Source organism: Arachis hypogaea, chromosome 2 (genome assembly GCF_003086295.3).
Source record: "Arachis hypogaea cultivar Tifrunner chromosome 2, arahy.Tifrunner.gnm2.J5K5, whole genome shotgun sequence".
In the NCBI taxonomy this organism is placed as follows: Eukaryota; Viridiplantae; Streptophyta; class Magnoliopsida; order Fabales; family Fabaceae; genus Arachis; species Arachis hypogaea.
The window spans coordinates 94282395-94354483 of NC_092037.1; the positions used below are offsets into that span (position 1 = coordinate 94282395).

At 32.5% G+C, this 72089-nt stretch overlaps 5 protein-coding genes and 1 long non-coding RNA gene across 8 annotated transcripts; 5 read left to right on the plus strand and 1 right to left on the minus strand.

The window, feature by feature from the left end:
• The first annotated feature begins 1496 nt into the window (after window positions 1–1496).
• LOC140177939 (uncharacterized) lies at window positions 1497–4013 on the plus strand. 2 transcript variants are annotated; one of them, XR_011869639.1, is made up of 3 exons: window positions 1549–1820; window positions 2263–2757; window positions 3573–4013. It is a non-coding gene; the product is annotated as an uncharacterized lncRNA (long non-coding RNA). The 2 variants fall into 2 exon arrangements; XR_011869637.1 differs by lacking the exon at window positions 3573–4013 and having other exon boundaries at window positions 1497–1820; window positions 2263–2932.
• A 4408-nt stretch (window positions 4014–8421) lies between these two features.
• LOC112751951 (uncharacterized) lies at window positions 8422–11298 on the plus strand. 2 transcript variants are annotated; one of them, XM_025801301.3, is made up of 3 exons: window positions 8474–8664; window positions 8932–8990; window positions 10028–11298. In XM_025801301.3, the coding sequence occupies exon 3, from the start codon at window positions 10067–10069 to the stop codon at window positions 11099–11101; it is 1035 nt and encodes a 344-aa protein (XP_025657086.1). In that variant the 5' UTR covers window positions 8474–8664; window positions 8932–8990; window positions 10028–10066; the 3' UTR covers window positions 11102–11298. The 2 variants fall into 2 exon arrangements, with proteins under 2 accessions (XP_025657077.1, XP_025657086.1); XM_025801292.3 differs by lacking the exon at window positions 8932–8990 and having other exon boundaries at window positions 8422–8664.
• Window positions 11299–21548: 10250 nt separating this feature from the next.
• Window positions 21549–25309, plus strand: LOC112751977 (vesicle-associated protein 1-2). The gene is made up of 8 exons (XM_025801332.3): window positions 21549–21812; window positions 21965–22035; window positions 22176–22257; window positions 22856–22971; window positions 23105–23269; window positions 23359–23406; window positions 23895–23972; window positions 24959–25309. Exons 1-8 carry the CDS (start codon window positions 21761–21763, stop codon window positions 25067–25069), a joined length of 723 nt encoding a protein of 240 aa, XP_025657117.1. The 5' UTR covers window positions 21549–21760; the 3' UTR covers window positions 25070–25309.
• A 131-nt stretch (window positions 25310–25440) lies between these two features.
• Window positions 25441–27895, minus strand: LOC112751964 (uncharacterized). The gene is made up of 6 exons (XM_025801312.3): window positions 27371–27895; window positions 27083–27190; window positions 26804–26941; window positions 26620–26680; window positions 26093–26217; window positions 25441–25710 (listed from the first exon to the last, which is right to left on the minus strand). The coding sequence occupies exons 1-6, from the start codon at window positions 27752–27754 to the stop codon at window positions 25651–25653; spliced, it is 876 nt and encodes a 291-aa protein (XP_025657097.1). The 5' UTR covers window positions 27755–27895; the 3' UTR covers window positions 25441–25650.
• Window positions 27896–32630: 4735 nt separating this feature from the next.
• Window positions 32631–33781, plus strand: LOC112728541 (uncharacterized). The gene is made up of 2 exons (XM_072210487.1): window positions 32631–33296; window positions 33356–33781. The coding sequence occupies exons 1-2, from the start codon at window positions 32631–32633 to the stop codon at window positions 33779–33781; spliced, it is 1092 nt and encodes a 363-aa protein (XP_072066588.1).
• A 3891-nt stretch (window positions 33782–37672) lies between these two features.
• LOC112728557 (uncharacterized) lies at window positions 37673–38945 on the plus strand. The gene is made up of 2 exons (XM_025778749.1): window positions 37673–37812; window positions 38459–38945. The coding sequence occupies exons 1-2, from the start codon at window positions 37673–37675 to the stop codon at window positions 38943–38945; spliced, it is 627 nt and encodes a 208-aa protein (XP_025634534.1).
• The last annotated feature ends 33144 nt before the right edge of the window (window positions 38946–72089 follow it).

Consider the following 72089-nt stretch of genomic DNA (forward strand, 5'->3'; position numbering starts at 1 on the left):
ATATGATGTCTTCTTATCTTATATTATTTCAGTAATACTCATATGCCTCCTTATAAGTTATAACACTTCCTTGTTAATAGAAGTGATGGGGAAGGTAAGTGTGCAAAATATGTAGTTTCAGAGGGAAAAAGGGGACAACATTCATTTTAGATTTAGTACAAGTTTCACTCACTCTAATAGGAACATTATTAGGAGTCAATGAAATACCACCTTGCTTTAATACTCTAATGATAGTAGCTATGGCTGTATGTCCTAATCGTTTGTGACATAATTCATAGATATCATATTTATTGAAATTAGCAATTAAGATAGAATGTCTTGAATTCATGAGATCAAACTTCTCATTTTTATTACAAGAATTGAGACTAGAAACAGAATTTCATGTTTGATAAAGCATCTTTATTACAAGTATTGAAAGATCGAGTGCAATCAGCAATATTGAAAAGAAAATTCTTAGACATAGATAATTGATCAAACACATAGATTCCTCCCTTAGTGTTGGCCTTGAGGAGATCCTTATATAGAACTGAATCTGAATTCAGATATGCATGTAACCATTCTTTATTTAGGATAATTGTATAATATTGAACTGCATTTATTTTATCTATTTATTTTACCCTAAAAAAATTGAATTGTTGTAAACGTGTAATTTAGATCTTTAATTAATTTAAGAGTAATTAACTAAATCAATCTCTAAAATTTTAAAAGTGGATATTTTAGTCTTTAAGAAAAATTAATACACAGATCAATTCCCAAAATTTTACTAGATCAGTTCCCAATTTATTTTTTGACAGAGTAATTACCCAAATCAGTCCCAAAAATTTTAAAAGCAAATATTTTAGTCTCAAAAAAAATTAATACACAGATTGATTTCCAACATTTTTTTTGTCAGACATAATAGTCCTTCGTCCATTTTACTTTTATCTTTTTCATTAGACATAATTTTAACCTTAAATTTTTTGTAGAATAATCTCTAATAATTTTATTGATTATTATTATTATTATTATTATTATTATTATTATTATTATTATTATTATAAATACATACATAAGAATCTAATGAATAAATTTATCGTTACTTTTGTTTAAAAAATACAAAAAAATTATGATACAGTATTATTGTGTAAATAATAATAATAATAATAATAATAATAATAATAATAATTTTATTTTATTTTGTTTGGATAAAGAACTGTTATGTCTAACGAAAAAATATTGGAGATTGATTTGTATATTAATTTTTTTGGGATTAAAATATTTACTTTTAAAATTTTTGAAAACTGATTTGGATAATTATTCTGCTAAAAAATAAATTAAAGACTAATTTGTTTATAAAAATAAAATCTTAAGAATTAATTTACATATTAATTATTTTTAAAAATTAAAATGTTCGTTTTTAAAAATTTTTAGGATTGATTTGGGTAATGAATGTTAATTTAATAATGCATGTAAGTAAATTACCAAACAGAAGAAAAGACAAAGTGGACCCATCTTGTTGGACTTTGGAGATGAATGTATAACGAAGGCACATTGTTTGTTGTCTCGGAAGGTTTTAACATTGAATGATATGATATTCAGAAGATGATAAAGAGATCATAGGTAGATCAGTGTGTCATTTTAATTTGTTGTTCCTTGCTGTTTTATATCAATATGAACGAGATCAGCTTAGTGGAAGATATTCATAATAAGGAAGTGAATATCTCAATAAGCAGAATAAAACCCACCAGAAGAATTAAAATGGCTGCAACCCTAAACCAAAGGAAATTATCAAAGTTTGTGATGAGATGCTCATGCCGTCTAAAATATAATAGGCACTCAAGGTTAGTGTTCCACCCACTTTCTCTAAGATACATATATTTTTAATTTGTTTTAACCATCTTAAAGAGTATATCATTTCATTGATTTGATTCTTGCTATTTATTTATTGCTTTTCCTCTTTCTTTATTATTCTTTGCTAACCCAAGCTCATCTTTTTCCTTTGGTTCTGCAAAAAGGCAAGAGCCAAAGAATTAAATAAGGGCTAGGATTAAAGAAAGACTATTGTTTATTTATTATTATTATTATAACAACCATGTGCTTCGTTATTTTCAAAACCATTATCAACACACATATTAATAATATGATTAGTGGTTTGAGCAATTAACCTAGACTAGCTAACATTTAAATTATTATAAGTTTATAACATCGCTTCAAAACGTGTGGTACCAACTAGACGTGATTGTTATTATTAAAATTTATTATAGTCCATATTATTACATATAGCATTGATTCCCCGGCATCAAGTGATGATGACGAAGAGTTCTTCAACTCTACAATCCCATGTCATGCCATATTCATATTTTTGGATTCACTCCTTCTTGGGATGCTCCAACTTGAGTATCAAAACAAGAACAAATCACCATGGGTGACGAACTCGATTCAGATTCAAACCTTCTTGATGGCTGGATGCATCTACTGCGCCGTGCTTGGAATCAAGATCTTCAACAAACAAGCTAGAGGTGGTTACAAGGGGAAGATTTTGAGCTTTGTCCTCCTAATTTTTGGATCAATTTCATGTGCTTCTCTCTTGTCCATCATGTTGCACCCAATACTTTTATGGACTGTGCTCATCATCTGGGGATCTATACTTATAATACTAATGGATTATCACACTCTCAAAAGTTTGATGTATTGGATATTTGAGTTGTTCTTGAAGTTAAATCGGTACGTTATACCTGATCAAGTAGCTGATGTTATCTAAAACCTTTTGTTAAATCGGTACGTTTATCTACTTTGATGTGCTGAGGATGTTATTTAATTTGTAATATTAATTATAAAGGTTTATTTCTTCACAATTTATTTGTATCTTTGAAAAAAAATTGGAATCTGAAGTAACTAGTTATTATAATCCATTTACTTCAATGATAAATTGATAAATTTTTATTTTGGGCTACTTTATTCCTTTATGGTATTCATGTTCAAACCCTAGAATCAATTAGGTTAATACCTTAGGGTATGTTCATGAATCAAGGCTCCAAGGTGAACAACATGAAAATACAAAAAACTATAAAACGATAAGGATGATATACAAGGTCTAAGGAAGATTAATAAAACTAAAGTCTTATTTTAAGATTTTTTTTTTTTGAAATTTGATCACTTTATTATTATAAGATATAAAATATGACACATACCAAAAAAAATTATTTCCTACCTAATTAATTTAATTTTTCAAAATGATAAATGAAAACAAAACATGTCCACTACAAAAGAAAACTCTACAAATATGTTTTATTTGTGAAAAAGGTTAAAACTTTATAAACCCTTCTTCTCTTATACATCAAAAAAATTTAAAAAAAAAATAATAAAAAAAAAGCCCAAGAGAACACGCCAGTTGCATCAGCGTGAAAAAGATAAAGCGTGATTGCAGACCACATACATTATTGCTTAGCAAGCGAATTTGCATAACAGTTACTCTAAATATTTATATGTTTTTATCTAGAAGTTTAAATTTTGGAATGATTAGATTTTATGAAAAGAACTATACGTTAATTCAAAACCCTATATGGTGTTCACAACACCACTGGCCACTGCAGAATCACATCCGCCATGGCGACCGCCATCAACTCAGCCCACAGAATGTCTCTGTGTCCACCAAGAACGACGCAAAGATGGTAGCTATCTGTTGGATTTTTTTGGGCTCTCTTTTTATGTGGAGAAAAAGTTCAAATAGTTAAAGTGAATTAGGATCGAGAGTGAGAGGTCTCATTTGCAAGAAGAACATCAAATATTAGAGAAAAGAGAAGAGTGAAAGTTATTTTTGCATATATACAAAGTTATTTCTGTAAATTGGTCGTTGCAGATTCGTTAACCCCTAGATCGAATTTTTAGACAGTATGTTTCAGACACTAGTTTTCGTTTTCATCATCTAGATCTTTAATTTAACATCTGTAGTTGGAGATATTGGCTACACACATCAATTTTATTTTTATGGTATTTTTATCTTTTTATTCTTATTTTGTAAATTTTGAAGCTTAAGTTATTTGACTTATTGTATACACATTTTATATAGTAATTTATGATTTTCTTAATTTTATTTATTTGACTTCTTGCATACACATTTTATATAGTAATTTATGATTTTCTTAATTTTATTTATCATTATTATAAGAGAACTATTTAATTCCGTCTATATTATACTTGTGTACATAGTCAGTCTCACTACAACAATATAGATTATTTTTTAGGGTTATAATGTGTAAAAAAAATTAAAATTTGTCAAAAAAATAAATTTTGACACTATTTTAACTATGAAAATATGTTAATAAAAGTTTTGTCAAAAATAATATTTTTAACATATAAGCGATTGTGAAAAAAATTTAAATCTTATTTTGATAAATATTGGCTGTCAAAAATAATTTGTTAGAAAATTTTGAGAACATATTTTCTGTGATACTTATTAATTGTCAAAAATACTATTTATTTTGACACTTATTGACTATAAAATATTCTCAACAAAAAATTTTAACAAAGAATGAGATGTGATCTTGAAACTAAAGAATAAATTGAGATTTTGAAGATAAAGAATGAGTAGTATAATCCTAAACTGAGAGCAGTGTGATGTCAAAATTAACAGAGCTTAAAGAAGAAAAAAATAGTAGAGTAAATTGAAAACAAATGAGTGTCAAAATTGAGGAGTAATTTTCTACGGTCAAATTTTTCGTCAAGAAAATATAAAAAATTTGACATTTGTGATATTTGTCAAAAATATATATTAATTTTGACATTTAATTATGGTGTTAAAAAATAAAGTGTCAAAATAACTCTATTTTCTTGTAGTGTCTCAAGTTCGGATAAAAGAGAAAAGTTGACAATCAATATAAAAATATAGCCAAACCCATGATATGATTATAAGAGAATTATTTTTTAATTTTGGTAATTCATAATTTTTACTTCTTACATTTAAAATTTTTTTTATATTAAATATTTTAGTGTATTATCTTGTCTCTATTTTTTATTTATGTGAACTTTTCATTGTTTTTGAGTATTATATACTGTGCTGCTATTAATACTAAATATTGTTGTTTCTAATTCTTACAAGTAAAAAATTATGTATTTTATTCCTATGCCTAGCTACTAGCGCAACCTCGCTCCCTACTCAATACTCATTGCAAAGTAAAGCAAGCCCTTTAGAAACCCTTTAAAAAATATATAAATAATTTTATTTTATATCCAAATTTGATCGTATGTAAAATTAAATCTATTCCCTTTCTTTCTTTAAGACACTCTATTCTTCTTATATTTCAGAAATTTCCTTTTTACTTTTCTATGGGAATGCCCCTCTATTAGATGTTTTGCTGCTATGACCTTAGAGTCTTTTTATAATTGAATCTTTCAATGCAATAAAATACATTCCTTTGAGGAGATAGAAAAAAAAAAAAGAATAATCTACATTATTGGAATGAAAAATTGATTCCAAATCATGCGCAACAATAATATAATTATCGATACATGGGGCTTTAAAGATTTACGATCAATAGGTTACTTTTGGCAAATAAATATTCCTCTTTTCTGTGTTTGTTATTTCATACTTTGTTTGAAGTTCAATTCCAATTCCTTATGTTTTCTACATAAGTTATCAATTAAATAGAGTCACATTTTAAACCAAAAACTGGACACCAAACGAAAGAAGGGGTTGTTTAAACTACAGAAAGAAAAAAAAGACATCCAATAACTAATTGGGAATTATTAGGGTGTGTATGTAAAATTGAGAAAGGAAAAATATTGATTAACATTTAAATATAAAGTTGAATAAATACTATATTCATCTTTAAGGTTTGGAGTTAAAATTAAAATTATATATTTTTTTAAATAGTCTTCTAATATTATATTTAATATTAAAATTATTTTTTAATTTTAAATATAATATTAAAGACCATTTTAAATAAAAAAATTAATAATAATTTTAATTTTAACACTAAATTTTAAAGATTAAAATACCTAAAATAAACGTGTTACAGTGTTACTTAATTGTCACACTAAACAAATGATGTTGGTAAGGAAATTGATTTAAAAAAAAACTAACTTACTCCCATTGTCTATATTTTTTATTTTTGGGATTAGATTAACTTATTATCGATCTTTTGGTGAATTAAATCAATTCATTTTCTACCTTTGGAGACCAAATTTCACCGTTACTCCAAAAAATAGAATGATGTACTAGTTTGTTTATTATTATTGCTAGATGTACGCAATGAATATAATATAAGCTATGACACTGACATAAATATAAGATATGACATGACACGAAATATGTTAACATATAAATTTTAAAATTTTATAAAATAGCTTCTAGACTTTTATCTGTCTAGTTCTGTCCTCAATAGATGACTTCTACTTTAGAAGTTTTTGGAGATTAATCGATCTATCTTAGTTACGACAAGAAATAGATCGGGACGAGCTGCATCCTATTAAGATTTAGATGTTTTAGTTAGGGTGGAAAGCTACTTATCTTCTTCTATCCTTATCTTCCATATTAAATCTGAGATCGATTTCTGAAGTGACTTTAAAACATAAACATAATCAAATATGGCTACTGAAACTGCTAAATCAACAGATTCTGTTACTGAATCAGCTACTTTCGAATTCCTGTGATAAACTGAAACTGAGTCTGATTCTACTTCTTTCCTTTTCACTTACTCGTAACAGGCTTTTTTTACGTTACGGTGATACGTATATATATAAAATATAAAATATTTTTTAGATAAATCATAATGATATTTTGATATTTTATTGATATTAGAATATAAATTAATTTTTTAATTATTTTTAATGTTTTATTTTAATTATATCAAGTATTTAAAATATTTTTTATATTAATAAGTAATGATATATATTACATCTAAATTTATTTCAAAAATATATGTTAAGAATAAGATTGGACATGCTGATACATGATGGTATTTAGATGTATCCAAACGTGTGGAAAATTTTTTTTTATTTTTTATTAAGACACAGTTGGACACAATAATAGACACGCATGTTGGACGAGTGTCAGTGAATGTCGTGTCTAAAATATATCCGATACACAAACACGACAATTCAGTAAAGTGTCCGTGTTTCATAGAATATAAGTGTAACTTTTTGTAAAAAAATAATTTAGCAAATGATTCTTTAAGAAGTTTATTTTAGTTAAACTATTCTTATATTCCATTTATTTAAAATTATTTCTACTGAGATTACATAATAGTATCCTAATTATGTTAGCATTTAGATAAAAATACTTAAAACGTTTTGTTTTAAAAATATTTTTTTTAACAATTTAAATTTAACATATATAATCGATCAAATCATATTATTTTTGTCATAATTAGATCGGACAAATTAATTTAACATATATAATCTCAATTTAGTCTTTAAAATTTTAATTGCCTCTAGTTAGTTCTCAAATTTTACCGTCCTTGGCACATAATGTTAATAGAGTGCTGACATAGATAGTCAGATATCACATTAGAATCTGAAAAATAATACAGTTTTGATTTTGACGCTCAAATAGCCTAAAAATAATGCTATATCGGTTGTTTTGGGAGAAAATTTTTCAATAAACACCACTTACGAAGTTGTTTTTGGACTATTTGAGTATCAAAATAAAAAAAAGATGTTTTATAAAATCCAGTGTAGCATTTGGTTGTTCATGTCGGCATCCTATTAATGTTACCTCGAAAACTAAATAATGTTTACAAAGTTTTGAAACTAAATAGAAACAATTGAAATTTTAGGGACTAAATTGAAACTCGCGTACAAGTTTAAGAATCAAATTGTGTATTATTTTGTACATAGTTGTTAAAACTGAACTGATCAAACTATTAGTTCACTAATTCAACTGATAAATCACGAATTGAACCGTTTAAATTATAATTAATAAATATAAATTTAAAAAATATAACTAATTGCATATGTTATATATTTTAAAAAAAAGAAAAATTTAATGAAAATAGCTCGGGTTAGTAGCCAGTTAGACGAACCGATTCATTGATTTTTTTATCAAACTTGTTAGTCCAGCCAAATTTTAGCACATATAAACTTGCATTTAAAATTTAATTATTTTATTAAGGATAAAATATATTTTTTTTTTTGAAAATTGTTAAAAATTTTAAAAATATTCTAAGTTTTATTTTATTTTAATTTTGTCTTAAAAATTTTTATTTTACATCAAATATATTTCTAATGGCTAAATTTTTTAAAAATATTTATGATCAATTTAACAATAATTTTATAAGAATAACTTTCAGTAAAAATAAATAGATATAATTATCATGTATTTTTATTGAATTAATCTTAAATTTTTTAAAAATTTAACTGTCAAGATATATTTAATATAAATAAAAAATTTTAAAAATAAAATTAAAATAAAATAAAACTTAAAAAAATATGTTTAAAATTTTTGACAATATTCAAAAGAAAAAAAAAAAAAGGAGAGAGAGAGAGAGTTTTTTCCACCCAACAGGCAACACACTCACGTTTGATGATTGATGATATATCGTTTTTCCGGTTCGTGCTTCGACCTCACGTGTCAGAGTCTGAAGCTTTCTATGATCATCGGATTCGAATGATTTTGGACACAATTCGCTTCCTCAAATCCTTCGATTGGCTCTGCTCACTGCTCAAACCCGAGTTCCCCTCATAAAGGTCACTTTCCATTTTCACCCTTTATTCTCTGTTTCCCCCTTCTATTTTCCCATTATTATGCTTCTTCAGAGGTTGATACTTGATGCCAAACCTCTTATGTTGACCCTTTTATTGAATCTTTATATTTGAATGCTTTTTTTGCTTACCCTTTCTATGTTCCACTGCAAAAATCAATGGAAGTTTGGAACAAGTTGCTGGATTTGTTTGTGCCTCTTTTGTGTGTGTGTGTAAATGAATTGTTATTGATACTCTACCATTTTATGGTAGTGGGGAACTTGGAGTTTTGATTTGAAGTTGATGGATAAAGCTCTGATATTCCAACATTGGTATGAAAATTTGGTTATGATTAGAATCCTTGTTTGATTTTTTTACTATACTGTGGAAATTGTTTGCATTGTTTAGTCAAAATTACCATTAGGATTTGATAATCTTATCATCCTGATTCCAGATTCCTGATGTTAGATGTAGATTTGAGAAATCTTAAGGAAATAAGTTTGTAATTTTACAGTCAGTAGTTACCTTTGTTTTTCTGATAGGCATTCAATCCAATACAAACAATTGCATTTTTTTTTACATATAGAAGAAAACCATAAAAGAAAAAAGAAAATAAGCTTTTTGAGGAAGTGTTCTCTTATTCATTATCTAGTATTCTTGTTCTTTTTAAACATTTTGAGGTAAAACATAAATATGAGAAACACCGAGGTAAAACATAAATATGAGATATGGAAAGATACTTCGCTATGAAATCCGACCAAGTTTCTAATGCGTTTTCCCAACGGTCCTATATGATTGTTAGGAATGAATGGCAAAATGTAAAACACAATAGAAGGAAAGATTGAAGCATACTGAAATTCAGTAAATTGAAAATTCTCCATTCTCATTTGGAAGACCTGTCCTTTGTATAATTGTATGCTATATTTAGCATTAGTGAATAGGACATGATCTGGCACCATGTATTAGTTGGAGTTTTACATTCAAACAAGTGTAACTTCAATAATATGGTTTGAATTTTGATTGTGTAATTTGAAGATTTCGAGCCATAAGAATGAGAAATGTTGACTACTATATGTTAGGGACCATAATCATATAACTATCTCTTTCCTTGATGAAATTTTCCTTGGAGCTTTGAGTGCATAATCATAAGAACTGATATGGATTAAGGAATATTCAATGAATTAATGCATTAACTTGCAACATTGCCCCAGAAAATTGAGGTCTTATGATACATTTTTTCCATGTCTCTTTCAACAACAGTAATTTGCTTTTTGTTGTTGTGTTAGAAACTTGTATTATGATCTTAGAATATTATATATGCTTTTGTATGACACTGAGTTTATTAGTCTGTGATATCTTAATTTTATAGGCAAAAGGTCATAATCATTTGGATTTTCTGAAGTCAAGAATGAATATAGGAATGGCATCATTAACTCAAACTCATTATCAAATACACACATCAACTAGCAGGAAGGAACATCATAGAAGCCTGATATTATTAAACTCTGGAAAAGCATTTCAACTCCAGGGACTTAGTTTTCCTCGTACTCGAATAAAAGAATCAAGCATATGCTGCACAAAGTTGACTCCGTGGGAGCCGTCACCTTTCACTTATGCTCCTACAGATAATCAGAGTGATAAGTTCTTGCCAAGTTCGGCCAATATATTTGAAACTCTTGATCCTAGTAAAACAGCTGAATCGATTACAGAAAATGCTGAAGCATCTGCAGAGACTGAGAATCACTCAGGCATGCAATTTCAGCTTTTCAAGTGGCCTATGTGGCTTCTAGGTCCTTCTATTCTCCTTGCAACTGGCATGGTGCCGACGTTATGGTTACCAATATCCTCAATCTTTCTTGGTCCCAATATAGCAAGCCTACTTTCCTTGGTTGGACTTGATTGCATCTTTAACCTCGGCGCAACCCTTTTTCTCCTCATGGCTGACTCTGTTTCGCGTCCGAAGAATCCAATGCAAGAATGCAACAGCAAGGCACCCTTCAGCTACCGGTTCTGGAACATAGTTGCTACTCTAACCGGATTCATCATCCCAATGTTGCTGATGTTTGGATCTGATAAGGGCATTCTGCAGCCTCAACTTCCTCTCATCTCATCGTTAGTTCTATTTGGACCTTATCTTCTTCTATTGTCAGTACAGGTTCTGACTGAGATACTGACTTGGCATTGGCAATCACCTGTCTGGCTCGTTACCCCAGTCATATACGAGTCCTACCGTGTTCTGCAGCTAATGAGGGGGTTGAAGCTCGGAGCCGAACTTGGTGTGCCGGCATGGATGATGCATACTATTAGGGGGCTGGTTTGCTGGTGGGTGCTAATTCTTGGTTTGCAGCTTATGAGGGTTGCTTGGTTTGCAGGTTTTAATGCTCGAGGCCGAAAGCAGCAATCGCCTTCGTCCAATACTTCAGCTGCTAATGGTGTTTACTGATTGCTGCAACATCAAATAACAAGAAAGAGACATTCTTATGGATTCAATAGATATGGTTTGAATTTTGTTATGGTCTTATGGATGTTTTCAATCCTATGTGTAGTGATAGACTGATAGTGATACACATATAAATATATAATAGCTAGTTAAACACATTAAATGCTTCTTAGATTCAATACAAGAGTATCCTTTTACAATTCTTTTTGCTGTTCTTGTGTTATCTCTTAAAGTTGTGAACAAACCGATGGATATGTTTGCACAAAAAGCTTATGCTAATGGAATGTGAATCATAAAGAAAAACTGTGTATTCTTTTTCCTTTTTTTTTTAATTTATTTGCAGGTAACAGGATAAGTTATATATTGTTAATTACTTGTTATTTTGGCTCTTCTAGGTTCCAGCTTTTGTATCTAGATTGAGCCTAGACATGAATTCCTTTTATCCTAAAAAATATGCTTTAGTTTTGTTGGTATCCTTGTCTTTTTATTTCTATAGCAAAATCCTCATTCCTTGTGAAGTTGACTTGCTTTTGAATGTGTATTTTGATGAATTACACAATTATAGTAATGAACAAAGATTGAATTTTTTGAATTCCCTGTAAATGGAATGTTCATGATTTTTTAATGAATGAAATATGAAGGTGTTCATTTAAAATCGTTAAGAATTACCAAACATTTATAAATTATAACAATTATTATATTTTCAAATGATGTAAACTTGCAAATATACCTCTCTTATGTTTAATACTGAACATTTAGAATGTAAATTGTTGCTCATATTTTGTTATTATTGAATTAAGTTACTCTCTTTTTTGGTGTCCAATTAAATTAAACTAATCAAATACAACTTAAAAAATCAATTTGAAAAAAAAAATCTGTTTTTGTGTTTTTGGTCATCGGAAAAGAATTGTCTACATTTCTAAAACTTAGCATAATATTCTATCATGGAACATGTGGCCCAATTTAACACTACAAGCCCAATTATAATTGTGGATCATAAGGGTTTTGTTTTTTCTTATAATCACAAAAACTTTTTAGCTTTTATGCTAGAAGAATTTCATAGTGTGTGTTTAGTTGAAAGTTCCTTTTCAAAATTCCTAAAAAATATTCTCAGAAATATCAAATATTACATTCAATTAAATCCTCTTCCCCCCAATTTCAAACTCATGTGAAAGGTGGGTTTGCCCATTATTTTCCTATGGGCTTATGGGAATGTTTTCAGTAAAATAAAATTACTACTTTACCTTATTTATATAAACATAATTTACATAGTAACTTCAGTTACTCCTCTTCACTTTTAAGTTTTAATATTTTGTTAGCTTAGTTTTATGCTTGATGATGTGAGATTCTTATCATGTGATGCTTGTTTTTGTAACTCTTTTGAGTTTTCATCTAGCAATAAGAAAAAGAATTATTTTCTCTGTCCAAACAATTTTAACATTTAAATTCATTTAAGTAATTTAGATCATACATTTTTATTTAAAATTTGTCCAAAAAAAATATAAAAGAACTCGAAATAATCCTTTAAGACTCCTAAATTACGAATTAAGATCCTAGTTCTCATTTTGCATACACTCTCATCAAACTCTCATTCTTTTTCTAAACATTTTTCACAAATTAAATGTGAGTTAGTAATGGAATTAGTCTCTAAAGTTATACTTGCACTTTAATTTGATTTTCAAAGTCTCAATTTGTTTAATTTGGTTCTCCAATTTAATATTCGTAACTCAGATTAGTCTTTGATCTTATTTTTGTCACAAAACTATTAATGTGTTGATATTGATTAATGAGTATTCTACTAAATTTTTTAATGGTTATCTAAAGTGACAATTGAAAATTTTTTTTACTTCAATTTATTCCATTAAGACCCTAATCCTAATTTTACTTAAGAATTTTAAAGATATTTAGAGAGTAAATTAAGATAAAAAAAATTTTAATTACCATCGTTAGAGCGTTTAACATGGTAGTGATCTGTCTATCTCGACAGACTATTAACTGTCTATGACAGGAATAGAATTAGGGACTACATGAGAATCAAATTAAATAAACTAAAACTTTAAAATCAAATTAAAACGTAAATATAACTTTAAAAGCGAATTTAAATATTATCTCACAATCATCTCTCCTCTTATTATTTTTTAAGATAATTGAAATATTTTTACGGATACCACCACTAACAATTCATCAAAAACCTACAAACTCATTCAGTCATTGGTCTCATAGTATCACACCCATGACCCATCTTTACATTCCACCTTGGAACACAAACTATACATGAATTTAGTTATGAATCTAGAAGCCAAGGCACATTATTAATGAAATTTAACACACAAAGAAAATTGGTTTTTAAAAATATTAATATTAATAATGAAGGAGAAAAACGACGACCACAATATATAGCACATATATGATATGATATGTATATGGAATTAAAAGCAATTATTGATAATGTTGGATTGCGGACCCAAACAACAATGGGGGATGAAAGGGGACGCAACATGGACTTATCATTATGTACTTTAAAAAGTGAAGATCCATTATAATTCACTATCTTCATATATTATTGACCAATTACATAAACAAAGTTAGATTCAAAATTGAATGTTATTTTTCTAATGATTAAGGTATTCTTCTTGTTTATGTTATTGTAATTTAAAAAAAAAACTTCTTAAATCTTAATGGAAATTTTGTTTTAACACCCTTCTTAAAGTGCAATTTGCTTTGTACTATTCAATTATTCTTTGCTTGATCTTAAAACTGCATGAAAACAAATTAAAGCTAGGTTGAACATTGTAATTCAATTGCTTCCTTCCAACAGATGAAAACTTTGACATCTTCTGAATAAGGTTTAGAACATCAACTACATAAGGTTATTGTTGATGAAATTAACATTATTCCTGACATAGATTTTAAGATTTCTTTAGAACATCATAAACACTTCACTTTATCTTAAGCATATTATACAAATTCTTTTTGAAAAAAATAAAATAAAAAATTACTTTTCGCAAAACTCATAGAGACACATATAATGAATTGTTTTTTTTTTTTTTTTTTGTAACCTAAGAAATAATTTTTATGTCAGATAAAATTACTTTTCGCAACCTGTAAAAAAGTGTGACTCATATTTGTATAATGCACTTTTATTTGTGTCCTATTTTAATAGAATTTTTTAATTTTAAATCTATATTCACATTTTTAAGCTGTAATATTTACTTAAATTAAAAAAAAAAATTCTAATAATTTATCCAAATTAGAAGTTGGGTGTAAAGTGTTCCATCAACTAGCTAGATATGGAACATCTAAACAATTGCTTGCAATTAAAGTTCCACATAGTTCTGGAAAAGAACTGAAACCACCATTGACCATTATAATATAATTTTTTTGGTGTCTTTCCAATTTCAATGTTAGCTTATATCTTAAAGACAAATGTGTCCTATACTCTTATTGTAATGACATGTCATATCATATGCACACAACTTCATTAATTTAATTCACTAACCACATATTATTATTAGTATATAGGGCATTTTTTTTAAATTATTCATCAACAGATTAATTAGATATAAAATAATTAATCACATTAAATACTATGTGCGAAGAAACACCTAACATGAAAATTAACAACTGTACTAGCAAAGAGTAAGGACTAGTCTATTGTTCAATGATATGAGTTGTTGCCCTTTTCTTATTTTGTGGGGGCATGAATTATTATTCGTACAACTATATATCCCTCATTTCAGACACTGGAAAAATTTTAACAATCACATCAACTCCTTTGAAATATGTACTTCCGCAAATCTTAATAACTCTTTTTTTTTGAAAAAAAAAAAAGAAAATTGAAGATTCCATCAAACTTCATCCACATAATTAAGTAATCATCCGCCACATTCAATTATTCAGCTACTTAGTGATTAATGTCTTCATATATATATATACTAATCGGAAATAATAATATTGTTACAGAACATACAATTATAGTGGAGTTCTTGATGAGACTTGTTGTTCTTACATATATAAAGTAAATTAGCGATGAGAGAACAAATAATATATATTAGGGAAATGTTTTTGACTCCCTAAACTATCTATATTTAGTGCCAATTGTTCATTCTATTTATCTAATCTTAACTCAACATACACATTATTCTTATTTTTTAAATTTTAAAATGGGTTATTTACTATTAGGGTTTTAGATAAACAATAATAATAATAATAATAATAATAATAATAATAATAATAATAATAATAATAAGGTGAATGCTACTCAACCCCCTCTAAAATAACATGTAAGTTACCCTTCATTATGTGTCGCATTGTAATTAGTCCTTATCTTAACTATAGTTGGGTTATTTTATAATTTATTATTCTTAAAATATCAAAGCTCCACTCCCATTAATTGAAGCACATTCCACTCCTCCATTCTTTGTTTATCACTTCATCACCTAGATTTGGTCCTTCCAAGCACCGTCGCGTTCGTGACAAGAAGTGCTAACGTCATCGCCATGCCCTCCCACACAACCTCTCTTCCCAGTATAGTATAGTCAATGCCTCTTTTTGGCGTGAATCACTGCTTACCCACATAATTAATGGTTAATTTGGTTATTAAATTTTTTTATTAAAAAAACATATCTTTATTTAATTACGTGGTGGAACATATATTTATATGTAAAATATAATATAATAAAATAAATCTATTCAAAGTATTTAAAAGTATAACTAAAATCATGAATATACAAATATAATAATAAAATTTGTACTCCAAAAAAATAAACATATTTTTTTTATCATACATATATTATTTAAAAATAAATATATTATTAAAATTAATAATAGAAATTTAAAATGATAAAATTCAACTTTTTTACCGTATTTTTTATAGTATTTTTATTTTTTAATTTTTAATTTATTAGTACTTTATTATTTAATTAATAATTAAACAAATTAATTTTATGAAAATTTATTTTTTATATTATATTAGAAAAGAGACCAATATAACAGTTTAAAAAATAAATTGTATAAATATTTAAGAGATAAATATGAAATACATACCTAAGCAATGTTTAGTTTGGTTATTAAATTTTTTTATTAAAATAAATCTTTATTTAATTACACGATAGAACATGTATTCATATGTAAAATATAATATAATAACTCTATTTAGAGTACTTAAAAGTATAATTAAAATCAGAAAAAATATATTTTTTATTGTACATAAATTATTTTAAAAAGTAATAAATTGTTAAAATTAATAACACAAGTTTAAAATGATAAAATCTAACTTTTTTACAAGTATTTTTTATAGTATTTTTATTCTTTTAATTTTTAATTTATTCGTACTTTATTATTTAATTAATGATTAAATAAATTATCTTTATGATAAATTATTTTTTGTATTATCTTAAAGAAAAGATCAATATAACAGTCTAAAAAATAATGTAAAAATGATTTTTAAATAAAAAATAAATAATATTAAAATTTTTAAATACAAAAATAAATTATATAGATAGATATTTAAGAGATAAATATGAAATACATGCCTAAAATAAATAAAATAGACAAAAATAATTCTCCATTTTTCAATAGTATTCTCATTTTGTCTGTTTTATTTATTTTAGGTATGTATTTTATATTTATCTCTTAAATATTTATACAATTTATTTTTTAAACTGCTATATTGGTTTATTCTCTAATATAATACAAAAAATAATTTTTCATAAAAATAATTTGTTTAATTTTTAATTAAATAATAAAGTACTAATAAATTAAAAATTAAAAAATAAAAATACTATAAAAAATACGGTAAGAAAGTTAAATTTTATTATTTTAAATTTCTATTATTAATTTTAATAATATATTTATTTTTTAAATAATATATGTATGATAAAAAAATATGTTTATTTGTTTGGAGTACAAATTTTATTATTATATTTGTATGTTCATAATTTTAATTATACTTTTAAATACTTTGAATAGATTTATTTTATTATATTATATTTTACATATAAATATATGTTCCGTCACGTAATTAAATAAAGATATATTTTTTTAATAAAAAAAATTAATAACTAAAATTAACCATTAATTATATGGATAAGCAGTGATACATGGCAAAAAGAAGCGCTGGCGCCTGGCTATACTGGGAAGGACAAGTTATGGTCGACGGAATTCAACGACGTGACTAAGGGATGATGCACTAAAAAAATAGAGGTTGTGTGAGAAGGCAGTAGATGGGAATGACATTGATGCTTCTTGTCACGAACGCAACAGTACTTGGAAGGACGAATCTAGGTGATGAAGTGATGAACAAAAAATGGAGGAGTGAAATGTGCTTCAATTAACGGGAGTGAAGTTTTGATATTTTAAAAATAATAAATTATAAAATAACCCAACTATGGTTAAGATAAAGACCAATTATAATGTGACACGTAATGAATGGTAACTTACATGTTATTTTAGAGAGGGTTAGATAGCATTCACCTAATAATAATGTTATTCTCCTTTTTTGTGAGATACTGAGACCAACATTTTCAATTCAGTTCCATTCTTAGTTCATAAGCCAATAACAACTCGATCTGATCTAATTTCTTGAATGAATTTTTTTAATTTAGTTAAATAATTCACTCATTAATTCTAATACATTTCAAAATAGTATACTATAATAAATTGCATTCATTTTTGCTTTCTATTTGTCTGTAAGCAAATTAGTCATTTTGATTGTTAAAATAAAATTTAAAAGTTAAACGTTATATTATTCTATAACGGGCTGACGTGGTATCTTCTAAAATCAATTTGCATACATTTTTCTTTTTAATTATTTAAAAAAATTATGTAATTGATCATACATAAATTGACATTTAATGGTTATTTATGTTGAATTTGTTAATAATTCTAATATTTTATTTCATATTTTTTTAATAATTATTATAATTCTTTCTTATATTTCAGCGAGTTAATCATCAATAGTCAATAATTTTAATTTTACAGATTATATTTTGACGTCAAGTATGCTTACGTAATATTTATTGGTGTCAATTTAAATACCTTTCTCTTCTCAACTATTTTTTAAAAAAATATTATATAATCAATCATACACAAATTAATATTTAATGATTAATTATGTTCAGATTTATTAATAATTCTGATATTTTATTTCATATTCTTTTAGTAATTATCATTATTCTTTTTTATATTTTTGTGAATCAATCATTTTAATATTTTATTGGTTTAATTATTTTGTTAATCTGTATAATTTTACCAAATTTACAATTAGGTCTTTATACTTCTTTTTTTTTTAATTGGGTTCCTAGATATAGATTGCTTTTAATTTTATAATTAGGTCAATTTCTAATGTAAAAAATGTTAAAATTAATTGAATATTTTTTCGTAAATTGAAGATACCATAATTAAAAGTCTAATTAGACCTCTGACTGCATGTATTTTAGAAAAAATATTCTGTTAATTTTAACGTTTTTTACATTAAAATAACTTAATTACAAAATTAAAAATAGTGTAAAGATCTAGTTGAAAAAAAAAAAGTATAAGAACCTAATAAAAAATTTAATAAAACTATAAAGACCCAATTTACATGTTAGTGCTATTTTTAGAAAATATTATGTATTAAATAATTAGATTTATTAATATTTAATAATTAATTATTATAAGATTTGTCAATAATTATAATATTCTATAATATCTTTTTAATAATACCTTAATTCTTTCTTATATCTATATGAATATTATATATCTTTTAATTGATTCTTGAATCTTTCTTATTTAATGTTTTAAATATAGTATATTTTATTTCTATCTATTATTAAATTTATCTAAATAGTTAGAGAGTTATTTGTTAATATTTTTTAATAATATATTATTATTTTCTACTACTCAAATCAATATTATTATTATTACTATTATTACTAATTTGACAATATTTAGTGAATACATATAAAATTTACTTTAAAATATTTTAGTTTATTTTTTCTTATAAATATTGAGTTATTTATTTGTTCAATCCATCCAATACCTTTTCTTTATTATTAAATATAAGTATTCTGTGAATTTCTTTATTTTATAGATGATTTGGTATTAGTATAAATAACAAAAAAATTATATATGAAGTTATTTTATATAAAGTAAATATATTTATAAATAAATTATTTTTAAAATATATTTTAGATATAAATATAAAAAAAGACATTTTTTTTATAAATTGCATGAGTATATACACTAGTTTAAAATGCTTTAAAGAGGATAATTAGGAAATACTTTATAACCAATAATTATTTTTCTTCCTATATCTAAATTTGTCATTGATGGCCTTTTGATAAAAATAAATTTTGGAAGCCATCTTATAGTACATTATAAATACATCAAAATTAACATTATATATAGAAAATGCTGAAAGGATATTTTCATCTAGAATTTTTTGTTAAAATAATGATCAAATATCAATATAAATACATTGACAATATATACATGCTAACAGTCAGAAAAGGATTAATGGCCGAATTATTGAAATATAAGGTCGACATACATTTATAAAATGGTAATATTTCTTATTATTTCATTTGTCTATTGGGATATTAATAGCTAAAGCTTTTTAATTTACACAAAGTTTACGTACAACTTTCTCTTCATTATATATCATAGAATTTCAAAATCATCAAAAGTCATTCAATTCCAATAAGCCCAATGATTATATGTTTCTCCACCTTTCGTTTTCAATGATACAACATATATATTCCTCTCTTGCTTGTTGGTTTGTTATGCAATACATATATATATATATATATATATATATATATATATATATATATATATATATATATATATAAAATTAAGATACCCTAAAATCTTGAAACAAAATTATCATAAAATTATTTATTCAAAAAATTAAGTTGATTGATAAAAATATACAAATGATTAAATATCTTACATGTCTTGTCATATAAAATTTTATAAAAGAATTTTTTTCTGAATTTATGTAATTTTATATAGATTATTTTTCTCTATTTATTTTATCTTATGCTAATAATTTTTTGGAAATCAATAAGAATTAAAACTCTATGGTAATGAAAAAAGTCTGCTACGATATTTTAAAATAATTCTAAAAGAATAAACGTTAAAGTAAAACAAAATTTTGGAGCACTGTAAATTTTCATTTTGATAATATTATTTTAAATTTGATAAATGATCAAATTTATCTTTAAAATATCATTCATTCTCTAAATTAGTCTCCAATTTTTTTTTTAAAATCAAAATCATCATTTAAAAATTTTAAATTAATCGCATTAGTCCTTCTGTCATTTTTTATTGACGACGCCAAAATTTGTTAATATGTCACGTTAAATGATACTACAACATATACATAAGGGCGTTAATCGACTATTAACATAATAAGTTTATGAAATTAGATTAAATCAAAATCTAATTGAGAAGACAACTTGAGACATATTGGAATCTCTTAATTTGAGATTAATTTGATTTAATTTCATAAACTTATTATGCTAGCTGCCAATTAGGATCACTGGATGTGTCATGTGTGTTGTGGTGTCACTTAAAATTTTACATCAATAAATTAATCGAAAACTAATTTAATTAATTTTTTTTTTAAAAAATTAATTTAAAAAATAAGTGATTTTTTAAAAATTAATTTGACTATTTACTCTAAATTTAATATATAGTATTTTGTTATTAATGCATTTTATATTTCAATTGAAAATATATCTCAAATTAAAAATGTTAATATTCACAAACTAAAATTTATTGTAAACTAATAATATTTAATTTTTATTTTTCTTTATTTTTACAATTTTATAAAAAAATTTATATTTTTGTTTTAATGTCCAAACAAGCCAAATATGTCCTCTAAATAGCTGCACATTTATCTATCTATCTATACAAATAATGACTTAATGATGGATTGCATTTTGTAAAGAAAAAGTATAGATAGACAATGAAAATATTAAATAATGTGAATAATAGATATATCGAATGTTTATTTTACTAGGTATATAAATGATTATTTTAATATTAAAATTTAGATAAATAATTTAAAAATATAATTATTTTTATTTGATTAATAATTATTTATATTATTCAAAATGATCATTATTTACCTATCACTCCCCATATCAATCCTGTTACATTTATACGGATAATAATTTCAATTAGCCATGGTGTATAAAAGTATTTATTTGATATTCATAAGAAAATATTAATTATAAATAAATTCATTTGTTAGAGATTTGATTATTTATTATTATAAATTTGATTGATTATTCTACTGGTTGATTATTTAATTAAATTATTTAATAATACATAATTATTTATTTATGTAAATTTTTACGTATAAAAACCAAACTCATTAAAAAATAAATAAAAGAAAAGACGAAAAAGAAAACTTGATCTAAGTTTCCTTCTTTTATTATTTTAAAATTTCTTAGTCAGATCAATCAATTATTCAAGTAAAAAGACAAAAGTACCCTTGGTGCTGATCTTTGGCAAACCTTTCCACATACACCATACCAACAAAAACCCACACTGTCCCACGTTTGTTGCTTTTGCAACTTGCTCCTCTCTCTCTCTCTCTGCAACAACCGTTTTAACTCGCCGGAAACTGCCGCTGATCTTGTTCTCCGGAGATCATCCCCGATCCCATCCGCCATGAGTTCCGGCGAGCTTCTCCACATACACCCCCAGGAGCTGCAGTTCCCCTGTAAGCTAAAAAAATGTTTACTTTTCAATGAAAATTTTGATTTTTATTTCTTTTCTTTTCTTCTTTTTACTTATAAGTTTGAATTTTGCATCTGGGGTGTTCTAATTTTCTTATAATTTGTGGTTTTGGCTTCTGGGGTTTTGTTGGAACAGTTGAATTGAGGAAGCAGATCTCTTGCTCTTTGCAGCTCTCTAACAAAACAGATAACTATGTGGCTTTCAAGGTTCCCAATTTTTACTTGAATTTCTCTTTTCATTTTCTTGTCAATTATGTTTTTCTTTAGGGTTTTGTGCAATTTTTGTGCTGTGTATGTCATGGAGATTTGTGATTTTTTATTTGTGGTGGAATTGATTTGTTTTTTAGGTTAAGACAACAAACCCAAAGAAGTACTGTGTAAGACCTAACACTGGAATTGTGTTGCCAAGGACTACATGTGATATTATAGGTTTCTTTCTAACCTCTCTCTCTCAAGCAATCTTTTGTTAGAATCTGTGTTCCCTGAACTCAAATGACAGTTGGTTTTTATAATTGGCAATTTTCTTTGTTAGTCCTTTTTCTTTGGTAAAATTTGAATTTTGATATACATTTGCTTAAATATGTTTTGTACCATGAATCAATCATATCTTGTCTTTATATGATCTTTGAGCTGTGTTTGGTAAGTGTCTCAAGATAGAAAACACAGAAACATTAAGACTTTAAGAGAATGGAGACAGAGACAATACTGTCCTAGTCCGAAGTTTTTGAAGATGGAAAATTGTTTCAGGTTTTTCATGGATGGAAAATTGAGCCAATTTTGTCACTTTCTTGTCGTGTCTCTCAATGTTTCTATATTTCTATTTTAGGACAATTATCAACAAGGCCGTGAGGTTTGTCAAACACTTCTAATAATGTGCCTATACACGATTGGATAGCGCAATAAAAAATTTAACTGTCACTTAATCACTTTATCAAAACTAATTCAATTTTTTATATAATTTTCCTCCTATGTGCAAGTTTCCAACTGGTCCTTTTGCATATTGATTTTGCATGTCTTTATATTTCAGTGACAATGCAAGCCCAGAAGGAGGCACCACCTGATATGCAATGCAAAGATAAGTTTCTCCTTCAAAGTGTAGTTGCACCATCCGGAGCAACCCCAAAAGATATTACTCCAGAAATGGTATCCATTTAACTAAACAAGAAAGTGATTCTTATAGAATAACTATATGTTAAATGTATCTGATAAAACAATGTATGATGTTTTCATACGCCCTTAATAACCTAGTAGTTATCCATGTTTGCTGCTTGTATAGTTCAATAAAGAATCTGGCCATGATGTAGAAGAGTGCAAATTGAGAGTTGTTTATGTTTCCCCTCCTCGACCACCGTCCCCTGTCCAAGAAGGTTCGGACGAAGAGTCCTCGCCTCGAGCATCTATTTCAGAAAATGGGCATTCAAGTGTTCCTGAATTTACAGTTGTATGTAATTGGTGGATTAGATTATATTTTCTGACAAAAAACTTCACTTTATCATCCTGATTGATTATTTCAATAAACATGCATTGCAGGCTTCAAAAGCTTTCAATGAGCACGCCGAACAGGATGGTTCAATTGAGGTGACCTATATCTCTCTATATAACACCTTTCTGTTCCATGATATTTAGAAGGATACATTGTTCTCGCCCTTGGTCTTCACATTAGAATCCATATAGTGCACATTTGTGGAAAGCTAATGTGTTTTGTTTGCAATTGACCCCAACCTAAACATGCAAGCAACCATAACTCCATTTAATCCCTATTCTCTTTAAAGGGTTATGCTAATTAAGGGACCAGTTTATGAGCCACGTGGTTAGCTTGCCGCATTGTGTGACTCTGCCTGTGATTCCTGAACGCACTGGAATCGACAATTTGAAAGATTATTTATTCATTTCATTTCATTTTAGTTACATTAGTTATTGTAATAGTTGAACAAATGTACTAGTAGACTCCATTTCTTATAGGTTGTAATGGCCGTCTTATCTCTACTATCTGCACCAGAAGCTTGGCATTGCGAATTTGGAAAATTGGTGCTTGATTCCTTTTTTTGACTTTCTTATTATTTCAGGCAAGGGCTCTTATTTCGAAGGTCACCGAGGAGAGGAATTCTATTATTGATCAAAATAAAAGACTTCAGCAAGAACTGGTACAGAATTTATTTAGAAGAAAAAAAATTCTTTTATGCATGTTCTTACACTAGTTATGTTGAACTTCTTTGTTGAGTATACTGATGGTTATCCTCTGAACGCAGAATTTTGCACAGAAAATTGTTATATACTTAGTTTGATATTTATATTTAATTATTTTGGACCTTCTCACTCTATATGAAAGAAAATTTTACAATCAAGTGATCATGTCCGAAGAATTAGATATTGAGTTGACAGTATAGAAAATTTCATATCATCTTATTCTTCTAAGTTCTGTCCATAGTCAATTGTATCTGAATATCTCAAAATCTTGTCTATGGTTCTATTTGATAAAGGATAAGAAAAGTGGAGACAGATGAACAAAAGGAAACCTGATGAGTTTTCAATTTCTAAAATGATATTCTTACTCTTCAGATTACAAGAAATAGTATGCTATTCAATTTGTGTTGTTTATAGGTGCTGTTACTGTTTGTTCTCTTTTCACCTAAACTTATTATTTTGGTCGTTAAATTTAATTACCTCCTTCGCCTATCCCACTATGCTTTGCCGGTTATTGAGTTGCTTTCTATACACTATCAAATTAGATTCTGCCATGTAGACAAAAACAGCTAATGCTTGATTGTATTTATAGTTAACATCCAATCAAGTACTGATTCTTCTATCTTTTCACACCATCTTACTTCATCTACATGGAAAATTCTAGAGATTTGGAAATATATGCCAAAAGGATGTGCATTTAGTTAATCTTATGGGTAACCCAACCACTTTATCTCATCCAGCAACATCATGGTTTTATAATTTCCATTAAGGATTCTGATTGCTGTCTTAGTTGTATTGCTTAGTCATCAATAGCACATATAAACAGTTGAGACAATTGGTGCCAAAGTTAATGATTGCATCATATTTTCATTATTGCAACTATTTAATAACAATTATGATTGTTTAATTCAAGGCTATGGTTTGGTATGGAATCTTGTATTTGCAGGAACTTCTGAGGCGTTCTGCAAAGAGAGGTGGTGGTGGTATCCCATTTATATATGTAGTGCTTGTTGGCATTATTGGCATCATTTTGGGTTTCCTACTGAAGAGAACATGACCTACTATATGTTATTGCCAGCACCAAGAACATTGTGTGATATGAATGAAGAAAACGCCAATTAATGTAATGTTGTGTTGCAACTAGAAATTTGGGATTGTGATCTGGCATAGGTACTTGTATCGGCAAAAGCAATGGTTAGACAGTAGACAGGTTTAAGAAATTTGGAAATTTGTATAACAATCTTATTTTATGTGGCACAGATGATTGAATTTTATTTTTAATTTTTTAGGTTTGCCATTTCTGTGATACTATTTTTGGTTTTCACAAAAATAGGGAAAAAGAAAAATGATTAAGTGGTATTGTGATTCTAAACTAATATACTAGCCACTAGACCAAATTAGATGCTACTTTACCCAACAGCTGTCAAATTAACAAAATTAGAATATTTAAAAGTTTTGAGTTAGATATACATAATTTTCAAATACCTAGAGTTTGAAATATGTCAATTTCATCACTATGACAATTGCTATTACATGGGAGAGAGTAAACGTCATTATGTGTCACTCCACACGAAATCAATACATTCAGAGTCTCTCTAGTGATAGCAAATGTATACAGGCTTTTGCTATATGACAAAATTAAGTCTCTCTAATCAAGTTGCATCGAACAGCAATCTTCCGGAAATCGTCAAGGCTTATCTGCAGCACAACAAATCATTCTTAAGTAGTTAATTACATATGGTCAAAATAGATGTCATTCTATAATATTTTAGCAATATCAAAGTTCAAGTTGAAAATGGTCAAGTTCTAGAGCCTAGATGGTGATTGATGTTCTTCTTGATGTCCAACCAAAAACAAACGGCTAAATTACATCCTTGAGATTTGGTGAAATTAATCTTGACCTGCCTCTATTTGTTCATATACATATTAATCCTCCCCAAAAACTAAAAGCCTTCCTTTTGGGGAGGTCAAGAACTATTTTATTTAAAATAAAGGATCGGATTGAACTTAACCGAAATTCTAGACGCAAGTGTAATTTTCCCAACACAAGAACAATTGAAAAATGCTATTTAATACTGACCCTTCCATCTCCATCACTATCAAAGCAACGAATCATATCGACCAATTCTTTGTCAGTCCAAGAGAAATCATGAGCTATGGCCGCTCTTTGTAGATCTCTCATTGATACAGTTCCTTTTCCTGCTTCTGCACGCCACAACTTCACTTGTCATTGTCAAGCACCAACACCTTGTGATGAGTTAAAAACAGCAAAGGAAAAAGCAAGATATTGCTTAATCTCATCCTAATCAATGTCAAATATGTGATACCTAAAACAGAAATATAGACTTACCATTTGAAGAAGTATATACTATAGAGGCCAAATCAATGCATACAAAAACATAGAGCATTAGAGCAAATTGCTTATGCGATAAACATTAATAATAGAGCATTAGAGCAAATTGCTTATGCGATAAACATTAATAATATAGAATTGTGATGGGCTAAAAATGGCTTCTTAGACTATATTGGAAAATTGAGAGCTTAATGAGAAAAAAAAAAAAAAAAAGAAATGGTTCCTTTTTTATGGATAACAGTAGAAGACATTACCATCAAGCTGGAAGAAGTGTACAATGAGTTCATCTTCAGTCATTTGCAGTCTACTAGCAAACTGTAGTCACAATCAAAATATTAACTAAAAGATATGTGAGTGAAGCACTCCAATAATTCAAGTTAAAAAAATTATAAAGAAGATGAATTTTCTGAATAGATAAATGAATGACTCAATACAAACCAATTTCTTGTTCTTCTTTCTTTCTTTATCTTCTTGATTTTGAATATTCCTCTTTTTCTCAGACTTGGTAATGTTCTTCACTACATGTTTGGAAGAGGAATCTTCTACACCACTGTCTTGCAGAGAAAGAGCAATTGCCTACCCACAACTATAATATAGTTAGAGAAATGTTTGTTGCACTAGTTTATCGAAAACGCTAAACCAACTAATGTGGTTAAATTGGTTAGGATGTATATAACAAACAAAACAAAAACAACATGATCTAAACATCAAAATTACCAGCCTCAAAGCTTCATCTTCATCATCACCATCAATGTACTCTGAATTCCTATTACAATGCTTCTTCCCAGACACTTTAGCTTTCATTTTTAAACCTTTGTCCTTCACCTGTTGCATAGGTATGACGACAGTAATAAACATCATAATTGGGTAGCTTTATCTTAAATTGAACATTCTACCAACACCAACAACAAAACAAGTAACTCAATTTTGCAATTTTTGCCCCATTTCAACAACAGCAACCAGAAAAGGTTAAACCCTAAAATAACAAGGTTTTCAGTGAAATACCTTCCTTTTGCGCGATCCAGAAGCATTTCCGATCACAAATTCTTCATCTTTATCGTCCGAAGAATCTGATACTGGTTCTTCTGCATCATCGTCGGGGATATACTCATCATCATCATCATCATGATCATCTAATTCTTCTTCTTCTTCTTTGAGCTTCTCTTTCCCTTTTCTGTTCAACAAGGAAGACGCCATTTTATGCAGACCTAGTGCCTCCAGCTTTGCGTTATTCTCCGCTATTCTCGATAGCCTCTGCTTCTCGTACTCCGAAACCGTCTTTGCGGTCTCGGCAACGGTGGTTTCTTCCGCCTCTTCCTCTTCCTCGCCGGAGCTTGAAGCTGAGGCATCGTCATCTGGATCAGAATCAGGTACATCGCGTCTTGACATTTTTCCTTTTTCCCTCCAATTAATCGAAAATTTCACGCTTTTCCCAATTCCACTTCCACGAGTTCGTGAATTGAAGCGCCACGCCGCCACACACTCGGAGTTTCGGCGGGTAACGTGGGATCAGCGCTGTCTTTTTCCCCCTCATTTTTTTGGTTTCGTTAATTTGGGTCAACAGTTGGGCCTATTGGGCCTAACTAATGTCAACTACGGAATTTTAAATTACTTTTTCTAAGGCCCAAAACACTCATGTAATCTATACCCATAAATAAAAAAAACAATTTTAATTGATTTAGTGGTTAGCTCACTGGTATGTTTAAACAAATGTTGAGAATTCGAATTATTTTTTGTGCATGCATTAATCTGTGTAGCAAACCGTTAAATAAAACTTCTACTCGTAACGAATTAATCCTTAATCTATCGTGTTAGGAGATATTATAAGAAAAAAAAAATAAAGAATTCACTCCTGACTCCTGAGTCTCCTCTTCATTTTTTTTTACACGGGAAACTTCTTTGCTCCCATTCTCTGAATGCTTGTTAAGGGAAAAAATGGAATAAAATAAAAAATATTAAAAATACAGATGTTAAAATTTTAGTCTTACGTCATTTCAAAATAAATTTTGAAATTAAATCAACTCTTCTGTTTAATATAAACCAAAGTTTAGGAAGATTCAATGTTAGTCAATCTACTACTTATAGATTGAGTAAGTTATTCTAAGAAGACTCGAATCCAAATTTGTGTAGAATGTATTCCAAACTTTTTACTTGAGTGGCGAGTCTACTAATAAAAAAAAATAAAAAAGTAAAACAACAACATAAAATATAATAAAATGGCGCATGATAAAATGAATATCTAAGGGTGAAATGAAATCATGCTGTTTTGACCTTTGAGTAGTAAATAATGTAGCATATCATACCTCATCGTTTTCTTGCATCAGAAGGTTGACGTCTGGATTAATACCAAACAAAATTTAACGTTTTGAGGACAAAATTGATGTCCCATCATAATAAGTCTTTCGAGAACTATACTATATATAGTTTGAAGCTTCACCCTTTGTATTTTAAGAAAATTCCATGTCTTGTATTCTTTTTTGGTTTTTTATCGTTAATTTAGCTTAACGACATACCATATCTAAGATTACCATGTAAAAAGATATGTATGTGCAAATTATCCGGCTTTTATAAATCAAAATGTTTGTATAAGATTTTATGTTTTATTTGACTAAATCGTGTTCCTAACTTTTAATATTGACCCTACCCTGTTCCATAATTTGGTGGTTATGATAATGACTTCAATCAATACGACACTTGCGTTGTTATGAACCAACTAATATACTAAACCGCCGGAATTTGGATGCAGTTGACTTCACGTGAAATTGACAGCTAAGAGTCGTTAGATAATTTGACTGATTTGACTATATTTTTATCTAACGGCTTTTAACTATCAACTTCACGTAAAGTCGACTGCACCTGAGTTTTCATTTATTTTTAATATAGAAATAAAGGTCGTATTTTAATTGAATAGTGATATTTAATGTATATTACAATATTATAAAAATTATTCAACACGAATAGATTTTTTTCTTTTATGACAAACTTCCTCACCATATTTAATTTGACTTCAAAAGTAGATCACAATAGCAAATAAAAATTAGAATGCAAATAAAAAAAATGTTCATATATATTAAAATCAGTCGATCACTATATTAGCTATTATTATTTGAATATATTTATACATATTTTTTTAACTAAATAATCATTATAGAATAATTAAATCTATCATAGTATAATAATCAAATTTGTTTAAAGTTTATAATAAAAAATTATAAAATACTAAATACATATTTCTATAAGTAGCGGCCTAATAGTTGATTTTTCTATGTATACTTAAGCATGATTATTGAATATAAATATGAGTCTTTTTTTACTTTTGTATTAAGAGCTCATTTGTAGGTAATTTATAAGTATTTATATAAATTGTATTAAACTTTGTAATAATAATATGCTTCGATTTTAGTAGGTTGACTGATGATATTAAATTCATAAAAAAAAAGGACTATGTAAGAATAAAATAAAATAAAACATGAGGACATCATGCACTCTTTATTATGAGACACAATGGAAGTTTCACATAAACAAATAAAGGAGTATATTAGGCCTTAAATATCCCCCAAAAGACGATACATTTTGGGTCATTCTGATATAGCTAGGGACATTGTCAACTTCTTGATGTGTTTTGCATGTGTGGATTGCATTACCCAAAGGACTTGAAAGAAAACCAGTGCACAATAGTTGTCATCAATTATTGCATTTCTAAACATCAACATACACAAACTTTGGCTTCAAGTATGATTATTGCATAGGAAACATTTCAAGTGCACGAAAATACCGGTGTATCAATTATTTTAACTGTTGATTTAAATTATAAAAAATATATATAATATATATTAATTGAAATCAACGGTTAAAATAATTGGTACATCGGTGCTCTCCGATACATTTGAAATGTTTCCTATTGCATATACACAAACGTGATTTTAAAAAATAGCATACTATTATTATTATTATTTCTTGCTTTGACATTGTTTGTTTCTTGTTCTTTGTCATTAATTAATAAGTAGAAACTCTATTTAAAAATAATTTCCATATATCAATGTATGTGGCATACTGGCGTTCTACGGTACAATGTGGTCTTGTTTGTAGCCTTTGTACCTTTAAGTTCATGTATTTATTATACTCTTTTTCCCATGTTATGTAAGAATGAGTCCAAAGTTAAAAAATCAACTATTAAAAAAATCAACTATTTAAAAAATTAACTAATTTCTTTTTAGATTTTATCTTTTTAACCATATACATTAGTGTCCAATGAATATTGTAAGTCACATACTAAAAGAACATCCAAAAATAAAACAGAATATCTAAAATTAGGTTAATGTTATTCTACCCTCTCTAAAGTAACATATAAATTATTTTCTCTGATATGTTATATTTTAATTGAGTGTTTATTTTAACCTGAGCTACTCTAATCTTATGAGAGTTAATAATATTTTGAAAGACGGTGACGGCCTGACAGAAGAAGAAAATGGAACACCCAATAAGACGGTGATACTTAGGAAACACAACGACGACAAAGGAGTGGGGAGGAGTAAACGCAAAGAGAGTTAGAATACCTTTTTTGGAAGAATGATTTGGAAAGAGAAAACAAGACACCCAATGAGACGGTGATGCTTGGGAGGCGTAACCACGACGATGAAAGAGTACAATGAGGAGGAGTAAACGCAATTAAAGAGAATTGGAGTACCTTTTCTAGAAGAATGATTTGGGAAGATAAAATAAGATACCCAACGAGACCGTGATGCTTGGGAGGTGTAATGAGGACGACGAAGGAGTGGGGAGGAGTAAACACAATTAGAGAGAGTTGGAGTACCTTTTCTAGAAGAATGATTTGGGAAGAGAAAACGAAACACCAATGAGACGGTGATGTTTGGGAGGCGCAACGACGACGAAAGAGTGGAGAAGATAACTCAAGTTAAAATAAATACCCAATTAAAATGTGACATATCAGATAGGGTAACTTATATGTTATTTTAGAGATGGTAGGATAGCATTCACCCTAAAATTAATGGTAATTTTGTTCAAATTCATTAAAAAAAGGATATTATATGGTACCAGGATTGAAGACTAATAATTGATACTTGTGTAGTTGTGCTCTTGTTGATTATCATTTTGGTTACAACTTAGAAGTATGATCAGTTCGGGCTTTATAATCTTTTTGTGTACTAGCCTTTGTTAAATACATAAAAGAAAAATAAAAATAAAAAAATTTTGGCTCGATCTAAGCAACTCTAGTGCTATTGCAACTTTGCAAGCCTAACTTAGTCAAAACTACAAGTTATTCTCGCTTCTACCAAAATGTCAATTCTGCTCAAATCAAATTAGGTCTTGTTACGGCCTGGCCCAGACTACTCGCGAGTCGGTCCGACCCTCTGATGACCCGACCCGAGCGTTTGGGCACGTACCACTTGCTACGCGACCCGGACACGCGTCCTTGACAGCTCTCCACCGCAGCTGTGAGGAAGCTTCGAGGAAAGTGGGCCTGTCCTTGAAGGGCCCACCTCTGACATGGTATAAATGGGGAAGGACTTGCCCTTCCCCCAAGGTACGTCACACACTGCCTTACCCTCTTTTTCGCCTGCACATTCGACTGACTTGAGTGTTGGAGTGTCATTGCAGGTGACACCCCCCTCTTCGTCGAGAGCTCGAAACGTCGGTTCCCCATCTTACCCTCACGACCCATTCCAGATCAAGCCCCAACTATCCACACGAGGATCACTCCAAACCGTCCGGTACCCGACCTACCGAACATTGGCACCGTTTGTGGGGAACCACGCGACTGAATGGAGATCGTGCCAAATCCAGGGGACCAAGGCCGCCCGGGAGGTCTTGAGGGGGCCGCCTCCGTCGCTTCCCCCAAGAGCGGTTAAGATCCCCTCCACAACGAACCGAGCCACAACAAAGATTCCGTGAAAGACGCCCCTTCGGGGGAACGGGTAGCGATAGCGCCAGGATAATACAAGAACTGCGCGATAGGGTGCAGAACCTGGAACGCCAATTAGCGGATCAGGAACGTCACCAAGAGGCCTCCGACCCTGACTACTCCCAATCCCCCGAAAGTCGAGGCAGAGCCTCCCACCGAAGCAATCGCTCCCGACTTACTCCCGTCTCAGGATCGGAATCGGAAAGTAGCTGGGAGGACCGGGAACTCCCTAGGAGACGAAACGATACAATCATCTACGCTCAGGGCAAACGAGCGTGTGTCATGAGACGAAACCGTGAAAACGGAGAAGAGAGGTCCGAGAGAACGCAACGACCCGTCATCATGGGCGCCACCCCATTCCACTATTCTATCCTCGAGGTCCGGTTGGCAAAGCACTTTGACAAACCAACGGACATGAGGTATGACGGGACACAAGACCCGCAGGAGCACCTCACGGCCTTTGAGGCCCGAATGAACCTAGAGGGAGTGGGAGACGAGGTAAGGTGTCGCGCTTTCCCGGTCACCCTGGCAGGCCCTGCGATACGATGGTTCAATAGCCTCCTGCAGGGCTCCGTGGCCGGTTTCTCAGACATCAGTCGCGCCTTCTTAGCACAATTCACCACCAGAATCGCGAAGGCAAAACACCCGATCAATCTGCTCGGCGTCACTCAGAAAGCTGACGAGACGACCAGAAAATACCTAGATCGCTTCAATGACAAATGCTTGGAAATAGAGGGGTTAACGGATTCGGTGGCAAGTCTATGCCTGACCAATGGACTTCTCAACGAGGATTTCAGAAAGCATCTCACCACTAGGCCAGTCTGGACGATGCAAGAGATCCATACAGTGGCACGCGAATACATTAACGATGAGGAAGTCAGCCGAGTTGTGGCTGCCAACAAGCGGCAACCCTCCTACACTCAGCCCAGGCAACATGGCAACGGAGAACGACAGAAGGAGCACGCCAGAGACGGCGGCCCGAGCAGAACACCTAGACCATTTCCCCGTGTGGGGAAGTTCACCAACTATACCCCCTCACTCTCCCTATCATGGAGGTCTACCAACAGATAGCTGAGAAAGGAATCTTGTCGAAGCCCCGTGCACTGAAGGACTGGACTGGCGATAACAAAATCCTGTACTGCGATTACCATAAAGGCTACAGACATAAGACGCAGGACTGTTTTGACCTAAAAAATGCGCTTAAACAAGCAATTAGAGATGGGAAACTGGCTAAATTCTCCCATCTCATCAGGGAACCGAGGAGACGAGGTCGTGACCAAGACGGGGAAGACAAGTCCCGAACAGCGAAGCGGCGACAAGAACCAAGGGACGAGGACCAAGGTCTTACCATAGCAAACGTAGTGACCGCGAGGAACACAGCCCCAAGATCAAGATCAGCACACAAAAAAGACACGAAAGTCCTGGCGATCTCCTCTTCACCCTCACAAAGTTCTAAAAGGGCCCCGTCCATTTCCTTCGGACCAGAAGATTAATGGTTTGACGAGATCCTGGAAAATTCCCCCATGGTCATTACGGCCCGGGTGGGAACCGGCCTCGTCAAACGAATTTTTATAGATACAGGGGCAGATTCAAACATTATGTTTCGAAACGTTTTCGACGCGTTGGGGCTACGAGACGCCGACCTAACGACTCACCAACACGGTGTCGTCGGGTTAGACGATCACTTCATCAAGCCAGATGGCATAATTTCCCTACCAGTCTCCCTAGGAGGTGAACAAGGACGGAGATCGGTTATGGCCGAGTTCATACTTCTACGAGACTCCACGGCTTACTACATCATCTTAGGGAGGAAGACCATCAATGAGGTTGGCACAGTGATCAGCACAAAACTGCTCATCATGAAGTTTGTCACGGACAACGAATTTGTAGGGTCCATAAAAGGAGAGTTGGAAACGGCGGTCGCTTGCGACAATGCCAGTCTCTCCCTGAGAAAAAATCCAAAGAAGCGTCAGGAGTGTTTCTCGCCGACCTAGACGCCCGGATTGATGACAACCCCAGACCTGAACCAGAGGGGGACCTAGAGAAGTTCAGAGTTGGGGACACAGAGGAAAAGTTCATATTCATTAACAAAAACCTCCCACATGAATTGAAAGAACCTTTGGTAGAGATGATCAGAGCCAATGGCGATTTGTTCGCCTGGACGCCGGCCGACATGCCAGGCATAGACCCACATCTTATGTCGCACCACCTGGCCGTCAAGCCTGAAGCCCGGCCAGTGGCTCAAAGGAGAAGGAAGATGTCGCAAGAAAGGGCAGAGGAGGTGGCCAGGCAAACGGCCAGCCTCCTAGAAGCAGGTTTTATCCGAGAACTAGACTACTCGACCTGGTTGTCGAATGTAGTCCTAGTGAAAAAACACAATGGGAAATAGAGAATGTGCGTGGATTCCTCGGATCTTAACAAGGCATGTCCCAAGGACAGCTACCCCCTTCCCAACATTGACGCGCTCATCGACGCGGCGACAGGATATCGGTACCTTAGCTTCATGGATGCCTATTCCGGCTACAATCAGATACCGATGCACTGGCCTGACGAGGACAAAACAACATTCATAACCCCAAAAGGAATCTATTGTTACACGGTGATGCCTTTTGGTTTGAAAAATGCGGAAGCTACATCTCAGAGATTGATGAATAAGATATTCAACGATCTCATAGGGAAGACGGTGGAGGTCTATGTAGATGACATTCTCGCAAAGACCACCCAGCCAGATGATCTCCTGGGAGATTTGGGAAATGTATTCGCGTCCCTCCGAAAAAACGGCATGAGGCTCAATCCACTCAAATGTGCCTTCGCCATGGAGGTCGGGAAATTCCTGGGTTTCATGATCACTGACGTTATGATTTTTTGCTAGTAAAGAATTTTATAAAAATATAGCCGCGTTGTGAGTATATATTCTAAACCAACAAAAAATTCCTTCGTACAAATGTTTTGGTTGTCACAAGTAACAAAACCCAATAAATTTATAAACCGAAGTATTCAAACATCGGGTCGTCTTCTCAAGGAATTGCAGGGAAGTATGATTTATTATTGGTTATGGAAAATAGTATTTTGGGTTTTGAAAAGGTTTTGAATAAGAGAAAGAGATTGCAAGAATTAATAAATTAATAATTAATAAAACTCTTGGCAAGGTATGAAAACTGGAAGTCCTATCCTAGTTATCCTTATCAATGGTGATGAGAATTAGATTTTTCTCCCACTTTGTTAACATCTAACTATGAAGGTAAGTTAAGTGGATGAATTAATTTAATACCTAAAGTCCTAGTCAACTCCTTAAGGAAAGACTAGAGTTATAGGAATTCGAATTAATTCTTGAAGAATTCCAATTTTTAGTCAACAATGAGTTTGACAACTCAAGAGTTACCAATTAATCAACCGAAGCCAAAAGGGAAGAAAATCTACTCGAATGAAAATAATTTGGATAGAGCCCAAGCATCAATAACATAAATTAAATAAAGCAATCATAAGTCTGAAATACCTCAAATTGTAATAAATAGGAAATCAATCTAAACATGAAGAGTTCATAAACCAAATTGAGAAAATAAATAAAAAGAACATGGAACCTAAAATTTAAGAAGAAGAAATCATAAATCCTTTAAGAGGAATCCTAATCCTAAATCCTAAGAGAGAGGAGAGAACCTCTCTCTCTAAAAACTACATCTAAAATTATGAATTATGAGCTGATGATTATGAATAAATGGATTCCCCCACTTTATAGCCTCTAATCTGTGTTTTCTGGGCCGCAAACTGGGTTAAAAACAGCCCAGAAATCGCTGGAGAAGAAATCTGCCACGTTGATTTTCGTCACTACGACGTGTTCGCGTGGAGTACGTGTTCGCGTCACCTATCTGTACGGCCACTATGGCAAATTAAATATCAAATTGAAGCCCCGGATGTTAGCTTTCCACGCAAGTAAAACCGCTTCATTTGGACCTCTGTAGCTCAAGTTATGACCGTTTGAGTGCAAAGAGGTCAGGCTGACAGCTTTGGCAATTCCTTCAGTTTCTTGTATTCCTTCCACTTTTACATGCTTCCTTTCCATCCTTTAAGCCATTCCTGCCCTGTAATCTCTGAAATCACTTAACACACATATCAAGGCATCGAATGGTAATAAGAGAGGATTAAATAAAAGAAAATAAAAGCCAAAGAAGCATGTTTTCAATCATGGCACAAAATCAGGAAGGAAAATGTAAACATGCAAATCATATGAATAAGTGAGTAAAGATTTGATAAAAACCACTCAATTGAGCACAAGATAAATCATAAAATAGTGGTTTATCAATCACCCAAAGGGGGAAGAAGCCAACCCCGAAAAATATCAGGCAATACTAAAAATGAAGAGCCCAGGCTGTATCAAAAACGTCCAGAGGCTAACAGGGCGGCTCACCACACTATCTCACTTCCTCAGGGCATCGGCAGCAAAAGCTCTACCCTTTTTCAATCTGATGAGAAAAGGGATAGCATTCGAGTGGATTCCCGCATGCGAGGAAGCGTTCAAACACTTCAAGGAGATCTTGGCAGCACCCCCCGTACTCGAAAAGCCCAGGGTCGGAGAACCACTTTACCTATACTTGGCCATAACGGAGGGAGCGCTCGTGGCAGTCTTAGTGCGAGAAGAAGGAAAGGCTCAACAGCCAATCTACTTTGTGAGTAGGGCACTACAAGGAGCAGAGGCAAGGTACAGTAAACTAGAAAGACTAGCACTAGCACTCCTGACCTCTTTTCGTAGACTGAAGCAATACTTCCAGGGCCACCGGATAGTCATGAGAACGGACCAAGGAATCCGCCAGATACTCCAAAAACCTGATTTAGCTAGAAGAATGATGATGTGGGCTATTGAACTCTCCCAGTATGACCTACAATATGAACCTCGGGACGCAATCAAGGCACAAGCAATGGCCGACGTCTTGGTAGAGGTAACAGGGGACCCCATTGAGGAAAAGGGCACACGGTGGAGGCTCCATGTAGACGGAGCCTCCAACCAAAAGTCAGGGGGAGCCGGGGTCATCTTGGAAAGTCCTACCGGGGTCGTATACGAGCAGTCGATCAAGTTTGAGTTCCTAGTATCAAACAACCAAGCGGAGTACGAAGCACTTTTGGGAGGTCTGACCCTAGCTCGTGAAGTCGGGGCAACGAGGCTCGAGGTTTGTAGCGACTCACAGGTCGTCACCTCGCAGGTAAATGGGAACTACCAGGCCAGGGATTCACTGTTGCAAAAGTACCTGGAGAAGGTCAGAGAATTGAGTGATCACTTCGAGGAGATCACGGTCTAACACGTTCCGAGGGAAAGAAACACACGAGCGGACCTCCTATCCAAGTTGGCAAGCACAAAACCGGGAGTAGGCAACCGATCTCTCATCCAAGGCATGTCAAAGGAACCGGCAGTTAGCCTCCATTTGGCGGAGGCAAATCCCTACTGGTTAGATCCGATCACCGAGTTCATCAAAAACGGCAGACTCCCTGACAACGAGAAAGCAGCTAAAGCGTTGAGAAGGGAGGCAGCCAAGTACATGATCATACAAGGGCAACTATTCAAAAGGGGACTCAGCTAACCCTTGTTGAAGTGCCTACATCCCGAGCAAACCGATTACGTACTCAGGGAGGTCCATGAAGGATGCTGTGGCCACCATATCGGGGGGCAAAGCCCTAGCAAGGAAGCTCATCCGAGCCGGATACTACTGGCCGTCAATGATGAAAGACTCTCAGGAGTTTGTAAAGAAGTGCACCAAGTGTCAAGAGAATGCCAACTTTCATAGAGCACCAGCTTCCGAGCTAAGCCTACCCACGACATCCTGACCTTTCGCCCAATGGGGAATCGACATCCTCGGTCCTTTCCCGGTGGGCCCAGGACAAGTTAAATACCTTATAGTCGCCATCGACTACTACACTAAGTGGATAGAGGCCGAAGCACTAGCCAGCATATCATCAGCCAATTGCAGGAAGTTCATGTGGAAACAATTGATAACTCGGTTTGGGATCCCATAAGTCGTTATCTCGGACAATGGGACACAATTCACCGACAAGAAGTTCGCAGAATTCCTCAGTGGCTTGGGTATAAAGCAGAAGTTCTCTTCAGTAGAGCACCCGCAAACAAATGGGCAGGTCGAATATGCGAATAAGGTAATCTTACAAAGCCTCAAAAAGTGACTCAGCGACAAGAAAGGTGCATGGGCCGATGAGCTCGCTTCAATCCTCCATTCCTACCGTATAACTAAGCAGTCTACCACTGGAGAAACCCCTTTCCGCTTGACGTACGGAGTAGACCCCATAATACCTGTGGAAGTTGGCGAACCAAGCCCGCGACTACTTTTAAAAGGATTAGAAGAAGCAGTGGAGAAATACTTGATAGATGAGGCAAGGGAGATGGCGCACTTGACAGAAGTAGCGCTAAAGCAAAGAATAGCCCTACGTTATAACACCAAAGTACTCAGGAGGGAGTTTGAAAAAGATGACTTAGTCTTGCGACGCAACGACATAGAACTCGCGACCCATGGGGAAGGAAAGCTTGCGGCAAACTGGGAAGGACCCTACAGGGTCAGAGAAGTGCTTGACAAAGGAGCATACAAACTAGAGAAGCTGGATGGCAGGGAGATACCGAGAACTTGGAACGCAGGTAACCTGAGACGATTTTATTCCTAGCTCGAACACACCGACTAGGTGATTCGACGGTTTTTAAGTAATTCAATATGGCTTAAACACTTACTATGAATATATCTTTGTTTAACTGACGATTAATATTCGCTTAACGTATTTGCTTTTCCATCTTCATTACGCGCCCTACCACAATACGCCCCTCATAAACGAGTGATGAGCGGGACAACAACACGGCACCCCGGGACTGATCACCCCGGGAGCCAATCAAGTTAAAAAGGCATGATAAATGGCCAGGATAACAATAAAAGCACAAAGTGGCCTCGCTCAAGACACCAACATAACGGTAAACGAATAAACAAACAACGAGCGAACGGAAACAACATGTTACTGGATAAAATAAAGAGTATATGTCTACAAACCGACCAAATGGTTGAACCGACCAAACGGCTAACAAAGTAAAAAGTTTCAAAAGCTCTATAATGAATCCACAAAAAACACAAGACACAACAAATCACTTCCTAGGTATATCAACAATCTTGCCGTCCTTGATTGTCTTGAAAACACCAACTGTCGATATGTCAAAATCAGGAGCAATGATCTTCACCTGAGCCTTGAGAGCCTCTTCGGTCATGAAGATCGCATTCTTCCCTTGCTCTCTGACCTCCTTATGCTTCTTCTTGAATTCCTCAGCCTCGTCTTGAGCAGTCTTAGCGGCCGCAACGGCTGTATCCCGTTCCTTCTCCAAAACGACCACTCAACCTCGCGCAACACTTAGCTGGCTCTTCAAAGTCATCTCCTACTCAGTCAGACGAGACACAGAAGCATCGGCAGCCTTCAACTTCTCTTCGGCGGACGCAGCCTTCTCCTCGGTAGTCTTAAGCTTATCCCCCGCCTCGGCCAACTGCTCCTGAAGTATTTCAACTTGAGCCTTGAGCTTATTATTGGCTGTGGCGGCGGTCTCGAGTTTCCGACGAACAGCTTGAACTCAGCCTTCCGAGCTATGGCTGCGCCGCGAAGAAGGGTCCGATACATCCACCGTGCCTTCCCCGCTAGGTCGGTACCATGAAAATGTTCCTCCGTGCTGGGCAATAATTGGGAATCTATGAATGCCCCAGCATCGAAATTCCTCTCCATCACGGTAAGGACCCCTTCAGGGCTGGAATGCGATCTTTGCCTCTTTGGGGTAGGAATGACCCTCAAATCATCTTCCTCAGCCTGGTGAGCAGACGACGAGTGCCCGGTACCGGCCACTTCCTCGAGAACGGGGGAATCATGCGCCGTGCTTACTTGCTTATTCGACATGACGACGTCCGGAGGCGTGGGCACCGCTTGTTCCCCCTTGTTCCCAGAAGGAGCTACCGGCTGCTCCTCAGCTTTTTCCCCATCACTTTCCGCGAGGAAAGTCTTGAACATATTTTCAAGGCCGGTCACTTCGGCAGACATCCCCACTGCAAACAAGAGATAAACGAGCGAATCAGTAGTTAGCAAACTAAAAGCAAAACAAGCAAGTGTGCAAAAGACAGCGCAACATCAAAGACTCACGAATATAATCACGAGCGACCTCCCGACTACCCATAAGGAGATGGGGATTCACATGATTTCTCCCAAAAATAACCCACAACACGTCGGCAATCTTTCGGTCCGCAGTCGACATCCCCTTATAAGTCACCTTAATGAAGGCGCTGGACCCCGCCCCAAAACTCCAGTACGTCGGGATGAGGCGTTCTCTTTCCAACGATAGCTAAAAGGGGTGCCGACCCTTAACCGGCCGAACCTTAAAATACTTGTCCTTGAACCCATGATAGGAGTCCTCGAACAAGCCAAATATCCTCCGCACTTGGGCAGAACGGAAGGACATGAACCCTTTCCTCGCTTTCCCCTCCTTATAAGGGTTCGTAAGGTTAAAAAAGAAAAGGAAGATGTCAACGGATATCGGCAGTTCCAAGTACTCGCACACCATCTCGAAACAGCGAATCGAAGCCCAACTGTTCGGATGCAATTGCGACAGCGCCACAGATATCCGACTAAGGAGACCCATTTGAAAGGCAGAGAATGGGATCCGAATCCCCACTTGAGTGAACATGGCCTTATAAAACCAGATCCAATCGGCAACCCAGGGTGCGTGAAAGTTGAGCTCATACAATCGCTCATGGGGGGCAGGAACAAAAACGTTATAGTTAGCCTCCTCGTCGGTACCCCCGCACAAGTACCCGGGTTGACGGAACTCGGTGAGCTCCTCTGCACCCATCTGATTTGGGGAGTCCCTGAGGTCGGAGACCACCCAAGCGTACGGGTCGTAACCCCCGACGGAGGTAGAAGCTCGAGACACGACGCGAGGCATACCTACAGTAGGGGTACCACTCAATTAGTCTAACAGGTCGGGAACTCGAAAAAACCCAGAAACTATGATTAACTTGTCCTACAACCCAAACTAAACATGCCTGAAATTAAACCCAAACAGAGCCTATCCCAAGATGGTAACCCCCCTAACGCACCTACTTGACATTAGAAAGATATCTATCTTACAAAACCAAACAACAAAATAGCAAGCACATGCAGTAAACATGCAAGAAAGTATTGAAGCAGAAGAAAGAAGGGATTGATGGTTACCTGGATTGATTGCAAAAACTCGAAAAAGAGAAGGACGTGCAAAAATGCTAGAATAAGTCTTCGGATGATGAGGATTGCAGAAGGAATAGATTGGAAAAGCAAGAGTGGGAAAGAAAAACCAATGCAAAACTGTTTAAAACTGCCAGAAAGGGAGTGCGAAAGGCCTGAGGGAAAAATGGTCTTTGCGCACAGGGTTTTCCAACCCATTATGAGCATTTAATGCTCTGCACGAGGAACGAGACTACAGATGATCGTCCCAACAACGAACGGACACGCGCGCAAGGCGCGCGTTCCCCCCACGGGCGACCGACTCGGCGACAACGAACAAAAAGATAACAGGCCGCCAACAACCCGTGCGGCTAATTGCTGGCGCGTTGGGGCACTGTTACGGCCTGGCCCAGGCCACTCGCGGGTCGGCCTAACCCTCTGATGACCCGACCCGAGTGGTCGGGCACGTACCGCTTGCTACGCGACCCGGACACGCGTCCTTGACAGCTCTCCACCGCAGCTGTGAGGAAGCTTCGAGGAAAGTGGGCCTGTCTTTGTAGGGCCCACCTCTGATACGGTATAAATGGGGAAGGACCTGCCCTTCCCCCAAGGTACGTCACACACTGCCTTACCCTCTTTTTCGCCTGCACATTCGACTGACTTGAGCGTCGGAGTGTCATTGCAGGTGACACCCCCCTCTTCGTCGAGAGCTCGGAACGTCGGTTCCCCATCTTGCCTTCACGACCCATTCTAGATCACGCCCCAACTATCCTCACGAGGATCACTCCAAACCGTCCGGTACCCGACCTACTGAACAGGTCTTAAGCATGACAAAAAAAATTATTTTTTCTAAACACAATTACGTGTATTTAAAATTTTTAGAGGAATGTTATAAAGCTAAAAGAATTTATTATTATTTATCAACAGTTAGTCATCAATGTTTAAAGACGTGGACTAAAAATATGTTGGTAAATTATTAAACTAATAAAATTAGGTTGATAGCTAAAAATAATTACCAAAAATAATATATTATGATAATCCTTGAGCATTTTTTCAAATTTTTAAACTAGTATAAGATTCTTAAAATGATGATATTGGTACGGTAAAAAAATAAATATTTATAATTTTTAATAAATTTGTAATTTTTATCATGTGAAAATATACATATTTCACATAAACTCACACATTTTTTCACAAAATAGGTTTATCAAACAATCCTAATTTAATATCCTAAACCTATTTCTTATAAACTAAGTACAGATTTTTCAAGCATACAATACACTAAATAAAGCCAAAAATGATAGTGTCACTGCAATTTCAGAGATTCCAACTTCTCTAATTTCAATCTCTTCATTTGGTTCACCAATACATTATAATTTGTAACATTTTTAGCATGAAAAGATATCACATATTTGTTCAGCTAAGCAAATAATTTGCTGTGAGGAACTTTGGTATTCAAAAACACATTTACTAGCTAAGAATAAAAATAAATAAATTGACCTAAACAACCATTGATGAAGCATGTTCAACATCAAATCGTAATTATCTTAAATTAGGAGTACTTAAAAAAAAGCCTGTTTAGATTGTCCATAATACTTGACTCAAATAAGATGTTATATGTTCCGCAGTTATAAATAGGTGTTGTAAACTTTTTTCCTCCTATTTTCCCCTCTCACGAAACTCCTAGTCGAATCCATTATCACACTCGAACTCTTGTTGTGTGTTTGGACTTTTGTTTCAATTTTACATCATAAGTAATAATTACTATCTTCATCAGCCATGATTTGCAAAATAGAATCCCCAGCTATAACTACAACGAAGACTCAAACCTTAATTTAAAGAAGGTTGAGACAAGGACAACATTTTGTATTTTTGGAGGGTTGATTTGTCCAAATTTTGTGATAACAAAATCCACGTGGCTGAGAATAGGGGTGGCAATGGTATGGTAGGGTTTGGATCCAACCCTAATCCTACCTGTGGGTTGAGATTTTTATATAAATTCAACCATACTCTACTCGTGGGTTGAGAATTTTCGAACCTTAACCTTACCCGCTCTTAACCCGCAGGTACCTGATCCTACCCGCGGGTTATAAAAAGATATAATTTTATTATATAATTTGATGATAATTTAAAATATAACTGATTTTTATGTAAAAAAAATATTGAATTATCAATTAATGATTTTTTTTAGTGGCTAAGGATATTTTACATTTACTGAGAAGTATTTGATTTAACATCTACTTAAAATATAATTTTATATAAGTATATAATATATACATATATATAAAGTACGGGTTGGTCGGGTAGGGTTGAGGTTCAACCCACATCCTATCCGACCAGCACGAGAATCCTACTCGCATCCAATCCTATCAGTTGTGGATTGGGTTGGCAATCCTACCCGACCGGATGAAATCGAGTTGGATACCTGTGGATAGGGTACATATTGCCACCCCTAACTGAGAATTTGACATGTCAGCACTCCACTATTTCTCAATCGGTCGCAGGACCACTATAACCATTTTCTAATGTGTTGAGAGCCGATTGGTCAATATTCAATTTTTAAAGTGTTTTGTTTTTTGGATAAATAGTTAGACTCTAGAATGAATATTTACTCTAAAAATTAAAGAACTGAATTACTTTAACTAATAAAAAGGTTCTATTGTCAAATATAATTAAACTCCCGAAAAGAAAATAGGGAAAATATTTATGTATTTATGTGCTTATGTATAAGAATAATGGAATGGAAGCAGATAATGTTTTCATCAATTATTATGAGATCATTGACCAAGGATAAAGAAACTGCCTTGGAACCATTTAAAAGGAACTCAACCATGATAAATAGAGAAAAAAATGTTAAATGAAAAAGACAATTGAGTTGATGGTGCGTTGACCCAAATCTGATTTCCACATCAAAACACGAAAAAGAAAAATGTAAACAGAAAAAAGGATGTGATGATAAGAAAAGAAGAAGATTGAAGAAAGAATAAGAAAAGAAGAAAATTCCTAAATTTTAGGGTAGACAACTCATTATTTTATGCAAATCAATATGCGGAGTCATCAATTAAGTGTGTGAGAGTGAGACCAACTAGAAAGAGTTTTTGTTCTATTGGAGGACCTACAATATCAATATGTGACCTTTCATAATCATATGAGTGCTTACTTTTCTTTCCCTTTCTTTTTTTTTTTTTTGGGATAAAAGAAAAAAATATGTGGAATGCTATGAATGCGTTGTTTCTAAGCTGACTAAGAAAAATGAGTGAGATAAAGCAATAAAAATAAAATAGAACATGTTTTTATATGGATACAGCAAGTATATTATTATGCAATTAGCTACACTCGTATAAAAAGAAAAAAAAATCATTAGTGTATGACATCTAACAATAATAAAATTTTATGACTCTAATAAGTTGTTGGACGAATAGTAAGTACTTTGATCCTGTATAAAAATAAAGACACGTGATTGAATTTTTAGAAACACTCCTACTAGGAAGTAAAAAAAATCTCCCACAATTTTTTTAATTTAAAAAAGTTGATTACATAAATTAAACAATATATATTACTGTTATTCTATTAATTATCAGATGTGTATAATATACATCTACTTTTACTAAAAAAATACTCAATTTTTTTTAAATAAGTTATTTTTTAATATAATATTAAAATTTTGATAACTAAATAAAACTATAAAATTTTATTAACGTTACTCCTAAAAATAAAATTTTCTCAAAAAACTAAAAAATGCAAAATTAAAGTTTGAAGTTCAAAATATAAGATATATAAGTCACTTACGTACTTTTAATTAAAAATTTAAATTTTAAAATAAGTAATTTTATAAAAAAGTAATAATGCTAGCTTTTATCTTATCCATCAATTTTTTTAACTAATACTTCTACAATCTTTCTGCAGATATGTACATGCCATTTAAAATATATGTTTACCATTTTCTCGAAATTGGCATTATCCCAAAACTACTTTTCTTATGTTTTTTATTAGTATATGAGATTATTGTTTAATGAAGCAAGTGGAACCTACTTTTATATTATAGGAAAATATGAGAAATTAATAGAATATTTATAAAAAATATGTATAATGGAAGTTTATAGAATATTAGAAATATAATTATTACTATTATTTTTTTTCATAAACTGAAATTTTTGAGATGAGTGGTATCATAAAATTGTATTAGAGCGTTAGATTCGAAAAATTAAGAATTCGAACTTTGTTGAATTCCAAAATTAGTTTGTAATGAATCTAAAAAAAATTAGATGATAAACTTTTATCAAACAACAACAAAAATTTCTCGACCCAAGATATTGAAGGAAACTTTTGAAAAAGAGTTGGATGAGATATGGTGGGCAAGCATCTTCAAAAGTTGGGAAAGAAAAGATGGAGAGGTAAAAGATTGTCTGATGGCAAGAAAAAAATTAAAAAAAAAAACCTACTTTTTTTTAAACACGCACAACCATGTAATAATCTCATGTATCTACCATCTCACCAGCCACATTTCCACCTCAGATATAACTTTTGGCTTTTCTTTCTCTTTTCGTTACTTTTGCTATCCCTATTTTTGCCTTGGATGCTCGCATGGTGTTTTGAGCTTAATTAATTTAATTTAGTTTAATTTAATTTAATTACCTTTGGGTTCTATCTATTTGCCTTAGCTTTGCACATTGCATGCGTGTTTTAGAGCATATATTATTTAATGCTTTATTTTTAACACTAAAGTTCTAGTCACTATAGAATATTTATCTCACAATTTAGTTATCTTTCTCTTTAATTTACATGAAGATGTTAATAATAAATTATATTATTTTGAGGATATATATATGGCATACATACACGGATTACATACACGCCTATTTGTTAACACATATTTAATTTATAACCTACTCCTACAAAATTAAACTAGAACTCTAGGGTTTGCTACTTTATTATTTTCAAGGTGAACAAAATGTTTTCTTGCTTTATTATTTTCCTCTTTTGGAACAAGATCAATTAACTTCAAACAAATCATAATGTAGATGCAAGATGAGTAGTGGATCTAGGGTAAATATATAATTGAGATTTATGTATGGGGAAATGTTAAAAGGGCAGTAAAATTTATTATTTTTTGTCATTATTTTTAATTATTAATTTAATTTTTTTAGTTTAATAATTTAATAACATATTTTTAGTTTATATTTTTAAATATTAATGACTAAAATTAATAAATTTTATTAGACCTCTAATATTTCTCTAATACAAGTAGTACACTGTATTTTATCATTATTATCGTAAAATTTGTTACCAAATTATATGTAAAAGCAATGCTAGAAAGAAAGTAGAATTTATTATTGATGTGATCATTATAACTCGGTTAGAACATTATAATTCAGTTATAAATACTATAGTTCAGTTATTAAAATATCAAAATGTATCATAATATTTTAAAATGATATTATTCATCATTTAAGTGAGATACTGAAAATATAATCGAAATACCTCATCCCAAATATAAAAGGAAAGTAAGAAAATTGTTTAAGGGCATTGCAATTTACAAAGCACATTATTTACTCACTAACTTGAGTGTCTGAGCGTCTTTTGCAAATGTCCACCCCTTATTCTCCTATTACTGAAGTATAACTCATCTTGACGAAATGCTTTCAGTTATTTGCTAGTGGACGAGTTATACCACGACCAACTTTCACAAGAACAATTGGCGTCCATCGTGGGGTCTAGAAACCAAAACCCATTTTTCTTTAGGTCCCAAAATTTTCAGATCCGCCTATAACTGATCTACCCCCTCCCACACCATTCGAGCTCCTTTTGATGGTAACAGAGTTACAACAGGATAATCAGCGCATGGCAGAAGAAACCCAAAGAATGGCAAATCGGATAACCGAGTTAACCAATACTCGGGTTGCTCATAATGATGATTACAATGAACAACCAGATGACAAGGAAGGAAATTATACTCCAACGCATGTCTCTAAAACTCAACTACTAAAAGGAGATCAATAAACCAATGAAGACGACAAATTGGACAACGCAGTTGGACCATTCATGGCATATGTCATGAATTTCAAACTGCCTAGAAACTTTGCGTTACCAATAACTCTGACTCCTTATGATGGCATGGGTGATTCAAAAAAATAAATCAAAAAATTCCGTTTCATGATTATAGTAAACGGTGCTTCTGATTATATCTTATGTCGTTTTTTCTTAATTTTTTCGACGGTCCTGCGCTTGATTGGTTTGCATCTTTGCCTGCAAATTCTATTTTCCGTTTTCAAGAGCTCGCCAAGCTATTTGAAGATCAATTCACTATATCTTCTATATATTTACACGACTCCAATTATCTAAACACTATCAAGCAAGGACAACATGAAATTCTAAGGGAGTATGTTACTCCTTCACCAAAATAGCAATGAGTATCCTAAATCTCTATCGCCAGAGGTGTACCTACATGCTATAAAGAGTGGATTTCATCCAGAAAAATTTCAAGAGGCCATCACAATAGCCAAATCCAAAACTTTGGCCGAGTTTCGCGAGAAAGCCAAGGGTCAAATAGAGATTGAAGAGCTATGCCAAGCTCGGAGGTCCGAAAAAAGCCAAACCAATAAGGATGACGACAAAGCTTGAGACAACAAGAAACCTTTCTAGTTAACACCGCGTTACGATTCTTATACCCAATTCAACACCAAAAGGGAGGAAATAATCAAAAAACACTGAACGCAAAACTAATCAAACCTCCTCAGAAGGCTGAAAATTACCAAAGTCTGGAGAATATGGACAAGTCAAAGTATAGTTCCTTTCATAAAAAATATGAACATACTACCGATGAGTGTGTTATAGCCAAAGACTTGCTAGAGCAACTAGCTCGGCAGGGACATTTGGAGAAATACATCGACGGTCACATTCAAAAGCGTACAACACACTCAACTGACCAACCTTCTGCGGGACAATCTTCTCGTGACAAGGACAAAGCAACTCATGCTCAACCCAATCAACCCTGAGGTATCATCAATTGTATATTTGAGAGTTTTTCTGGTGGCAGAACTACAAGCTCAGCCCGTAAATGCACCTACCAAACTATGCTCGCCGTTGAAGGTGCCATTAACAATCCACAACCTCTGCCCCAACTTCCTAGAAATGACATTCCAACCATTCGACTTCTATTCAAATGAGATCAACTTAGATAACCCAGTCGTTATCTCTATTAAACTAGGGAATTTAATAATGTCCAAAGTGCTATTAGATCCCTAGAGCAGTGTCGATGTCCTTTACTACTTCACATTCAAAAAATGAAGTTAAGCGACAACACACTGCAATCATCCATTAGAGACTTAATAGGGTTTTCAGGTGAATGAGTACCTATCTTGGGATCTATGTAGTTACAGACCACACTTGGTGAGAATCCTCTAACTAAAACTTTAGATATTCAATACCTTGTGGCTGATTGTTTCAGTCCTTATAACTTAATCCTTGACCGACCTTTTTTGAATAAGTTTGATGCTATAGTATCAATAATTCATCTCTGTATTAAGTTTCATGTGCAAGACAACCTTATTGCAACATTTCACAGTGATCACCATGAAGCTTGGCATTGCTATAATATTAGTATAAAATTTCATGTTCCCAACCGAGCTATAGGTGCGCAAATAAACGTCGTCCACAACTCGCTCGAGCTCCCATCATTAGTCGAGTTAGACCTAAGAGCTGAGCTTCAAGACCGACCCACCCCAATAGTGGAGTTACAAAAAATTTCTTTAACTAACAATTCAAAAGTTCACTTTTGTAGGTTCGACTTTGCAAGAAGATGAGAAAGATAAGGTCAGCTCATGCCGACCTATTTGCTTGGATCCCCACCGACGTGCCAGGTATTGACCTTTCTATCATATTTTACAAGCTTCCGTTAAACTCATCAATCAGACTTATAGCACAGAAGAAACACAACCTTGGCATAGAGAAAAAACAAGCATCCTTGGAGGAAACTAAAAAGCTCATTGATGCCAACTTCATTCGAGAAATTGGGTACACAACCTGGTTAGCTAATATTGTCATGGTGAAAAAGTATAATGGTAAATGGCACATGTGTTGACTTCAATGATTTAAACAAAGCATGCCCCAAAGATGCATATCCCTTACCATCTATTGATGCTTTATATGATAATTCATATGACTTTGGCACTTTAAGTTTTATGGATGCATATTCTGTTTATAACCTAATCTTGATGCATCCTTCAGATCAAGATAAAACTGCCTTCATAACTAAATATGGTAATTGCTATAAAGTATGCCTTTTGGCCTTAAGAATGCAGGGGATACTTACCAACGACTTATGGATAAGATGTTCGTAAAAAAAATTGGTCGGAACATGGAGGTCTATGTTGATGACATGGTAGCAAAAATCAAGATCGGCAAGTCTCACGTAGACGACCTTGTGGAGATTTTTGCCCAAATAAAAAAATACAACATGCAATTAAACACTAAAAAATGTGCCTTTGTTGTCAAATGAGGTAAATTTCTCAGTTTTTTTTCTTACAAGCCGAGGTATAGAGGCGAATTCTGACAAATGTCAAGTTGTGTTAGAAATGAAGAGTCCTCAAACAATAAAGGAGATCTAACGATTAATAGGGAGACTTGTTGCCTTATCAAGATTTTTGTCTTATATAGCTTCTAAGTCTTGCTTTTTTCAAAAGCTCAAAAAGAAAATAATTTTAATTGGGATAATGATTGTGAAACTGCTTTTTCAAATCTTAGAACTATTCTTTCAAAACTTTCGATTTTGCAAAAGTTTGAATACGGGGAGGAACTTTATCTTTATTTATTTATTACTGACTGGGCTGTTAATTCTGTTCTTGTTACAAAAAGGAACAAGGTGCAAAAACCTGTTTACTTTGTTAGCAAATCACTGTAAAATATCAAGTTTCATTATCCGAAGATAGAAAAACTTGCTCTGGAATTAGTATTCTCAGCTAGGCACTTTCGACCTTATTTCCAAAGTCATATTATTAATGTTCGGACTGAGCAACCACTACGACAAGTACTAACAAAACCAGAATTAGCTGGACGACTAATAAAATGGTCTATCGAACTATTTGAGTTTGACATTAGATACCAAAGCCGAAGATCCATCAAATCACAATACCTAGGGAACTTTGTCATCGAATTTACAGCTCCCAATTCCGATGATCTACCAGTAGAATGGATGCTTTATATGGATGGTGCCTCTAATTCACAAGGGTGTGGAGCTGGAATTCTCCTTGAAGATGGTAATAGAATTATTTTAGAACATTCTCTATGTTTTTCCTTCAAGGCAAGCAACAATCAGGCCAAGTGTGAAGCATTCATTGCCAGCTTAAGGTTAGCAATATAACTGAACACTCCTGAAATAAATAAAAGTGCATTGTGACTCTTTATTAGTAGTACAATAAGTAAATCAGTCATTTCAGGTCAAAGACCCTCTTTTAACAAAATATTTAAACATTTTCAAATCTCTTATCCCTTCTTTTTCGAAATTTGAAATGCATCATATCCCAAGGAAACAAAACCACCGAGCTGACATTCTGTCCAAACTCGTCAATACACAATCACACACTTCAACTCTTCTACAATCTATTTGGTTACACCAAGCATCAATTTTACTGATATTCTTAGCATCACCCAGCATCATGATTGGCGACGACCTTATATTCAGTATCTCAAAACTGGAAATATTACACCTGAAATTAATGATTTGAAAAAATTCCAACAACAGGCTTCTTTCTTTACATTATTAAATGGTAACTTGTATAGAAGAGGTTATACTAGTCCACTCTTGAAATGTTTAAATAGGTCGGAAGTAAATCTTGCCTTAGCCGAGGCCCATGAAAGTATCTGCAGTACACACGTAGGAGCTTTGAGTCTATCTTCAAAAATTCTTTGTGCCGGTTTCTTTTGACCGAGTTTAAAAAAAGATTATCATCAAAAGGTAAAAATTTGCATAAATTGCCAAAAACATGCTCCCATAGTATAAGTACCAGCCGAGCTCTTGCATAACACTTAACTAAGTTGGCCCTTTTATCAATGGGAAATCGATATTCTCGGTCCATTCTCCATTGCACCAAGTCAAATCAAATTTTTTGTTTTAGTTATTGACTATTTCTCTAAATAGGTTGAGGCACAACAACAAGCTAAAATCACATCCCAACAAATGATTTCTTTCATTTGGAAACATATTATATGCAGATTTGGTATACCACAACATGTTATCACTGACAATGGTCGCCAGTTTGTTGATCATAATTTTATATCTTTTTTACAGAACTTAAAGATCCACCAATATTTCTCTTTAGTTGAACATCCACAGACTAATGGATTATCTGAAGCAGCAAATAAAGTCGTCTTACATGCTTTAAGAAAGAAATTGGATGATGCAAAAGGTCTTTGGGCCAAGCTAATCCTAAAAATTCTTTAGGAATACAATACCACTACACATTCTACCACCAAGAAAATTCCATTCCGCTTAGTCTATGGGTCAGATGCTATGATTACTTTGGAGATCTCTCAATCCTCGTTGTGAACACAAGCAACCAACCATAGTGAAGTTTGGTGACTAGACCTAGATTCCATAGAAGAAATCCAAGAAATAGCAACTCTTTGCCATTGAGCAATGTAGCACAACATAGCTCGACGATATAATCAAAAGGTTCAACCTCGCTCATTTCAAGTCGGCGACCTAGTATTCAGAAAAACCGAGTACGCCAAACGACCTCCACCTCATGGGAAACTTGCAGCCAAATGGGATGGCCCACTCTGAATTGTAGAAGTCCTAAAAAATGGAGCATATTAAATCCAATCTTTAGATGGTACAATTTTACCTAACACTTGGAATATTTCCTCTTTAAAACAATATTACAATTAAAAGACAAGGACAGGCTTGTACTCTTTTTTCTACTCACAAGATTTTTTCCAAAACAAAGATTTTTTTTGAGAGGTTTTAGCGAAGCAAGCCTACATGCACCTTTGTAACCAAAGGTCTAGTAACATTATGTTACAGTTATATAACATCCGATCTCCTTTTTTCGTTCTTTCTCTAATGAACGACCTATATTAATCCGATCTATCCCATCCACCTCTATGAAACATTCATACAATTATGACTAACTAATTCTATTAATCAGATACTCAAAAATATAAAATATTTATCCACTAGTGATAATCTCTCAATTCAAGATAGATAGAATCACAATGTCTACAGATGCGCAATTTACCAATCAAATTCGGTAATAATCAATTATCCAACAAATTCGGCAAAGCAAATATTCTCGTCAAAACAATAAGGTGCACTTCTATCAAAAAGCCTATGAGTCATAGGAAATAAACTTTGGTATAATACAATACCAACTACTGCTAATATAGTAAAAAATGATAATTAACTCACCAGTATCCATAATTCATTCACTAATTTTGTTAGAATATCAAACAAGTCTGACAATATTATCAAACAAAAGCAAAACAACTGACTATTACATAAACACAAAGCCAAGAAAATTGACACAGTCAAGATCAAAATGATCACACATTCCATACAAAATACAAAAAATTACAAGTAACAAATTGCCAATCATTCTGCCAGGTTTTCATCTTCCTCCTCGACAGCCTCATCATCATCTACTAAAATTTCGGTCCGAACAACTGTGCCCGAATCTATTTTTGAGAAGTCACTTTTCAGAGACAATAACTTTGCCTGCATCACAGCATGCTCAAATCCTTCAACAAAGGCATCCAGAATCTCAAATCCTTCACAATAACTTCATTAACTTGATTATTCATATTAGAAAGATCACTTCCCTTTTTCTTCAGCAACTCTAAATCTTTATCATGGCTGCTCTTCACCGATTTTAACTCTTCCTCTTTTTCGGCTAATTTCTTTTTTAGATAATTAATCGTACTCTTTTTCAACTAAAGTTCAACCTTTAAACTTACTGATTCATCGTTGTTCTCCAAAAGTTTCTTATGCCTCCCTTCTTAGCTCCGACTAATACTATCCAAATGGAAACCCAAAATCTCACATAAGAAGTTATATAACATATAACTCATGAACAATTTACAAGTAATTTCAGTTTAATACCTGAAGATATTGGTCAACCGCAATATCCCTGACCTCATCAATAAGAAAAACGTCGAAAGATGAGTGAAAAACCTCATCATCAATGACAATAAAAGGAAACTTCTTGTCCAATACTGAGGAGTCGTCCCTATTCTCAGTAAATCCATGCAGCTTTTCTTGCTTGCTCACGAAAGCAGTCAGTTCTTCCAAGGGAATTTCCCTCTCCTTCTCAGCAACATTGTCACATAAGTTTATAACATCAGCCTTCTTCTTTCTAAAAATAATACTCTTCTTCTTGGGGGCTGGTTGATTCACTTCTCCCTCTCTGTCAATTTTAACAAGGTTCGATGATAAACCCTCCTTCTCAACATTCTTCGTCTTTAGACGAGCTCTTAAGCTCACCGCTGATACACCTGGATACTTCCCACCTACAAAACAATTAAAAATAATTTCAAAATATATCCATTTATTTCATTCTCAAAAAACAGTTCATAAACCCTCATTGAGCTAGCTCACCACCGACATTCTATCTTCTTTCCATGGAAGTAGATTAAAAATAGATATTAAATTTTCTCTATCAATAACCTCCACCAGATATCCTAGTATGCTCTCATTCCTATGACTTATCTCTTCTGGTCCCAAAATATGTTGTGGTTGTGAACACCAAAACAAAAAAAACTTCTTACTAAGATGCTCGTCTAAATAGAAGAAAAAAATTCTCATCCACCGATTTTACTTTCAAAAATTTTTCCTTAAAATTTTTAAAGGAGGACTTATAAAGTGTGAAAACAGCAAAGTCCAGACACTATTCAACTTAACCCAAACCCACTTCCAAACTCTTAAGCTTGAAAAAAAAAATTCCACATAAGGTTTTATCTTTAAAAACTCTATCAAAATTTTAAAACACCTTAAAAATATCCAACTATTTAGGTGAAGTTGAAAAGAGACACTATTTAATTGTTTTAAAATATCACACTCAAAACCAGTAAAAGATAATTTCACATAAAATTCTTTAAGCACACAACTATACATATATAAAATATTCAAAATCAATTTTTCTATGAAAAATACGATTAGCCCTAATATATGGCAGCAACTCAATCTTCACTTTAGAACCTTTTCTGACTATTTTCGATACATTTATCTCACCTATACTATCAACTCGAATCTTCACATCCTCACTAACTCACTTGTAAGAACTATCATCATCAAATTTTTGTTTTTCCTTCTCCTTTTTGTCAATCATATTTTTTCAGAAAGAAAAATGAAGAAAAAAAGAAACGATAGCACAAAACAGCAACTAAAAAACTTATCTCTTTTTCTCATGCTTTTATCACTTCCTAACACGTTTCAAAAAAAGAGAAATTACCTTTATGAATTCTTTCATGATTTCAATAACTACAACACCATATTTAATAGAATCTATTCAGTTCAATCATAAACCCCCAACCGTTACTTCTCCTCAACATCAATGGTCTTGATTGCATTGAAAAATGCAACGATACCGTCGAACTTATTAGCTACCATTGACTATGGTAGCTAATAAGTTCGACCTATACCTTCCATAAACATTTAATTCAATTATTTTTTATTTATTTTATTTTAATAAAAAAAGTTTATCTAAAGGCTCCATACCTATAATTCAAATTGCTGAGTTATAATTCAGAAAAGCTCAATCTACTTTATCAAAATATCACCAGACAAAGCTTGGGGGTTATAATGTGATCGTTATAACTCGGCTATAAACACGATAGTTCGGTTATTAAAATACCAAAACGTATCATGACATTCTAAAATGCTATTATTCCTCATTTAAGTGAGATACTTAAAAAATATAATCGAAGATACCTCATCCCAAGTATAAAAGGAATGTAAGAAAATTGTTTAAGGACATTGCAATTTACAAAGCATATTATTCACTCACTAACTTAAGTATTGGAGTGTCTTTTTAATTTGTAGGTGCTCACTTGTTCTTCTGCTGTCGAAGTATAACTCATCTTGACGGAAACTTTGCAGTTATTTGCCCGTGAACGAGTTATACCGTGGCTAACCTTCACAAAAATTATTGTTTTTAATCAATAATTAATCAACAGTATCTAAAAGTATTGACTAATTAAGAATGTTATTGGACTATTGAATTAAAAGTATTAAATTGATGACTAAAAGTATTAATTAATATAAAATAAAGTTGCTAGTCTTAAACTTTTTTTTTATATATATTTTAAGAATTTAATATTGATATAGTGTAAAAATTTTTACGTGACCATCCAATCAAATTAATTTGTTTAAATGATATTTTAAATATTATAGTTGAAAATTAATTAATTTCCCTGTGTAATAAATTGTGTTGTTTTTTAATTTTTAATCTAACAGCCGACATCTAAATTTTATTATTTAAAACTCATCTAAACAATTCGATCCGACAAAGGTTTATGAAGAATTAAAAATCTCTTTAGTGAAAATTTTTTCCAACTCAATTGTCTTAAAACCTTTAATTTAAAAACTAAAGTATCTACTTACCACTACGTATATGGCCAATGTCATATTGTCTATTATTGTGGCTTTTAATGGACTGAAAATAGCTGGTAAACGGAGGCATTATGCCATGATCTTGTGTCACCCCACTTACAGCTTTTCTATTATAATCTTAATTTAAATTAATAAAATTAAATTTTTCTAGCTGACAAAATGCTATAACTTTGAAGCAATCAGCTAGAAAGGAGAAAAAATAAAGCTGCCAAATGTTTGAGTCTTTATGGCATATCTTTGTTCATAATAATAATAACTGAATCCCTCACTCCTAGGAGGAGGCTTCAACCGGACAAAAGTGCTTATTTCAATTCCTTAATAAAAAGGTGTTTATCATTATACTTTTCAATTGAAGTTGATGGTGGTGCAATAACAATTGTGTTCTTGCAAGGACACTATATAACCTAGCAAAACAAAAATAAAATTGTCACACTTTTGTTATGACTCTTCTTCTTCTGTGTGTATATAATTATGTTACTTGTACATAAAATATCAATAACTAAATTAATTTATATAATATATATATATATATATATTAAAATATAAAAAATATATTTATATATAAATTTATAATAATTAATTTTTGATAATGTATAAGTAACATTTATATATATATATATATATATATATATATATATATATATATATATATATATATATATATATATATATATATATCATCTAGAAGATGCTATATATGCCCTTGGATTATGGTGGTTTTTCTTCTCTTGTGATGAGAATCTGCTTTCATTATGAGTGAGGTGACTAAAGGCAACAATGGCAGGGAAGCCATTGAGTTAATTTGGCTACGTGAAATAATAATAATGATAAAGGAGGGCCTCTTTTATTTGCTTTCATCTGTTTATGTTCTTTCCTTTTCTTCCCCCAACGTGGCCAAAAGGTAAACCTAAATGGGAAAACAAATTTGTTTAAGTGGTCTACATTCAATGTTACAATTATTGTATTAGTCAACAGTTGAACTATTGATTAGATAATTGAGCAGAAAAAAAAATATTATCATTTTTTCACTTTATGTAAATAGTTAAAAAACGAGATATTCAATAAAAATACTAATATAATAAATTATAAGATCTTAAAAAAACCATCTTCACAAAAACTAGTTCATTCATATTATAAAAAATCTCAAAATCTTGTAAAATTCTTTTGCAAATATCAGTCAAATCTAATGTAGGACAGATATTAATTCCACAAAACTCAAAACATAAAACTCAAGATTGTATCACACCTAGGGCTTGGATAAATGTCTCTAACTTGGTGATTCATTAGTCACCATAATAAGGTTTATTGCTATAGGCTGAAACATTCATATGAAAGGTGGGTCCAAATTTGTGGAGGTTAAATGCTCCACCTTCTAACAAATTAAAGTATACGTTAAAGACATACATTCCCCAAGTCCTTAATAACTGAAAATGACTTTGGCAGATCGAAATTCCTTTTGTTTTTAGACTTATTATATTTAATATATTCCTTCGTTCTTCAATTAATTATGTGGTTCTTGGCGAGAGTTTTCTATTGAGTTACTTGTAGTCAACAAATAAATATTATTCTATGCTAGAGTTGACCAATTTTTGGCTTGCTACTATTTTAAAAGGGAATATTGACAAATGATGATTTATGATTTAATTGGTGTCTTTGTCTGTGTGAAAAAAGAATATTTATCTGTGAGAATGATATTTTTATTCTAAGATTGGCATAATAAATTTATGGGTTGGTGGCACAATCTATGAAATATATAGAGACAATTTTTAAAGTTGGCATAATTATTTCTCTAATCAATAGTAAGGATCAAGATCTTTTAAAGCGATAAAATTAATAAAATAAAAATAATAAAATTCATATATAATGAGAATTATAAATTTAAAGATAATTAATTATTTATTTTATTAATTTTTTATTTTAATAAATATAAATTCGAGTAAATCATATACATATATGTCAAATCCTAACGCTGAGATGGAAGAGATTGAAATATTTTGCTATAAGAATACTCAAGTATTTCTCTTCTTATAGTAAATCAAATATTTAACAAGGACTTAAAAAAAAATGTTTGAGTTAGTAACTTATATATCTTTCAAATATTGCGTGTCTAATTAAATCTCAAATTTTAATAGCTTTACCATATTGTTAACGAAAGACTTGTAGGCCTCAACTACCCCTCTTATCTTATTTAAATAGTTATTTGTGGAATAAGTATAGCAAATTAATTTTTAATTAGTTAATATTAATCAGTTTTTAAATTGTCGAATTATCTTTTTGAGAAATTTAGATTTAGAATTAGGACTTAATGTTTAGAATTTAAAATTTAAAATTTAGAATAAAAAATAATTTAAACAAGTTAGTTAACGTTGATTAAAAAATAATTAATTTCCTAATTAAACTTTAATTTGTGTGTCTTTTTTACTTTAACTTATAAACAAACCTTATTGCACTAAATTACATCCCTTACGTTCCTTATAATAAACATATTCTTCAAAAGATTTTTTTTTTATTATTTTATAAACAACTAGCTCTAATAAGGACAACGTATCACACAATTTCACTATAATATTTTGCATGAGGCATGTGATGAATAAAGTTGATTGGTTCTGCAACTCACACGGGTGATGTGTTAAACACTTAAACCGCTATTTCTGATAATTTTATACAAATAATTAATACGAAATTATGCAACAAATAACCCATTTAGAATGCAGAACTAATTTTTAGTCATCACGCATACAACTCTTGTAAAATTTTTAGACATAACATTTTTTTTTTTTTTACTTTAAGTGATTATAATGTAAAGACCAAAGTGCGAATGAAGATAACAAAACCTTTCTTAATTAATAATTATCAAAAGAAAAAGCAAGCATACTAGTGTTGATTAGTTAGGGCTATTTTTATATATAAATAAAATAATTATTTTGTTTATCAATTTATTTAATTTTAAGATAATTTACTTGCTTAAATAATAATTTCTAAAGTATTTAGAGTTGGAGTCATAGGTTCAAATTCACAAATTATTTGCCTTAAAAAAATTAAAATTTTAAAAATAAGAGATTAATAATTATTAAATTTATAATTTTTATTGTATATAAATTTTGAATAAAGTTTTACATTCAAGCAAAATACTTAACCAAGTCTAACCAAGTTGTTATAACAACTTTTTAAATCAGGTGCTTCTTTCTCCTTATCCTTCTCCGTTTTCTTCTCCTTTTCCTTCTCTGTTTCATTCTCATTCTCTTTCTTCTTCTTCTTCCAAATTCGCGCACTCAAGTTCTTCTTCGCACACGCAAATTCTTCTTCTTTATCGTCATTATCAATAATACCAATATTTTGCGAACATCTTTATTAGTTATAATTTTCTCTGTTGCCATTATTAAATAATTTTGGTTCATTTTTTTAATTTATTTCGATTCATTTATGTGTTAATTGAGGTTCACTTGGTGATAAGTATTGACCAAATTTTTTATTCTTTAAGTCAATTTATTTCTTAGTTTAATTGAGATTTATTTGATCCAGAAATGAATTCGATGTGTTTTTATTAATGATTGAGTCTTTTTTTAGCAAAAAAAAATGAAATTATTGATTATCACTTTATTTAATTGTATTAAATTTCATTCAATTCTATTCAATTTGTCTTGAAAACCATTCCATGGGATAAATTATTCATCGACATCACACTTGGACTGCAAATGAATTGAAAATATTATTAAAGCGAAACCATTGTATAATACCAAATGAACCAAACATTTGTCCATTATATAAATTCGAATTAAAAAACATCTGCGTCGAGAATGAAGTGTAAATATTATCAAAGCGAAACTATTGTATAATACCAAATGAACCTAACATTTGTCCATTACATAAAGTCGAATTCAGAAACACCTGTGTCTAGAATAAATCGAAAATATTATCAAAATGAAACCATTGTATAATACTAAATGAAACTTGCATTGCATGTGATACATGCTTGTTTGATGAAAATAATTTTTGTTAAATTTGGTTAACTTGATTGAGTTTGAATAAATGTTTGGATGTGTAATTAGCTGATAAATTTTATGATATTAGTTTAAAAATAATTAAGTATTTTTTATTTTACTTTATTAATTTGACCATTTTAAAAAAATTTGATCTTAGTAAAAAAACGAGATATATAATAGTTATTAAGGTATTAAAAACTCAGATACAATTATCATTATAAAATTAAAATTTATAAATTATTAAATAATAATTTAATTAAATTTATTAAATTATTAAATAATTTTTAATTATGAATTTTATATAAAAATAATTGTATACGAGTATTCATTCGACCTTATTAGAGTTAAGTTCATAATCCAACCATCGATCTGGTGGGCCTGACTAGAAGTGAATTGGTTTATAGCCGTAAGATCATTGATTGGATGATGATCTAGTGAAGCAGTACAGTACCTGCATTGTCATGGTCAAGGGTGTACAGTATCCGTACACGTGGCACAGCCTACGATTGTGACAATTCATCACTGATCACTAAATAGTGGGAGATTGGGGTCCCATGATCGAGTAGTGAGATCAATTATTTTTTTGAAAAATATTAATGTATTTTTAAACACTGTACTCTATTAAATTATAAATACTACATTTTTTATTAATTATATAAATGTTAATTTTTTATTTATTATACTATATATTAATAATTTAAAATTTAGAATTTAAAATTTAGGAGATTTTATTTTTTATTTTTAATAATAAATTAATTTTCAAAAATCATTACACTATTTATTCTTTTTAGAGTGTAATAACATTTGTCATAAATATTTAAATTATCCTTTAGAAAGTTAAATCATATATTTTTTAATAAAATTTTATTTTGTTATAAATTTTCAAAAATTATTCATAATAGATAGATTAATTCCTTTGTCGTTTTAACAGGAAATTGATTTAATATTTTTTCAAACTTAATTTTATTAACATAACATAGGAATCAATCTGTTTAATAAAAATAATTCTCAGTGATTTTAAAAGTAATCAATTTATTTTAAAGGTCGATCTAAAAATAGTTGAAAATCAATTTAGATATGTATTCTTAATTCTTTTTCTATACTCACTTAAAATTTATTATTTTATTATTATAATATATTGAATGTTATATAAAAAAAAAGATTTATTGTTGGTTGCCACATAGATAGATATAGAGCAAGTTGGGGGTGTTGTGGAGGGTAAATCATGGGTCATTGTCTATTCCCACTGTCCACAACAAATGCAGCACATGAGACAATATGTCACACTCGCTCTGAGTTGGTGTCTCTGTGGAAACTGTGCCACTCACTCTCACTCTCAACCACATTGCAAGCACCCCCTCTTTTTCTCATTGCACTATTGGACCTATTTTTTCTTCTTTCTTCTTCTCTTCTAACTTCTAATGCCACTCATCGTCCCACCTTTCTCCCTTAGGCCTTAGCTTCATATCTATTTCTATGTGTATAATATAATTCCTCTTATACACTATTTAATAACAAAAAGAAAATATATATATATATATATATATATTAAGTTAATAATGTATGAATAATATTACATAATCAAATTATAAACTCTAATTTTTAAACCTTGACTAATTCTAAATATTAAAGAATAAATTATAAGTTCTAAATTTTGCGCCTCTCATGGCTGCTATTCAGAAATTGATGGAGAACAATTGAAACGTAATCTTAACTATATTTTTAGAAAAAGGAACCATTGTGCTGACAAACTAACTAAGTTTTACCATAGTCATCTTGATTTCTTTGTTGCTTATGATGTCTTCCTAATTTTATTTTTATACAGTTTTCTGCTGATAGTAAAAGAGTTGCATTCTTTGACTTACGGTTGTTTAGTTTTTTTTTTTTTTGGGCGTTTGCCTCATTGATAATAAAAAAAATTTAAATTTTAATAATATAAAAATAAAATATTAACTTAAAATATTAATTAATATTAATAATAAGAATGTTACTCTTGACACCGTCCATAATGATATGGGACGGATAGAATTAATAATCAAGAGTTAAATTTTTGGTTCGTAAGAATACATTATATCTATCTTTGATTATATATATCACTGTTACGTATGATGATGAAATTAAAATATTTATAAAAAGTGTAGTATTTGACATTCGTTTTCATATATATAATAGCTTTGTTATTAAATCATGTATTGAACCCATCTTAATGTACAAACCTCACAAGTCACAATAGTATATTCAATACAATAACGCTAACAAAAATGTTACGTAATCAAATTTTTTAATCAAATCTAACCGATTTAAATTTATATACGCCAATTTATGTTTTTATTTTTATTTTTATTTTTTTTCAGCTTCATTATTATCATTATGATTATTATTATTATCACCATCTCTTTTTCTACCATCTCCTCATTCTTCTTTCTTTTCTTTCGTCTCTTTTTCTTTTTCTTTCTCTTCTTTCTCTTCTCTTTTTTTCTTTTTTCATTTCTCTTCTTTTTTTATTTTTTTCTTCTCTTTTATTATCATCATTGTTGAGTTACTCGTTAGACCGAATGAGGAAACATTGTTAAAAGGAAGAATCAAGACTTGAATGAGAACGCAGAGGGAAAGATCGAGCCTGCGAATGGTCAGTTGATCGACGGGTGGGACCACATGCAAAGACACTCCAATATCAAAGTAAGAAATTCGTACAATAAGGCGACTAATTAAAGTTGTAGTGACATACCTAAAAGGAGGGTTAGGTCCCTCCCCTTTAATCCTTCTCATCGGCTGGGCCCTTCCGTTTGGGCTCAATTGTCTAGAAGCTTCTGCCAGCTGTCCAGACCGCTGCTGAGGGAGTCGTATGATGCGAGGGATGCTTGCCGTTCAAGCTGGTTGGGGACCTGACGGGTTGTAGGTTCGTCGGGTGGACTCCCGGTTCTTGATGGGCTGGGCCAGAATAATGCACCCAATGCGTCAAGTCGTAAAACTTACGTTTGGCGCATTAGCTTAGCCCGTATCTTCGTGTAAAGTAGTCTTCCTCTAATCGCGACTTCATCAGCAGGGCTCACGTTTCTAGTGTTTTTCTCATGTACGTGAGTTATCCCCAACCGTTGCTTTGAGACGTCGCTTTGATTCCCGTGTCCAGAGCCTTAAATTGTAACACCCTACCACACAGAGTCTTATGCTTAAGTCATAAAACTGAGATGGTAAGGTATATATATATATATATATATATATATATATATATATATATATATATATATATATATATATAGTTGAAAGGAATTTTTAACTAAAAGCTTGTGAAAAAGAGTTAAGCAAAGCGTTAAACAGAAAAGCGCATCACTCGCATAAAGTGATAAATACGAGAGAAAAATTCCAAAGATACATATAGTAAGGCTTCTGACTCGGCTCGCGTGAAGCTAGAACCGGCCAGAACAAATATACACAGATAAATATATATACATAAGATTCTCCAAAGACCCACAATACAATTTACAGAGCCTGTTTCTCCAAATCAACTTCTAAGAGGGACAAAACATGAAATATACATAGTGGAGATATAATAGTATCTATTTGTACAACTTAACCAAAATATAAACCCAAAGAACAAAGATCCTTTGTTGACGAAAGCTCCCAAAATGTCTCAACGAGGTACTTCTCGACCTGCATCTGAAAAACAACAATATCGTATGGGATGAGAACCGGAGGTTCTCGATATGGTTAAGGTGCCCACACACACATAAGGTCTCGAAAAAGGCAGAGGCAATCCTAGAACTCCAACGCTCTTGATTATAAAGCTTAAAAGATTTAAAGACAAAAGCCATAACCAGGGTGGTCCTCTAACGTTCCTAATTCTAACTAAACTCTAACTAAAACTCTTGACTATTCCCCCTTTCTCCACAATTCTCCCAAACATCAGTAGAATTACACAGACAAACAAAACAGACATAGCAAACACAGGTAGTTTATAGATACAGCAAACAGAACACATAACAATTAAACATGAATATCAATTAGGCAAATCCAAGAATGCAAACAAAGAAATGCACATAATGTATGCCTGTCCTATGGCTGTTGATATCAACTGTCGGTTACATAGCCAGTCCAACATGTCCTGGTAGCTAACCGTGGACAGTCTCCCTGTTCGCGCATCTCCAAGCTCAAAAATAAACCATGGGACGGAACCTAAGCTGACATGGAGGAAATAACACCCCAACCTCAATAATATTCCATGGGAAGAATCCAAGGCTGACATGGGAGAGACAACACCCTAAGCACAATAATATTCATATATGCATGCCCATAGGGAAATCCAGGGAGTTAAAGTTTTCGATCACATCTTACGTACATAGGTCAATGAATGTCTCAATAATAATCAATTATATCTCATAAATATCATTTTCATTCTAAATAATTCATAGCAGAGACGGATGCACTATATAAATTATGGGGCAAGTGCCCCACTAACATTTTAAAAAAGTATACTAAAGTATATGTATAAATATATATATGCTCCCATTAAAAAATTATGCTTGCCCCCACATTAAAAAAAATTACCTATTAAATTTTGTGTTAAAATATTTTAAGAATTTTGTTAACCTATGCCATAAGAGCCAATTTTAAAAATACCATAAAAAAATGTTTGACAAAAAATTATTTATTTTTTTTTATTTTTAATATATTAATTATCTTAAAAATTTAAAAACTTTTTATTATTATACTCTAAACATGTTCTCTTAGAATACAAGTTAGCTCTCTATATATATATATAATTTTTAGAATTAAATTTTGATATATTATTAGTATAAAATAAATTTACACGTGTATTTAATTACATAATATCATGTCATAAAAAAATTATTTTTTATATTAATCGTGTAAATGATCATCTAAAAAAATATACGTAATTAAATAACCATATAAAATATTTTATATCGTAAGTATATCAAAATTAAACTCTAATTTTTATTTAAAAGTATAAAATAAAAATATTCATTGAATCAATTTAATAAAAATAAAACATTACTAGCTATAGCATTCTAAATTAAGAATTTATTTAATTAAAATTTATATCCTTGAATTTTTTATTGAAATTTATTATTATTATTATTATGTAGTTAATTTATAAAAAATTGAATTAATAACTACGTTATAAGTTATTAATATATCAATATTGATAATTAATAAATAAAAAAATTATTTAATATTTTCATGTTATTTATTTTTATATGTTTTGATATGTTTAAACGATTTTTTTGTTATTTTTATGTGATATATTTGCCCCCACAATTTAAAATTTATGGATCCGTCACTGATTCATAGCTCATCTTATCATTCTTAATTAACTAACATCATCAATTATCTCATACATCATTATCAATATTTTTTTATTCTCTTAATTGTCTCATATACCACTTTCATCATCCTTATCAAATCAAATACCATCTTCTCCAACCACATATTACCTTTTAAAAATCTTTCTTCATCTTCAAGTTACTTCTCCCTCTTAACTTCATCTCGTTACTAAGCATACCACTAAGATTTAGGACCAAAGGAATGAAAATAGAGGTTTAGAGGTTTGAAATTAAGCTTTAAAACACTAAATTCATGTTTACTGAAACAGGGGACATGCGTACGCGTGGGAGTGCATTTGGCCCATGATGCATACGCATACATACCAGACAGAGATGACCTTTTGCGTATGGAGGGGTATGCATATGCATGCAGTGCAGAACGATAAAAAATGGTTAAGTCAGCAGAATTTCAGCTTTACATACTAAACTTCCGACGCGCATAACTTTTTTCGTTTTAAAATATTTTTCACCTGTTCTTCGAATGGCTTAAACTTCACGAATTCAATTTCATATAAAATAAGCTTGAAATAATTTAGGGATTCGGAAGTCAAGTTATGGCTCGCTGAAGTTCGACCAAAAATCAGTTTTTCACAAAATCTTCCAAACCTCTATTTTCACAAAACAAAAGTCACTAGCCATATTCACTCAACAATATCCTACACCAAATCATATCAAAAACCATAACAACATATCCTCCACACCCTACTATAACTAGTCATACCTCAATTGCACATAATTTCATACATAGATTTTCTCAATTAGCCAACAAAATCATCATATATTACCACCTCATATATATCCATATCAACATGTCAATCTTCATTAACTCGTCACTTAGTATCCTAATTTCATCATAAACAATAATCACCCAACAATTACTCAATCCATATCAATAAATATCATCAAAGGTACTAAGCAATCAACATTCTCATACGTTCACACCTATTCTAAGGTCATCTAGCCTAAGTTTTCACAAAACATTATATATTAAATACAAGAAACCTAAACCATACCTTGACCAATTTTCTCGTATAACCCAAAGGCACCACCAAAAGGTTCAAAACTCAGCCCTAAAGATCCAAAGCTCTACTAAGACTCCAATGTTCACAGTCAAGCTCCAATTTATATATACACACACCTAATACACATTTTCACATATGCAGACCCAAAAACTAATATCCAAAATACAAAATCAATGAGTTAAATAGGGTTCTAGGATTCTCACCTTACTCAAGCTCTAATAAAACAAGATTAAGCATTTTTCTCAAACTAATTCGAATCTAAACACCAAAATTTAACAATTTTCAACATAATTGCTCATAATTTTTTAAATTGGGAACAAAGAAATTTGAATAAATAAGTATTTTTCTTACCTAACTATTGATTGGGCTTTGTAGAGCTCGACACTGCGGATGCGTAGCCGCAAATGGTGTGACAGTCGGAACTCGGAGTGAAAAGTTATGGAGGATTGAATTGGATTCAAGAGTTTGAGTTCTTCTCCTTTGTTCTCCTCTCCATGAACGTGTTTCATGTGATTTGGGAAGAAATAAGCTAAAGCTCATTGGGTTTACGGAGTGTAGTTGGGCCTTGGGCCAGTTTGACCAGATCGACCGGTTTGGCCCAATCTTGAGCCAAATTTTTTAAAATTAGTGCCAAAATTCTTATTTTAATTAGCTCTATCTAATTAAACTATAAAATTTATATTTCTAATTTCTTTTATTAAAAATTAATTTATTGATTAATTATTCGCTAATTTTACGGGGTTTACATAGATGCTCTTTAAGGGTGATTTGAAAGCGCGTGGAAAGGTCTATTCTACCCTTGATCTTTCGTGCCTCTCCCTTTTCAGTTACAGTTACCATCCCTATTTCATTTCATTTTCTTTCTTGTGACTATTACCATCATCCCCTTCATTGCCACCACCATTTCTTTTGTTGCTACAATCCTCTCTATTGTAAATCTACTCCTGCGATTCCTGTTATCCTCCTTTTGTAATCTTCTATACTCGTTTTTACTAAAAAATGACCTCTCATTTGCATTATTTGCTTTACTTTTTGTCATTTTCATGCTGGTTTTCTTATTTGCTGTTACCTCTAGGATTCAAACTAGTTTTGCTTTTGCTAGATTACTTTTAGGGGATGCCATAGGTTCCTTTTTCATGGTTTAGACTAGAATGCTTTAGAGTAGGATAACTTAAATTTGGCCAAAGACCTACCCCCGATCTCACGATTTAATTTAAGTGGTGCCCCACTGTAGATATGGCGTAGCGACCTCCTACAAATCGTTACACATGGTACATTATTGGCGTCATAAGCATGTCCTCCAGGGTAACTGCAGAGGACTTATAAGAGCTTCGTGACTCAGGGCGAATTACGAACTCCTAGTACCAGGCCCCGGGGAACGCCTTTGCCAACTTAATCTTGACGCTCCTCGCGTCCCTGACTAGATGTGGGTGTACAAACCCATGTTCACGACCTTGGGTGTTTGGCTTCCCTTCTCCCCCTTCATTATGTCCATCTTGAATGGATGTGAAGTCGCCCCTTCGCAACTCTATCCAAATAGTTGGGTGGCCATCTATTGTTTCGAGATGATCTGTGTATATTTGGAATTTTCAACCACTGTGGAGGTTTTTCTCTACTTTTTCTCCTCACAAATCCTTCTCAGGAGGGTAAACACAAGAAGGGTGGTGCACGAAATTGTGATCTCTTCTTTTCATAACTCAAATAATCCCCGGTGATGAATCCAAAAACTTGGTGTTCAATACCATGGCATAAACACAACTTCGCACAACTAACCAGCAAGTGTACTGGGTCGTCCAAGTAATAAACCTTACGCGAGTAAGGGTCGATCCCACAGAGATTGTTGGTATGAAGCAAGCTATGGTCACCTTGTAAATCTTAGTCAGGCAAACTCAAATGGTTATGAATGATGAATAAAACATAAAGGTAAATATAGAGATACTTATGTAATTCATTGGTGGGAATTTCAGATACGCGTATGAAGATGCTTGGTCCCTTCCGTCTCTCTGCTTTCCTACTGTCTTCATCCAATCCTTCTTACTCCTTTCCATGGCAAGCTGTATGTAGGGTTTCACCATTGTCAGTGGCTACCTCCCATCCTCTCAGTGAAAATGTTCAACGCACCCTGTCACGGCACGGCTATTCAGCTGTCGGTTCTCGATCAGGAATAGAATCCAGTGATTCTTTTGCGTCTGTCACTAACGCCCCACAATCGCGAGTTTGAAGCTCGTCACAGTCATTCAATCATTGAATCCTACTCAGAATACCACAGACAAGGTTTAGACCTTCCGGATTCTCTTGAATGCTGCCATCAATTCTAGCTTATACCACGAAGATTCCGATTAAGGGATCCAAGAGATATCCACCCAATCTAAGGTAGAACGGAGGTGGTTGTCAGGCACACGTTCATAGGTGAGAATGATGATGAGTGTCATGGATCATCACATTCATCAAGTTGAAGAACAAGTGATATCTCAGAACAAGAATAAGCCGAATTGAATAGAAGAACAATAGTAATTGCATTAATACTCGAGGTACAGTAGAGCTCCACACCTTAATCTATGGTGTGTAGAAACTCCACCGTTGAAAATACATAAGAACAAGGTCTAGGCATGGCCGTGAGGCCAGCCCCCATGATCTAAGATAGCATAAGACTAAAGATAGCTACCAAGATGAAAATACAATAGCAAAAGGTCTTATTTATAAAGAACTAGTAGCCTAAGGTTCACAGAAATGAGTAAATGACAGAAAAATCCACTTCCGGGCCCACTTGGTGTGTGCTTGGGCTGAGCATTGAAGCATTTTCATGTAGAGACTTCTCTTGGAGTTAAACGCCAGCTTTTATGCTAGTTTGGGCGTTTAACTCCCATTCTTGTGCCAGTTCCGGCGTTTAACGCCGGGCATTCTTGAGCTGATTTGGAACGCCGGTTTGGGCCGTCAAATCTTGGGCAAAGTATGGATTATTATACATTGCTGGAAACCCCAGGATGTCTACTTTCCAACGCCATTGAGAGCGCGCCAATTGGGCTTCTGTAGCTCCAGAAAATCCACTCGAGTGCAGGGAGGTCAGAATCCAACAGCATCTGCAGTCCTTTTTAGTCTCTGAATCAGATTTTTGCTCAAGTCCCTCAATTTCAGCCAGAAAATACCTGAAATCACAGAAAAACACAAAAAATTATAGTAAAGTCCAAAAAAGTGAATTTTAACTAAAAACTAATAAAAATATACTAAAAACTAACTAGAACATACTAAAAACATACTAAAAACAATGTCAAAAAGCGTACAAATTATCCGCTCATCACAACACCAAACTTAAATTGTTGCTTGTTCCCAAGCAACTGAAAATCAAATAAGATAAAAAGAAGAGAATATACAATGAATTCCAAAAACATCTATGAAGATCAGCATTAATTAGATGAGCGGGACTTTTAGCTTTTTGCCTCTGAACAGTTTTGGCATCTCACTCTATCCTTTGAAATTCAGAATGATTGGCTTCTTTAGGAACTCAGAATCCAGATAGTGTCATTGATTCTCCTAGTTAAGTATGATGATTCTTGAACACAGCTACTTATTGAGTCTTGGCCGTGGCCCAAAGCACTCTGTCTTCTAGTATTACCACTGGATACATACATACCACAGACACATAATTGGGTGAACCTTTTCAGATTGTGACTCAGCTTTGCTAGAGTCCCCAATTAGAGGTGTCCAGGGTTCTTAAGCACATTCTTTTTGCCTTGGATCACAACTTTATTTCTTTCTTTTTCTCTCTTTTTTTTCGTTTTCTTTTCTCTTTTTTTTTTCGTTTTTCTCCTTCTCTTTTTCTTTTTTTTTTTCTATTCACCGCTTTTTCTTGCTTCAAGAATCATTTTTATGATTTTTCAGATCCTCAGTAACATGTCTCCTTTTTCATCATTCTTTCAAGAGCTAACATTCATGAACCACAAATTCAAAAGACATATGCACTGTTTAAGCATACATTCAGAAAATAAAAATATTGCCACCACATCAAAATAATTAATCTGTTATAAAATTTAAAATTCATGCAATTCTTCTCTTTTTCAATTAAGAACATTTTTCATTCAAGAAAGGTGATGGATTCATAGGACATTCATAACTTTAAGGCATAGACACTAAGACACTAATGATCACAAGACACAAACATAGATAAACATAAGCATGATTTTTCGAAAAATAGGAAATTAAGGAACAAGGAAATTAAAGAACGGGTCCACCTCAGTGATGGCGGCTTGTTCTTCCTCTTGAAGATCTTATGGAGTGCTTGAGCTCCTCAATGTCTCTTCCTTGCCTTTGTTGCTCCTCTCTCATGATTCTTTGATCTTCTCTAATTTCATGGAAGAGAATGGAGTGTTCTTGGTGCTCCACCCTTAATTGTCCCATGTTGGAACTCAATTCTCCTAGGGAGGTGTTCAGTTGCTCCCAATAGTTTTGTGGAGGAAAGTGCATCCCTTGAGGCATCTCAGGGATTTGATGATGAGAGGGGTCTCTTATTTGCTCCATCCTTTTCTTAGTGATGGGCTTGTCCTCATCAATGGGGATGTCTCCCTCTATGTCAACTCCAACTGAATAACAGAGGTGACAAATGAGATGAGGAAAGGCTAACCTTGCCAAGGTAGAGGACTTATCCGCCACCTTATAAAGTTCTTGGGATATAACCTCATGAACTTCTATTTCTTCTGCAATCATGATGCTATGAATCATGATAGCCCGGTCTATAGTAACTTCGGACCGGTTGCTAGTGGGAATGATTGAGCGTTGGATAAACTCCAACCATCCCCTAGCCACAGGCTTGAGGTCATGCCTTCTCAATTGAATCGGCTTCCCTCTTGAATCTCTCTTCCATTGGGCGCCCTCTTCACAAATGACTGTGAGTACTTGGTCCAACCTTTGATCAAAGTTGACCCTTCTAGTGTAAGGATGTTCATCTCCTTGCATCATGGGCAAGTTGAATGCCAACCTTACATTTTCCGGACTAAAATCCAAGTATTTCCCCCGAACCATTGTAAGCCAATTCTTTGGGTCCGGGTTCACACTTTGATCATGGTTCTTGGTGATCCATGCATTGGCATAGAACTCTTGAACCATTAAGATTCCGACTTGTTGAATAGGGTTGGTAAGAACTTCCCAACCTCTTCTTCAGATCTCCGGGTATTCACTCTTTTTGAGTTTGAAAGGGACCTCGGGGATCACCTTCTTCAAGGCCACAACTTCATAGAAGTGGTCTTGATGCACCCTTGAGATGAATCTCTCCATCTCCCATGACTCGGAGGTGAAAGCTTTTGCCTTCCCTTTCCTCTTTCTAGAGGTTTCTCCGGCCTTGGATGCCATAAATAGTTATGGAAAAACAAAAAGCAATGCTTTTACCACACCAAACTTAAAAGGTTTGCTCGTCCTCGAGCAAAAGAAGAAAGAAGAGAGTAGAAGAAGAAGAAATGAAGGAGATGGAGATGGCTTTGTGGTTCGGCCAAAGGGGGAGAAGTAGTGTTTAGGTTGTGTGAAAATGAAGGAGTGAAGATGGGTTTATATAGGGGTGGAGAGAGGGGTAGGGTTCGGCTATGGGAGGGTGGGTTTGGGAGGGAAAGTGTTTTGAATTTGAATGGGGAGGTAGGTGGGGTTTTATGAAGGAT

Excerpts from the sequence above, each read along its gene's own strand:
- LOC112751977 (XM_025801332.3), top strand. The coding sequence starts at position 21,761 with ATGAGTTCCGGCGAGCTTCTCCACATACACCCCCAGGAGCTGCAGTTC. Across the intron at positions 22,258-22,855 it reads GACTACATGTGATATTATAG|TGACAATGCAAGCCCAGAAG; the intron begins GTTTCTTTCTAA and ends TTTATATTTCAG. Across the intron at positions 23,407-23,894 it reads AACAGGATGGTTCAATTGAG|GCAAGGGCTCTTATTTCGAA; the intron begins GTGACCTATATC and ends TTATTATTTCAG.
- LOC112728557 (XM_025778749.1), top strand. The coding sequence starts at position 37,673 with ATGTCAAAGGAACCGGCAGTTAGCCTCCATTTGGCGGAGGCAAATCCC. Across the intron at positions 37,813-38,458 it reads TTGAGAAGGGAGGCAGCCAA|CGACAAGAAAGGTGCATGGG; the intron begins GTACATGATCAT and ends AAAGTGACTCAG.
- LOC112751964 (XM_025801312.3), bottom strand. The coding sequence starts at position 27,754 with ATGTCAAGACGCGATGTACCTGATTCTGATCCAGATGACGATGCCTCA. Across the intron at positions 26,681-26,803 it reads GAAAGAAGAACAAGAAATTG|TTTGCTAGTAGACTGCAAAT; the intron begins GTTTGTATTGAG and ends TTGTGACTACAG. Across the intron at positions 26,218-26,619 it reads ACACTTCTTCCAGCTTGATG|AAGCAGGAAAAGGAACTGTA; the intron begins GTAATGTCTTCT and ends TGTGGCGTGCAG.
- LOC112751951 (XM_025801292.3), top strand. The coding sequence starts at position 10,067 with ATGAATATAGGAATGGCATCATTAACTCAAACTCATTATCAAATACAC.
- LOC112728541 (XM_072210487.1), top strand. The coding sequence starts at position 32,631 with ATGGGCGCCACCCCATTCCACTATTCTATCCTCGAGGTCCGGTTGGCA. Across the intron at positions 33,297-33,355 it reads CACCTAGACCATTTCCCCGT|ATAGCTGAGAAAGGAATCTT; the intron begins GTGGGGAAGTTC and ends GTCTACCAACAG.